We start from the raw sequence: 70,707 nt of genomic DNA, 5'->3' as shown, positions 1-70,707 counted from the left end.
GACCTGGTCATTACCAGAATTACTCTTCCTTTAAATTATGAACACACTCTTATCAGGATCTGACCACAAGCCCCTATTCTTCAAGCACTGTGGCCCACACTGCCCTCCCCGCAAAAAACCAAGTAGCAATCAAGACTCCAAACCATTGGACCCATCACTTTATTTGTATTTATTAATCTTGTTCTATCTTATTTACTTATCAACATTAGATTCTAAGGTTTATTATGACTATTATCTTATAATCTCTCTCAACTACATTGTCCCTCTTCCTCCAAATCATGCTTTTCTAGAAAATCCACAAGTCTGGATAAAACACAATATATTGTCACCAACCTCAAACTGGCACACAAAACAGCCCAGCAATTCTCAGCATTTCTCAAGGAAGCTCATTTATTCTTCATATTTTTTCCACCACCACCACAACCCCTCTGATATTTTGTCTATCCAATAACCTTGTCTCTCACTTCATAAGAAAACATAAGTCACCAAATGAGAACTCTCCACTATTTCTATGACATCCTGGCATCAACTTCCTTCCTGTCCCAAAGGATAACATACCCCACCCTTTCTCAAAAGGCCAGTTCATTTGTACGTGGTCTGGATCCTCTTTGCTGTATTTAATCAAGAACCGTGTTACTTTTGTTGCCACCATTCTCTCTGGTATCATGAGTCTCTTCCTCCTTTGGCTCATTCTAGCATCCTAAAACATACTTTAATATCTCCTGACTTAAAAACAAATAAAGCTTATCCTTGTAACATCATTCCCTCACTCCCATCCCATTTTGCTGTTCCCCTTTGCTACAAGCTATATTAACTCTGTCTTTTGTTTCCTATATTCTAATGCACTGACATCTAGGGCCTTGCTGACCCTGGAGGGACTGCCCCTCCCAGGGCTAGCCAATACCTACAGATAGTAGATAATTTGCCCACAAGTGTATTTTTCAAATACAAACCAACCTATCCAGTGTCTACACCCCAACCAGCTCCTTTATCAGGCTCTCACACTCTAGGCCATTATCCCTCTACCCTAATCACCCCAGGGCCAGGGACCAGACGACTAGAAACAGCCCCTGTGCTATGGAGCCTGCTGAACTTATCCAAACTAGCCAATCCTTTTTCCCCTGCCTTGCTCATTCCTTCCTGTGGAAACTACAATAAAGACTCTTGCCCTCAGCTCCTCTTCTCCTTCTGCCTCCTGAACAACTCTGGTGTGCCCCTGTATGGCCCCTTAATAGTATGGTATGTCCTCTCCCCTTGGGAACTGTAACAAACCATCTTTTCAGTGACAATTGTCTACTGATCTGTTGGCCCCACTACACTTCAGATTTTCTATTTTTTGAAACTCTAGTCTTCTCAAAAGTATTGCTTCTAGACTTGTCTCTCATGCTCATCCCCCATGCCTCAACTGATCCAGTCTAGTTCCTGCTCCCACCAGTGCACTGAAGCTGCTCTTACCAAGGTTACCAATGACCAGCAAATTCAATGCTGCCAAACAGAATAGGCATTTTCTGACCAGCCACTCATTCTTTCAATGTATTTATTAAATCTCTCTCTTGTGAGAGGCATTCGGACTCCAACAGTGAACAGGTCAGATAGGGCCCAATCTCCAAGGAGCTTACACACGAGTGAGGCAGACACACAATGAGCTAGTGTAACAGAGTGTTAAGGGGCACTTAAAGGGCAACACTCCTGCTGTCTTCAAATGGGCAACTAAGGCTCCACACTGAGGATAAAGGGGAGCTAAGTACCTCTCCTTCTCAAAATAGCCACAGTTGTTAAGAGGGCCAGTTACTCCAGCACAACCTACCAAGAAGCAACATCCCCCACCCCATAACTCTGTGCTGGTAAGATAGAGGCCTGGGGAGGGAAGAGAAGGGACAGACTGAAGTCTACAGTCACTGCCTTATGGGGAGCGTTTGTAGATACTAAGAGGCTTATCTCTCCCCTCCCTATCTGGGCAGAAAGGGTAAGCTTTCCACTCAAAGCCAAATGAAATAAGGACTCTAAAATAACCTGTCATAGATATTGGGGTTGCCATCAAGAGGGAAAGAATGTTGTCTCTCTCCTTGGAATGGCTCCTGGCTGAGCTGCAGAACCTTGTGGCTCAATCTGGTGCTGCTAAGGGAACTCCCCAAGAGAGAATGACCAGTGCACCCTGATGTTTGAGAGTAAGCATCAACACAGAGAATGCATGTCTCCCACCCAGTGTTTCTTGAAGGAGGGATGCTGACAAGAATAACTCCATCAGAAAGGTTAAGTGATTTCCCCAAATTCATCAGTTACTCAATGGCAGAACCAAGACAAAGGGGGTCAGGGGATCTGAAGGGGATAGGGAGCAAACCGTCATAAATATGACCAGTTTATAGATGGGGGCTGAGGGCACAAAGGAGAAAGGCAATTTCTCAGAAGCAGAGTGAGCTACAATCTGAGATTTCATGGCCCTGGGGAAAGATCTTACCCATCTCCCCTGATGAAGAAACTAAAGCATCTTGAGATCCTTCCTTAACACCATGTTAGTGGACAGAAGGGTACAGGGGCCCTAACCATAGAGGGAAAGGATTCAGTGGAAATAGGGGAAAGGATCCCAAAAGGGAAGACTGGGGATACAAAAGGAAACTTCTGCTAGTTTACAAGTCTGACTTGGGCTTACCATGTACCATGCAGTCTGCATGAGGACAGAAGGTCCCTTACTGCCCAGGACAGCCTGGTTTCTTTCTAAAACCTAAAAGCAAAGGGTCTTGACCCCAGAAATCAGTAGTGTTTTGAGGTTTATAAAGCTTATAAAGTTTGCTTATCCCATGGTCTTTCCCCACCTTTCTTTGTCACTGTCATTTAGCTGAATTCCCACTAATAAATGTATTGGCTTTGCTCAGTAGGGTTCCAGAGTCTCATTTTCCAGACTCAGGGGGCTATATGACCTCACTGGGAGAATACAGGTATCCAGGCACTGGAACGTGTCCATCTGAGAGGAAGCATAAGAGAAAAAATACAGGACCAGGACTAATGTCTGAGGCCTCTTCTTATTTTCTAGGCAACTTCTTGCTGCCTTATAGCCTTTGTGGAATGAGGAGGGGTATGGAAGGGCTGAAGGAAAGAAGGGAATAGGGGAGGAAGCAATGGGGATGCAGAGGCAGAAGGAGAGAGGGGGAGGGGAAGAGGAAAAAAGGGACATTGGTGACTCATTTGTTGGTTCTCACCCTCTCATTCCTATCTCTAAAAAATAGAGAAACACATATTTTACTTAAGCCATAAAGTTACCATAAGCACCAAATGAAATACATGTGAAAGAATTGTTTAAAGCATGGAGCATCGGGTCAACATGAAGTTAGGGCCAATTTTAAAAATAGATTGAAGTCCCTAAAATAACACAATTTAACACAGAGAAGGGCCTCCTGATCCAAACTACTTATTTTTTTCCTCACTAGTTAATTTTTTTAAAACTCATCTTTGCCACAGAGCTGACAAATGTGACAAAAATGTTCCTTTCTGTCCACAAGCTCCTCCTGTCAAATACACACCACTGGGAGAGGATTAATGGACCACTGGGTTTTGCCACCTACTGTGACGAAATTGAGAGCTGGCCTGCGTGAGGGTGGGTTTGGCAATGTAGCCACCACACTCATTTATGTAAATAGGAGACAGTGAAACGCTCCTTCATGTATCGGCTTTTAAAAATCAAGTCCAGAGTCTACAAGAAGTATCAAAAAGATTTTTGTTATTGGGGTGCCTGGGTGGCTCAGTTGGTTAAGCTACTGCCTTCTGCTCAGGTAATGAACCCAGGGTCCTGGGACCAAGTCCTGCATCTGGCTCCTTGTTCAGCAGGGAGCCTGCTTCTCCCTCTACCCCTCCCCATGCTTGTGCTCACTCTCTCTCTCCCTATCAAATAAATAAATAAAATCTTAAAAAAAAATATTTTCGTTATGGCCTGCTAAGAAAAAGGGAGGGCAGAGGCCATGAAATGGAAACTAGGTATGGATGAGAACTGTGACCAATAATCAAGGCCAAAGCAAGATACGTGAACACTAGATAGAAAGCTCGCTGGCATCAGAGCCCCATCTCATGGTGTTCAGGGAATTTTATATGGAGACTTTTTACTCAATGGCAAATGTGTTTAAATTTGTAGATGGACCTATTTTTGTTTGTGTTTGTTTGGCTGATGGGTTGGTTGGTTGTTTTCTTCACTTGGGACTCTGAGCATAAATAGGGATATCATGGTATTTGCCCTGCACCCAAAGACAAAGTGAAATTAAAACCAAGCATCCTATGAGTTGATATTCAGAGAGTACTGCAGAGATAGAACACAGGAAGGATATCAAGAAACAAGAAAGGGGCACCAGGGTGGTTCAGTGGGTTAAGCCTCCAACTCTTGATTTCGACTCAAGTCCTGAGATCGAGCCTTGCCTTGTGCTCTATGCTGAGCGTGGAGCCTGCTTAAGATTCTCTCTCCCTTTCCCTCTGCTCCCTCCCCCCACTGGCACGTGCATGCACTCATATGAGCACTCTCACTCTCTAAAAAAAAAAAGAAAGAAGAAAGAAAAAGAAAGAAAGAAAGAAAGAAAGAAAGATGGTGTGTTAAGAGAGGGAAAGCATGCTGATTTAGGCAGTCAAATCCACCAAATCAACCTTGGGGATGATGGAATGAGATGTGGAAGCCTGCTAATCCCTTCAAATGAAAGGAAAGACATAATTCAAGCATGAAGAGTCATGGCACCACTGACTCCTGTAGTAACATTTTGCCTAGGGCCAGCCTGGATTAGAGTGGGGGCTCAGTTAGACAAAGATGGAATCAAAAAACTCTCTTCATCTCATAATTGAAAAGTCAGCATATCTTCTAGTCTGTAAAGCTCTCAGGCATCGTAAAAAAATCTACCAAGTTAGAGAACTTTATGGGTATTAGACACTGAGCTGAGCTACCCATTAGTTTTTGCTAGTGTTATTGTCCCAGGGAGGCCCATTCAGGTGATCTGTTTTAAACTGCAACCAGTTTAAACTGCCCTCCCTCTGCACTCCACCTGTCCCTTATCCTGCTCTATTTTTTTTTTCCAAAGCTCTTATCACCTTATTATATTCTATGTAATTTTCTTATTGCGGTAATTGCTTATTGTTGGTCTCCCCACAACTAGAATAGAAACCCTAGAAGAATAGAAACCTTATCTGTTTTGCTCACCGATGGATTCCAACTGCATGGAACAGGGACTCACACATAAAATACCTTCAGTACATATTTGCTCAATGAATGAAGTCATTCCTTAATCTCCAAGCCTCAAATCCTTCCAGAATCAGGTTCAGTCATGAGTTTAAAATTTTAGGGTTAATTAGAGAGACCTAAAGCCAGAGGTGAGATTAGAAGATATCAGAAAATACTTCTTAGGTACAAATAAAATTAGAAAATAAACTTTTTTAGCAAATGTTTATTTATATCAAAATACAAAACATTTCTGAAGCAGAGTAATGTTACATGAGGAGCAATTAAATACTCAACTTCTTTTAATCAGTTTAACTTGCAACACTCCCAGGATACCTTCACTGGCTACACATCTTGTCGTTTGATGTGCCCTTTGTCCTTTTTCTTTGTTTGTGTATGTACGTGTTTGCTTGTTTTGATTTTTAACTCACTATATGGACATGCAGTGTTGGCGATGAGTTGGTTAGTATCCAGCAAGCCTGAAAGTCCCAGTGAGTGGAGCCTGGCATGGCAGCCTGAGCCAACACAGGCTGCAGATCCTCTCTAATTGAGTTTGGGGTGTCACTCGGTTTTTTAACTGGCAAGAGTCTAAGGCCAAAGGAGTCCTTGGTAGCCAGGGCAGGCATTATTGCTTAGGGCCACAGAGCAGGCGTGGCTTAGGGGTCATCTCAAGCCGGGTCTTCTTTGTGGTTTGGGAAGAAGGGGTAGGACAGCCAATCGGAGTCCACCTGGAGAGGTGGCAGCTAGAACAAGCCTGGGGCCCAGGAATGGAGGTCAAGGGACCCTGCAGGAGGAGCCCCCTTCCCCAAGAAAGCAAGCAAGAGCTGGAGAGAAGAAAGGTTCCTCCCAATCTTGGCAGTCTGTGATTTGGTGGTTGGAGATGCCTGCCTCTTAGATGGGCTCTTTATAGATGCTTAGCATTTGGAGATTTTGAGGGAAAAGCACCTGGTTAAGAGTATAGCTGTTTCCCTACACCTCCATTCCCTGACAGAGAGGAAAGGGAAGGACAGGAAATAGGGGAGAGGACACACTCCCCCTTTCATTACAACCAGCCCACTCCCAGACCCAACCTGGGTCTTCCTTCCAGACCCCCAGTTAGTGCATTCACTTTGGCATTGTGCACCTGTAAGCACACACACACACACGTACACATGCACACACACACACATACACAAATGCCTGGTTTCCTTTCAAAGTCTACTCAGGAAGCAGAACGGTGTCCCATCTTCACCATCATCCTCTGCTCCAAGGGGTCCCCTTGGCCCACAGGTTCCCAAGACCCAGCCCCAGGCTTGGCACACACTGACACTCCCAGGCTTTTGAGAAGAGGGTGAGAGAGAGCAAGAAGCTCACCAGAGACAGGCTATACAGAGTGTAAGTATGTTCATATAAGGCTTTGGTACAGCACCGATTTAATGTTCTTATAGTTTGATTTCTAAATTGTCTCTTAGAAGAAAAAAAAAAAGCTTACTGAAAAAATAGTGTTTTTATTTACTTTTGAGTTACATACCTGAAGTTCAAAAAGTAAGCCTCTAGTTGCCATTCAAATCCACACTTAAAGGTGTTCTGTGTGCAGCTGTACAATTTGTTGGTGTGTCTTTAATAATTAACCAAAGTCAGCCAACCAATACCATGAAGTCAGCTGCCCATGATAACTGACTTTAACCAGTCCATACATGAAGAAAAGAGAGGGAGAGAACACAAAAGCCATCCCCATGTCTCCCACCCCCAACCCCTAGGGGGAAAAAAAATCAAATAGAAGACAAAATACAGCAAGATTTAAGGAACCAGTGGGACGAAGGAGGTTCAGTCCAGCTGGCCTCTTCAAGAACAGCACCATAAAGCACCCTAGCGCAGTTATGTGGTAATACTTGACATTCAAGAATGGAAACGAGGTTTGAATGGTCTTCACGAGAAGGCCTGGCATGGGTGGAGAGCAGCTCCCAAAGAAAGCTAAAGAAGGAAAAGAAAGAGGTTGAAATGAGAGCAAGAACTCCCATGACGAAACTGATCATCACATCCAGATTCATCAGAAAAGAATTCATACAAGAGGCTACCAGGCATCTGGAGGTATGGAGTTTTTAAGAGGTCTTGGGGAGGGGGCATCAGGAGCCCCTCCCCACCTGCACTGCCTAGCCACCCCCACCCTCTGTGTGTCCACAGGCCACTGGGTGAATGAGGAAAACAAATTTATACAAAATTGCCTCCAGGTGTGTGATGGAAGAAGTCTACTCAGGATGACAGAATCTGTCCTGGTAGAAGAGAAAAAGCTGAAGGTGAAGGGAACCGAGCATCCCTGGCATGAAGCAGGACGCAGTCCCTGCAAGTCAATGGCTGTGGAGAAGGAGCAACATGGGGAAACACATGTCATCCATGCCCTCGCTCTCTGGCCCCACAGATGGTAGTGTGGAAATGAAATCTGAATGAGATGTCAAGATCTTTTGAGATTGATGTATACGACTTGGTAAATGGAGCTTTAAACTGCTATTCTTTCCTAAACCAACCATTCCATCTAAAGTTCCAGCAGTCGAGATCATTCCATAAAGCATTCCCTCCCAGTCCCTGGGCACACTGCACTGTGGCTTACTAAACAACAGAAGATAGCCCCACAGTCCAGTATTGTGGCCAATCCCTATGGACAGGAAGAGTGCTGTGCAGATTCTGCTGTTCTCCCACCTCCCACTTCTTATACTGCCCAAAGTGGCGCAGCAAGGGCATCTACAGCAAAGAGGAGTGGAAGGGCTGAGCAAAAAGCCATAGAGCAATAGACAAACCCCTCTTCCCCAAGATCCTAGTTGATGATAAAGGGGGAAAGGATATGACGTACCCGGATCCTTGGGTGAGCAATTCCCAGTGACTCAGTCTACTCCAAACTCTTGTTCCATCTAGCAGAGGTAGCAAAAGTAAAACAACTCCACACATCCTGCCACCAGCTACCGAAAGGGAAAAGCCAAAATTCAATATCCCTTCTACCACGTGGGGACCAAGGAGCATGGCACAAGCATATGGAACAACTCATGTTCCCAACAGGGGCTATGGGCCTCATAGGCCTAATCGGAGCACCCATCCCACCAACCTGTCCTGTTAACTGAGAGGTTCAAAGACAGGGAATTTTGCTCACTCCATATATAATCAGATCTCAAACCATTTTGCTCCATGTGCCTTTGCAAAAGGATGGCTCTTCAGAGAAACTGGAGATCTACATTGGGCTATCTATCCTTCCCCCCTCTTCAATGTCTATCTTTTCACCATCTTTCTGAGGGCTTATGGCCAGGATTATGGAAAGGGTAGAAGTAAGCATTACATCCCTTCCACATTCGAAAATTTCAAGGTGGGGGCTATGTCCCTTGCCTTCACTTTTCCTTCCATAAATGAAGAGTCCAACTGGAGGTTAAAGAATGAAATGGGAATGTGGTCAACAACTTTTGACCTTGTATACTTTGATGCTGCTGAGGATTCTTAAGGATCAAGCCTTAAGTATAATGTGGGAAGAAGTAGAGTTTTAGAGCAACTGTAGATCTACTGAGGGTACTAACCCTCTGAGGGGCCTGGGATGCTAAAGTGATTTATTTTGCTGGTTGCATTGAGTACCAGAAATGGGACAGGGTCCATGGAGAGAGAAAGGATGACCACTTTAAGAGCAAAAAACCCAACCAAACAAAAAACCAAACCAAAACAAAAACCAATAATGGAAAACCCTCTTGGTGTGGAGGCTTGGGTAGGTTGGAATGGGTTAGGATGCGAGCTGGGAAGGGACATAGAATGTGCTGCTTTGTCTCTTGCCCAACCTCCCTGAAAAATCTTACTAAGAAACATCTGGCTATATCCTCCTTTGGCCTCCTGGAAGACTGCAGAAAAAGTTAGTCAAGGATGGACACACGGCCAATTGGACTCATAATTAGAGCCCTTCTAGTACTGCATGGACAAAGCCCATTTTCCTTCAGTGTCCTTGGAAAATGAGAAGTGTTTTGAGCAAGTAATCCCAGGGCCTCTAGGACAGTGCCTGAGTGAATGCCAGAGCCCTATAAGGTCTACGTTGTGAGGGCAGTAGGGTCAGGAGTCAGATTCAAGCTCCACCTCAACCTACTCTTCCCATAAAACCCCCAAAATGTAAAGAGAGCCCTTTCAGTGGCTGGGGCATCTGAGTCCCTTTAAAGATCAAACCCCGTAAGACAAAAGCTCTTGGATAACATGACACTTTGGTTGGAGAGGAGGGGTTAGTATTGCCTTTTGTAGTTGATGAGCAGGATGAGAGCAGAGAGATTGCAGCCACAAGTCTCTCCTGGCTGCCTGTACCATCTGGCCCTTTACCAGCTTCAAATACATCATTCGGAGCTCTTGGCAAGTCAGAAGAAAAAGCTAGCACCCAAGAGACGACTGTTGAGGCTGCAAGGTGCACAGCCTTGCAGTATATGTGAGGTCTTGAATTCTCAAAGAGGTATTCTTCAGGCCACACAGAGTTTCCTGCTCCAATGCAAGTAAGCTCCCACTCTCTAGAATCTCCAATCTGGGCCAAATTCTTTCAATATACTGTTGGGGTCTGTAGGTCCCAGGCCAGATGGCAGGAGGTTCCACCCAGCCCCATCCTCCCCATCATGCCCAAAGTTCTTCTCTCATACCTCATCTTCCGCTCAGTGTCCCAGGACTGGACCACCCCATTTCCAACGACACTTTATTTTCCAATTAAAATAATAGCTGTAAAAAGCATATATGATATATTTATATTAGATATCACATTCACACTGGTTCCAAGAATCTGCAGCAAGAATGACCAGGGTATTCTCCATATCTGAGCCCATGCAGGCAGCCTGGCCAAGCTCTCTCAAGATGCACCCGTCTCACTGCCACACCCTCCAGGAGTGCTCGAGTCAAGGTGCCACAACCAGGACAAGTACTGCTGTAAGCCCATAGGTAATCCTAACCTTCTCCTTTCTAATGCTGCTGAGCCAGATTCCTTCAGAGGAACTGGGTACCAACCCCCAGCAATAAGAGGATAGATTCACAGTCTTCAACTCTCCGTCCTCACTGTAGTAAGCACCTGTGCCAACGTGTTCAAGCCTCAGGGTCCTTACTAGTGACAAGAGATACTGGATCTGTGTTTCTTGCGGCTATCAAATCCAACAGCTTCCCACAACCTTCAGCTCACTTGTCCTTTCTGCAAGTGGATTATTGTTTTGCTATTTTTTAAATTTTCATATACACACATTTCTATCAGAAAGACCCAAGCAACTCTGAACAGAGAGTGTCTCAGAGGAAGAAAGGCATGGAGGAAGGACGGGGGAAGTGGGGGCATCAAGGCATGAGCTAGTATTCCAGACCACCTGGGGAAGGCAGTCCTGCTCAAAACATCTCTAAGCACAGGTACAAAAATAAAGCAAACTATGACTTCATATAGATATATAGATATATAGATAAGCTAGCTAGCTAGACTTTATATAGGTTTTCTGTATATTTATATATGTGCGCCAAGGGCGTGAGCCCCACTCCTCCTGCCCAGCTTGAGTCTCCTGTCCTCCCACTTCCCACTCCCCAGATGCCCCATTTGCCTGAAGCCTCCCACTCTTGACTATTGCATCTGATCCTTGCACCCACCCACCCCTTACATAAGTTCCCCTCTCTCCTTAAAATAGAACAAATTATATGTATTTATATAATTTTATATACAATCTCCATAAAAAATACACTAAAGATGGTGTACTAATTTCACCCTCCTACCTAAACAGAAGTTGCCTATCAAAGAGTCAACCAAAAAGAGGGTCGTCTAGGGCCTGATGCTACTCAGGCAAATTAGTGTGTCCTTATAAACCTCTACACACACACACACACACACACACACACACACACCACATATACCCCAAACCACAAACACACCCCACACCAACACACGACACACATGACAGACACAAACACCCACATATCACAAACACACATACCACACACTCACATACACACACCATAAACATGCCAAACAAAAACACCATATCACACCACAACACACACCACACGCCCCCAAAACACCATATACACACCATTCCCACTCATACCCACACACCACACACTCTCACACCCCATATACTCACATACACAGACAAACCAGACACCCTCATACCCACATAGCATGCACACTCTCACTTCCTGAGCCCAGGAAAGGAACACAGACTAGACAGCTGGCTGGGGCTGGAGACCAGGGAGATGACCTGACAACTTCAGAGGGACATGTGAGACAGCCCCATTTCTCTGACCCAGCTAGGACACTGTCTACTCATGACAGACCTCTCATTGTTCGCATAGGCAATATAGATATTCATTGACAGAAATGATTGGCAGTTGCCTTCCAAGGATTGCAAGATGACCATGAGGAGGTTTATTCCCCTCCATCAGAAATGAGGCTTCATAGATGCCCTAAGCCAAAAGGAAGCAAAAAGCCTCTAAGTCCTCATCACCCATGAGGGGGGTCAGCATTTGCCCCTTCCACCTACTATGTGAAAACCCCACACATCACCCAAAAGCATGCTCGCAGTATTTCTAAGGCTGAAAATGTAAATCCCCCCTCCCAGCCCAACCCATCTCCCCTCCCAGATTCCCTTCCCCACCCAACCATCTCCCCATCGTAAACCATGCACAAGTTCAAGATCCCTGGAGCCATAAAGAAGTAGGGTAAGGAAGGAAAGGCCTAACTGGTGTGTATATGGGGTGGAGGTGGAGAGCTTGCCCTAGTTCCTAAAATAAATCCAGGAAACCCAGTGCCAGGGAGAGGTGGGGATGGTGGAGCACATGTCTTTAAGACCAAAAAGAACAACAGGCCCAGACAGCCATTCACGTCCCCCTCTCATGAGATGGGAAAGGCAAACAGCCAAGGTACCAGCGACAGGAACTGAGAATCTGTACACTCTACCTCCCTAATCTAGCTCTCCCAGCCAGGGGTCCAGAGTTGGCAATTACTTCTTCAGCCCTCTTCAGAAACCCCAACTAATACTATAGACTATCACAGAAGAGAATACCTAAGTGATTTTAATTGCTGGTTGCTCTCCTACCAAAGTATTTATTAATCAAGATACTTCAACTCTTCCTTCTATAAGGTGTGGCGAGCCATTAATGATATTTGCACTAATGCTTAATTTTTCCTACCCAGAAATCTTTGGGGAAGGAGGGCCTTTGAATCAGACCCAATCTACTGGAAATTATTTGATCAGCTTAAAATGAGGTTATGAAAACACGTCTACCCTCTCAGCAACCCAAAACACAGAGCATGTGGTGAGGATATTATATTTGTTCACAAAAGACTTATTTGAAAGTATAGATGGGGTCCCAGAAATAAAGCACTGGACCAGCGTGGTTTCACAACCAGTTGGAAGGAGGGGTAGTAATGGATACCCCTCCTCAACCAAACATTAAGGTGCTAGGAGGGCTGAAGTCCCATCTGGGCTTGATTTTTATGGACTTCTTCTAAAGAAGAGATTTTTAATTCTACCTCTCAATCTGAAAGGAGGCAGGGTTGGAGACATCAAAGAGGACAGCGGAATGGCTGGTCTGACTTTAGAGTGAAACTCTTTTGTCCTTCTATGTCAATCAGACTGGTGGCCTTACCCCGTCAAAGGAGGAGAAAGTGAGACCCAAACCTCTAGGCATAAAGCCACTGTGTGGCTTCATGGTCTGAAGGCGGTCTCTGTGCCTCAAGAAGAAAAGGTGACAAATGTAAAAGCAAACCCCAGTCCTTCCTCTCCATCACCAGCAACAATGTCTTACGAGCAGTTTAAGATCATGGGAGAGAGGGAAAGGGCCATCTGCCACTTCTGCTTATGAAAACAAACACACAAAGCTCATGAGAATGAGTCTTTCTTCTCTACTGACACAGAGCTGGCAATACGATGGGGATCTCAAGACAAGTCTCCTAGCTTTGGGCCTGAGGAACCTCTGAAAACAAACAGATGAAGCTGAAGGACATCACAGAGAATATGACCATGTTGGGTTTGGGCGCTTCGTGTTGTAGGCTAATTCTAGAAGAAGCAAAGAGGTCCAGCTAAGAAGCAAAACCTCTTCCAAGATCCAGTCTGGGCCTATGTGCCAAGACCCCACCCCTCAGTCTTTTTTCAATGACTGTATCACCCTCCCACACCTGTCCCCCAAATGATCTTCACTGCCACTACTCCCCAGCCTGCCCCACCCCAGGCAACTGTTCCTCTTTCTTTTCTTGGGATGACCCCCCAACATGTACACTGCACCCTTAGGGGTAATTAAGTTATCACATGCCCCAATGAGAAAGGTAAGGCTTGATGTCCCCTGGCTTTGGCCTTACTGTCATATCTCAGGATCCCCACCTTCTTTCTACTTCGTGATTGACCTAGCCCTCTATTCCCCTTCCAGCCTTACAGACACCAGGCAAAAGAAACTGACCTCCTTTCTGTGCTCCAACTCTCTAACTCCCTTTCCTGAAACACCCCACCCGATCAATTCCCTTATTCAGTTTAGATCTGGACCCTCTCCCCAAAACAACAAGCACAGCCCCATGGGGCTCCAAGCCTCCAGCCTGCTGGAGCCTGCCTCCTTTTATTTTGAAGAAGATACAAAGGCGGAGCTGGCCCAGAAGGGTTGGTGAAAATGTGCACTCTTACCCAGGGGGAGCAATGGGGATGCACTCAGGGGAGCCGCCCCTTGCTCCCACCCATCTCTCCCCTTTGACTCCTTCCTACTGCTCCCCAGAAATCCCTGTGATGGCGCCCAAAGCTCCTTTACATGCAAGCAAAGCAAGCCCAAGATTAACCGTTAGCTTCTCTTTTCTTATGTTTCTACATAGTAATAAAATGTACTTTATGTACAATTCTCCCCCCAGCCCACCCCAACCCCCCAGAAGGCTTTCCTAACAAAACTGAAAGAAACAGCTGCAGCCATGCGCACCTCAGCCCTGGGTTCTAATCCCGGGGAGTGGCAAAGTCACCCTGACGCTTTGTGAAGTCTGTTTCTCCCTTGAAGCTACTGTTTTGTCAACTCAGCAAAAAACAAAAGAAGATAAAACAAAAACCAAACTAGTGAGGAAATTCCACATCTGAACCCTATCCAGTTTCCTCTGCATAAAAAAGACACAGGAAAACAACTGGAATCACTACAACCCTAAATATTTTAGATCCCAAATCAAAACAAAGACAGAGAGCATTGAAAAATATTAGTAATTACTCACCCCAATCCACCCCTGCTTGAGATGCCCCCAAGAGCATGATCATCGGACACAGGCTCTTCAAAGTGGGGCACAGACCCCACCAGCCCTGTGGGATGATGCATCCTTCCTATATAGAAAGTAGAATCTCCAAAGGTCTCTCCTACTCCGCCCCCCATCTCGCAAGGAAAGAAGCTAGGGAGGCAGGCAGGGAGATACAGTGGTGGGGCTCACCAGCACGTGCTGAACTTGGCCACAAACAACGATCCACACACATGGCCCCACGCAAGCCATGAAACCCACTCGGTGTGGTCAGCCAGCAATCAAGAAACAGGATTCGCCTTCTCCTTATTGCTCATTTACTCCCCGTAAACAATTGCAGTCTCAGACCCTCCTACATACTTTCAGCTTCAGGCTCCTTCGAGAATCATGTTACCCTTGTCCCAGTCTGCAAATCGCCTAACCCTGAAACAGTCACAGTTTCTGGTCAGGGTGCAGAATGAAGGGGCAGGCAAAAGTCTGAGACACAGGAATAGGTTTTTATCTGAGCTGCTTCTACTGCAAAGGTACCAGACCATAAAAGAGGAAGTCTGGAAGACATTTGATCGCCCACAGAGCGGAGCGCAAAAGTCGTAGGAAGCTCAAGAGTGCACATTGCAACTGTTCAAGGGCAGAGTACAAAGGACATTTGGTCCCTAGAAATGGCTACACCCCCATTACGCACACATGCCCAACCACACCCTCACACATGTGCACGCACCCAGCACAGAAGCGTGTTCCCACATCTTTACCCTCCATCGCATGGACAGAGGGGACTGTATTCTGCCAATTTCCACCACAGCCCTTCAAGGAAGGGCTGAAATAGCTGCCGGGGCTGCAGAAAGGCTGCCGGCCTTCAAGGACACTGCCGCAAGAAGGAGGCCATCTTGGGAGGAGAGGTGAGTGTGAGGCCTTTGAGAGATACTTCGGCTGTGTGTCCTTCCCCTAGCCTTGGGGACGCCCCAGCACAGCTGCCACTCAGTGGCCAGCAGCAAGCACAGCTCCCACCATTTGGTCTGATGTGCTGAGGTAAGGGGCACCGCCAGAGGAAGAGAAGACAGGGGTCAGCACCTTTGTTAGCCCGGCAGAGAGCTTGCTGGTGGGCCCCTCGGGAAAGCACAGCCATAGTCTGAGGCACCGCAGCCCAGAGGTTGGCTCTCGGCCTTGTAGGACATCCTAAGGAGGCACAGCCTTCCACCTCACCTTCTCCTCTTCTTTGCTAAGCTCAGCACCTGGAACTCCCAGCACAGGGCTCAGAAAGATTGGCCCAATTCACCCTGAAGTCCTACAGCCCTGGCACCCCACATTCACATTTCAGCCAGGATCCTCCCTGCTCGGCAAACCACACACCCAGAGAGGCTACAGACTGAGCTGGTGTGAGACCCCACACGCCCCACGAGAGGTACTCAGCGAGTCGCTTGTCGGACATGATGGCAGAGGTGGTGCTGCCTCGGAAACCAGACGGAGTCGCCCAACCTCTGCTTTTCCATTTCGCTGGAGCTGCCGCCTGGTGGTAAAGTGGGGGGTCTTGGATGCCCAGAGGAGGGCGTCAGCCCAAAGGTCCAGGCTCCACCCCAAGGGCGCAGGCCCAGCCCAGAAGAATGGAGCAGGCAGCAAAATGAGGGCCAGAAACTGCCCCTTCCCCCCTCGGTCACAATGACTCATCGCCCTCAGAAATGAACCCTGGTTGTGCGACATGTGGCAGAACCCCAACAGCAGAATCAGTCCCCCCTCGTTAGGCGAGAGAAAGGAAGCACAGGGCTTGTGTGGCAGAGAAGAATCCACTCCCTAAGATGGAAGTTCCCAGCAAGAAGCAGCTCCCCAGCTCTCAGAGCCTCCCCCTGCTGAGGTCATCAGGGCTAAGCCACTAGCAACTGCAGTGGGACCAGCAGAAGCCTCTAGTGCTTTGACTTGGACAACTTCCAAGCATGCAACTGGGGGGAGGTAGATGTCCCCAAACCCGCCAAGACAACAGCACCGAGAAGGAAATACTTCAAGGAACCTGATAGCCACCTTTCTTCCCAGGCAGCCAGAGGGTAGGCTCCTGCAGAAGAAGAGGGGAAAGAGCAGGGGCACCCCTATCCGTCTTCAGGACCTTCCGCCCTGCTCTTGGGCAGCATCATTATCTCACTGGAAGAGAGAGATGCATCTTTAGTCACTTAAAGACAACCTCACAGAAGCTTCTGGGTGCTAAGAGTTCGAATTAGGACAAGATTTTGGCAGAAAAAGGATCAGAGCCCAGGCCCCCACCTACCACCCCTTCTATCTTCACCACCCCCCTCACCTCAGCCAGTTTCACATAAGTAAAACTGGGGAGGACAGAGGGGATCCAGAGTGCCCCCAGAGCCTGGAAACCGGGGGCACCCTTGCTTCCTCTGATCCCATCCTGTTAGAGCTTGGGTCCACGGGATGGAGGAGGGCCCAGGGCAAAGAAGAGTCTGCAGGCAACACGTGGAGAGATGGAAAGGAGCCAGCCGCAGGCAGGCTCCCCACAAGTGGCAATTAATCAATCTGGGGAATTAGCTCCCACAAAAGGAAAGGAGGAATCCAATCAGCGCCTTTGGAACAGTCCTCTGGAGGGTGCCGAGCCAGAGGCAGGATATAAATAGAGCCGCGGCAGCTTGGTGCTCAGCACAGATGGCTCCAGAATGGGAGGCCCTTTGGCCGCAGGGCTCCTGGCCCTGGCTGGACTAAGAGGGACTACTGACAGATGAGCTCGAGTTTGTGCATCAGGACCTGCCTCTTGGCCCCACTGCTAAGCAGCTTCGACTGCCGTAGCATGAGCCAAACTGTGGAAGAAAGAAAGATACCAGTCTGGCCCTTTGCTGGCCACCCTCTCTTCACCCAGGAACCAAGAAATAAAGGCTTGTGTTTAGTTCTGTGGTAACTCATTACTGAACCCCCCAAAGCAGGCAGCCGGCAATCATGGCAAGCCCCATTTCGGCTCTGGACGGGAGAGGGTAGAGAGACGAAGTGAGTTCAGCTGAGAAGGCATGAATCCTGTTTCAGGAGGAATAACACCCAGGACAGACATCAGGACGCCCAGCCGGCTCTCTGCCGGTCCTCCTTACAAACCCCTCAAGTCTGCTGCCCTCGTCCTCCTTCCTTCACTGACCACAAAAATAAACAGCACTTTGCTTCAATGTACATATATATATACATAGAGAAACCCACAAACTACATACATATGCATTTGTATCTATATCTATATATATGTAGATTTGGAAGATGGGATGGGCAGTCTAGCCCTCTTCCAGGACTTGAAAAACTGAAACAGAAGCAGAGAGCAGTAAAAGCCATTGTTTTCCCCTTCTTCACTTCCAAAGGTATTTGAAGAGGTCAGAAAAATCAAGCCAGTGAAGAGGGGAGAGGTGGGGAGGAGGCAGATCCCTGTCCCCAGTTCACTTCCTGATCTCTACCTACAGGTCTGCCCCTGACCCGCTGTCCCCAAAGCGAGACACGCTGGCCAGGATTCGGAGGGCTGCACTCTCGCTGGAGAGAGAATGAGCAGAACAAAGGTCAGAGCAGCCCCCGAAACTGCCCCTCTGCTGGCACACCCTCATCCTCCCTCCCCGCCCCTCAGCCCAGAGCTGCTGCTCTGGGACCACTTAGAGCTGCGCCACGTCACAGCAAGGTGGCGTGGCCGGGGTCGTCGTGATCCACGCTGTTGAGAATCGCCGTCTGGTCTTCCGGAAGCTGGCGGTGGCACAGGTCTGAGAGGCGGGCAAAGGGGTCAGGCCGAGAATGTCTCTTCTTCTTTCGGAGGCAGACGGCTTCATCAGGCCACAGAACCTGGGAGTCTGGAAGCTGCTGAGCCTGGGAGGCAGAACCGTCTAGGGAGAAGGGAACAGGTGCACCAAACAAATGGGAAGAAAATAAAGTGGGTGAAAGCGAAGGTGGTAACCTCACACGCTCACCTTTTTCATCTGCTGAGACATACATCCTGGCTCTCTAGCATGAAAATGAGGCAACTGCAGCAGAGAGCCCCCGTCTTCACCACCAGTGACCCATCAGTCCCTTTGGCCCAGCCAGGGCTGGGAGCCCGGTGGCCAAAGGGCCTCCCGTTCTGGAGCCAGCTGTGCTGAGCACCAGTGACCCGCGTCTGCTCCCCTGCTCGTACCGAGAGCCGAGAAAGCAGGATGGGTCTAGTCCATCGGCATTTCTTTTTTATCTTTTATTTAATATTAAATATTTTTATTTAAATCTGTTACCTAGTGTTTCTAGAATTTTAATTTTTATCAGAGTAATATCAGTATTTCCTTTTTAATGCCTCCCGGGCACCAAGCATCATTCTAGGTGTTGGGGATCAGGGCTTCAAAGAATGGGTTGGAACTCAGTACGTTTTCTTCACCCCCGTTCTCCCCCAGCAGTGACGGACTTTACCCAAGATTTCCATCCTTGCCATAGAGCCAGGCGTGGCCCTTTCTACACTGCCAGGGCCACTCCTCTGTCTCACGGCTCTTCGGCAGATACGGCAGTAAAGTGCTGGGTTTCTAGAAACTATGCTTTAGTGTGGGGTGAGGAGGAAGAGACAAACATTAAGGACTTAAAAAATACAGAAATGAAATTTCCAGATACTGAAAGCCCTACAAAGAAAGATGAAAACAGGGCCATGTGAGAGCAAAGGACTAAAGCACGGTTCTATTTTCACCTGTGAGTCTTGAACGACAACGAGACTTCTGAAGCTTTGGGGGAGAAGTGTTCCCAACAGAAGGAGGGGCAAAAGTGAAATCCATGGCTTAAGAGCCAACGTAAAATGTTTCAGAGAAAGAAGGAAGGCTACCATAGCTGAAGCAGAGCGAGCAGAGGACAGCGAGGCAGGAAAGACGGAGAAGGGTATCATTAGGAGTTTGAAATCTGCTCTGGTTGCAGTGGGAAGCTTCCGGAAGGTTTTCATCAGATATGTGTATGTGCATGTGTGCGCACATTGCCATGACTGAAAGACCATGCTGTTACATTTTATGAAGATCACTCGAGTTGCTGAGTGTAGAATATACTGTAGAAGGAGCAAGGATGGAGCAGGACAACCAGCTAGGAGGCGACTGCAATAATCAGGGTGGGAATCACAGTAACTCAGAATTTAGTTTTAGCAATTGAGGTAGGAAAGAGTGGTCAGATTTGGGGAGCCTGGGTGGCTCAGTCGTTAAGTGTCTGCCTTCAGCTCAGGTCATGATCCCAGGGTCCTGGGATCGAGCCCCTCATCGGGCTCCCTGCTCAGCGGGGAGCCTGCTTCTCCCTCTCCCACTCCCCCTGCTTGTGTTCCCTCTCTCACTGTGTGTCTCTCTGTCAAATAAATAAATAAATAAAATCTTTTAAAAAAATAAAATAAAAAAAGAGTGGTCAGATTTAGGATCTGCTGTAAAAGTTGGGCCCAAGGACCTTACCAAATGGATTGGAAGGGACGTGTGAGAGCAAGAGAAGAAGCAAGGCTGAAGTAGCCCGAGAAGCGAGGTAGTTAGTAGTGCTATTTAAGAAGCTGGGGAGGAAGTGAGGAGACGCAGATTTGGAGAGGATAATCAATAACTCTATTTTGGATATTCCAAAGGCTTACAAAACATCTAAGTGCGTGTTCAGCAGGCAACTGGAAATATGAGACTCGAGCTCATGGAAGAGACCGGGGCTAAAAACAGACATTGGAGAGCCATCAACATATTACAAGGAACAGGATGGTGTGACAGAATAAGAGGGAGTACAGGCATGTGAGGTGGCTCTTTTTGTTAAAACAAAACAAAACATAGATATGTAGATAGGTCGGTATATTGGTTCGTCAACTGCAATGGGCTTCAGTGGGTTGAACGTTCAGCTTTGGGCTCCAATTTCTCAACCAAACCCTAAAAAAATCATCTTCCTCTTTTCTGCCTCAGTACTCCCATCTATAAACAAATAGGATGATAGCACCACCCAAAGGCTAAGTGAGAAACAGTGCTCACTGTCTTCTGAAGATTCCAGGGACCTCTGTAGAACACTTTTCCATAACCCAGTCTCTAAAGAAAGTTACTCTCCAGTGGTTATTAAAGATCTGCAAGGAAACTGTTCAGCTGTCTTTTTTTGATAGCCTGTGACAAGATTCCTAAAAACCATTGGTAAAAAAAAAAAAAAAAGAGTACATGATAAATACTAAAGAATTTTCTAAGTGTGAAAAAGGGTTGAATCATTTTTGCACTATCTTAGCAGCTACTGATCACTGCTGGATATAAACTTCAGATATATTTCAATAGAAACATCCTTTCTATGATAAGGAGATTTCATTCTATCTCACTGAGAAAAGTTTGGTCATCCTGCAGAGGCTGGGTCCATGCCATGATGTCCCCTAAGCAATGAGTAGGACCCCATAATTCCCACATCCAACTAGAAGGTCTGAAATAATAGAGAAGAAATATATAAGGAAATAGGGATAGTTCCAAAAGGCATATGGCAGAATGGAAAAAAATAAGATACTACTTATGTTATTTAAAAATGCATTAAAACAATACAATGTATTTTCGAGAGGTGTATGCCCAGAAAGGCTCTGAAAGCATGCATACTACCAAGAAGGATGGCTCCCAGGAGAGAGGAAACAACTGGAAGGACAATCAGAGACTTTATCTTTCTAATTTTTACATGAAAATTATATTTATGTATTATTTGGTAATTAATATTAAAAAGAGACAATAACATAAGCCAGTGGATTTAATTCTAGAGAAAACCCAAGGATGAGATCCTGAGCCAAACAATCCCATAATAACGGCGGAGAGAGGGGGAAAAGAGAGGATCCGCCATTTACCGGATCTTTTCTTTGACTTCGAAGAGCCCTTGGATGACTTTTTGGGCTTCTTTATCCGTTGGTATTTCAGAGCCTCCAGCCTCTCAGGTACAGCAGCATTCTCGGGTGCAGGTGGATGTGTTCTGGAAGGGACAATTAGAGAGGCACAGGTCAGCTCCCAGAAGAGGGAGCTTCTGAAGAGGGGCTGGAAGAAAACCATACAGCCGACCCACAGGGGGACAGAGTCCCAGGTGTCCACAGTGGTTCCTTGACACCTGCCTCTTGATTGCTCCTGGAAAGGAGAAAGGCCAGTAGAAAGCTCCAGCAGTGGGAGGCCTGCCTCAGATGGAAACCAATCTGTAGAGCAACCAGAAGACCTAAGAAAGGGAGAGAGACACTTTAATAGTGAGCCTCATCACATGCCACTCAAACGGGGAGGAGGAAGGTCAGAGAAGAAAGCAGCTTCACTGCCCAAAGTTGTTAGAAATCATCACGACCTTTAAGTGAAAAGTAAAAGGGTGGGTCAAAGCAGGAGGTGAGGAACCCCATCCCAGTGAACTGTCCTCCTCCAGAAAAGAGAAGGCCAGGGCCAAATGAGAAACCCAATATCCAGTGAGGGGGAGGGTACATAAAACCCAGCTTCACTGGGCTTCTTTCCCTCCATCCACCAGAGTGAGGCAGAACCCCAGCAGCTAACAGCAACAAATACTTGTCATCTACCCACATTTCAGCAGGGTGGGTCTCCCTGGACCTCTGCAGACGAGGCTCAGATGTCATCAGTCACGCACGAGAATAAAAGAAGGTGAAAGTAGATTACGACGGTTAGTGTCCAAATCTGGCAGCCTTGCAAAGCCCTTGCCTTCGGTAGCAAGTGCCCAAGTGAATCTCTACATCTTGATATTCAGTAGAGAAACTGGGGTTGGGAGAGACGCCACGTAGGTCGGTCTCTCCTTCTCCCCCAGCTTCGGGGCGGATGCTGTCATGTGCCTGATGGATCAACCATGAGGTTAGAACAGAGCCCACAGTTCCCCTGGAGCCTGAGCAGCCCCTGTGACAAAGGGGACCAGAGGGAGCCAAGAGGATGAACTGGCTGTGACAACCGGTGCATGTTGGAGAGAATTTTTCAAGAGTCATAAAAGAAAATCTAGAAGACATGTTATCAATGTCATTTCTTCTCAAAGTAAGCCAAACTTGGAGCCCGAGGAATAAAGGCAGAGAGAGAGGAGTTGCTCTTTCCTTCCCACCAGGACTGGCATTCGCATACCATCAGGGGAGTAGGGACATTCTAGGGCCATAGTGCACTGAGGTGAATCACACTCTTCCTCAGTCCCCACATCTCCCTCTTCCAACTCCATCACATTGGTTTTGGGTAACTCCTGATTAAAAGGAGGACAGCCAACCCTGTGAGGGGAAAAGAAGTGCCCAGTAGTGAGCAAGCAATCTGAAGCAGCACAACAATGACAGAGGGATGGGGGTCTGCAGCCCCATCTCCCCAGTACTGGTCATACTTGTGGGGATGAAGGAAGAAAAAACTTACAGACTAATTGTTGATAAGCCTCTGGTCTCTGGGGTTTCCTGCATTAACTGGCAATGAAGCAACCTCCATCTTCTTTAATGAATGCCATCATTCCATAGCCTCTTAGTAAATAAAGTATCAAGAAGCTCCTCCAAAGTTCAGGTCAGAGACAGCTTCTAGATTTTCCATATCCCCCTGACAGCATGGAGCTCAAGGGCCCCACCTACACACACACACACAGGCAACACATGGTCTCAGACAGAAGTCCAACGCACCGTGAGAAGTCAGGTCTTCCACCCCCAAAGATGCAACCTGCAAATTTCCCGTCCCCTCCTCCTTCAGACTCTACCCACAGAGATCCTACACAGCAGCGGCGGTGGCTGCAAAGGAATCTGGAAGGTGGGCAAAGGGTGGAGATGGCTAGGGTATGAGGGAGCATGACTCTGCCATGCTGGCGGAATGTCCTCACCCCCTTCTCATCCTTGACTAGGGCTTCTTCAGCTACCTAAAAGGAAAATCAGAGGTATGAATCAGCCGTTCAGTTTACCTGTCTCCTGGTCCTGGCCAGCCTCTTCAAAAAGACCACACAAGGTGAGCGACGCGTGGTCCGAGGAGGCATATGACAAGCAAGTGGCCCCAGGGAGCAGTGTTTAAACCACAAAACCCAGGGTGATCCAGGAGGGCATGAGAGAACTGGCTCAGGGTGCCCCAAAACATTCCTAGGGTTTCTCGAAGCAAGGTGAAACTTCCAAGAATATTATTACTAAAATTAACGTATCATTACCTTTATCATTTCTGTCACACAGCATTGATTTACCACTTACCATACCAAGCAATGGTCTATGGTCCCTACAATAGTTTGCGTTCATCCTTACAACAACCCTAAGAAGTAAATACTAGACTGATCCTGTTTCTCAGAGGGAAATACTGAATGCATAGGGTTAAGCAGCTTGTCTACTAATCCAGTTATTATGTGATAGAGCCAAGACTCTCAACATTAGGCTAAACTGCTCTTCCAACTTCCTCCTAAAGGAAACAGGCCCAGAAGCTATCTAGAAGAAAACAGCACTCCCATACTTCACCTGAGCGGTAGTCACTTCACCCTGCTGTGGTAGTCCCTGACATTCTCTGCTTCAGTGGCATGGCCAGGGTAAGACAGGCCAGGGATGGGGAAAAGCTGGCTGAAGTTATATCTTCAGGCAAAAATTCCCAAACAGTAATGAACCACTGAGGAGGATAAGCCAATTTTCCCTTGTGAAAGAGCCAAGCTCCAGCCCTTCCAGGCCACCTGCTGTCCACCTGTTTTCTCTTTGAGCTCAGTGCTCAAACACAGAAACATGACAGAAGGCTCCTGGGGGCACCAAGACACTCTACCGATGCAGGAGGGAAAAATAAAAGCAAGTGTCTGGGAGGATGGGGTGAAGGGGGGAAAGAGGGGGCAAAAATGGATCTTTGTTTTTAACAAATTATACAGAAAAGACATATGTGAAATGCGGCCCAACAGACTTTACCTGTAGCATGTAAAGCCCTTTGGAATCAAATTGTCTCTCTTTTCTAGGACGCGTGACCATGTCCCCAGTCAATATCAAGCCCACAGGGGACCTATCAGATAATGAAGCTTTTGGTGCTGCTCTCTGTCAGACAGTGGAAAGCTTGGGTTAAGCAACCTCATCCTATCCCTGGAATAAAGCTGGTAAGTGAATCTGAGGTTGACCAGTAGGTTACTCTGTTAGAACAGCATCCAACCCTGGGCTCTCTAAGAAATGGAGGTCACCGTTCTCTTCCCAATCCAATCCAATTCTTCTAAAACATACAGGAATCCAGCAAACTCTGGGGCTCTCCTCCTCACAGAAAGTAAGAGTATGAGGCCTAAAAGCCTAGAGGTTTTTCTGGATCTTCCATGTCATATGGAGTTCCCCCTAAATCCCAGTTCTCTGTCCCAGTGATGTTTCTCTGTGGTTTAGAACTACCAAAAACTGCCTGGAATTTACTCTCTCTCTCCCTCTCTGTTTACATAAAATCCATACAAAACCCAAATCACAACCATTTAGCCCAGGGCCTTGGCTGCTTAGCTCTGTGCTTTCCCAGAATAGTGGAGAAAAGACACAGACAAAAAGGTCTAAAAAGTCGGCAAACCACAGGTCAGAAAAGTCAGAATCCACTGGACAGTTCCTGCCCTTACTGCCCTAAGGGCTGACCACTTCAACAGTTGGCAGCTGCCCCTGTGATTTAAGGAGTGTTTTCCTCCTTTTCCTAACCGCCTGACAGTAGACTCTGCTCATCTGACCTTAGACCGTGGAAGGGGGACGAGGAAATCCATTTGTGTACAGGGCACGGCCGGGAAAAAGGTCCCCGCCCCGCCATTCTCCACTTATAAAACAGAAGGCCAGGACTGCGGAGGTCAGCTCCCACCCAGCTGTAACGACAGATGACAACTTTCTCCAGTGGGGTCAGGGGACAAACCCAGTGTTTGGCCTCAGGGCTCGGGAGAGACTTGTTTCCAAATGGGAGCTCCTTCCTACGGTCCACCAGTAAAAGGGGGGGGCCATCCACCCTCCCAGACCCACCTGATCAGAGAGGCCAAAGTCGGCACTAACAGCAGGGGGGCTCGAGGGAGAGGTGAGAAGAGAGCTGTTAACTGGTATGAGACAGGAAGCCGAGAAAACTGCCGGCCTCCCAGCCGGCCCCAGAAAGGGCAGGTCCACGAAATACAACTCCCCGCTCCAAGAGGGGAGTTGGGAAGAGGAGAAAAAGGAGAGAGAGAAAGGAGGAGGGGGGGGAAGACCACTGCAGGTACAGGGGGGGAGAAGGAACAGGAGAGAGACTGAAGGAAACAGGAACAGAGCAAGAACGAACGTAGACAAGACGTGTCACATCTTCTCCAAACAAGACCGACTGGAGAAACATGCAAAGGCGCAGCATGAAGACAGCGTCTGAAGAGGAGCCTGACGCCTCCCAATGGCCCCAGCAGCTACCGCGCCCGGGGGGAGGCTCTCAGCAAGCAGGAGTGAGCAGTGGCTCTTGCTGCCCAGCACCATCAAGATCTAACTCCAAGGCTGCGGGGAGCACGTTATTCTCCTAGGCTGGGGATGCTTGCCAGGCCCCCAAGGAACCAATTCGCCCTCAGCGCTGCCCTTGGTTTCTGGGTTTGCCACAGCAGGGACAGTATGACAGCTCAGCTCTCAGATCTGGCGCAGTGGGGATGTGGTGGAGAGAGGGGTCGACAACTGGGTGAGGGAAGTGGCGGTAACAATGGGGAATGGGGTCCAGGCACTTTCCAGGAGTGCAGTGACAGCTGGTCCTGCAGCTATCACCTCTCTGGGGGTGACAGAGTGGTCATAACTGGGGTTCAGGGAAGGAGAGCAGGGAAGGTGGAGGATGGTCCGGTCATTGTCACTCTGGGGCATCCATCCAGCAGGCCACAGGAGGCCCCTCATGAAGGTAGGCTCATAACTCCTTCCTGACACCCTCCCTGCTCTCTCCAGTGTTCATGGCCACAGTGTGGCACCCAACCAGCCTCAGAGACAATCCCAGGGCCTCTTGACTGTTAACAAGTTTATAGCTGCAGATCATAAAGAAATGGCAAAGCAGTCCAGTCCTCCTTATGGGAGGCCACTCTTCGGACTGAAGACTTAAAGTCCTGAGTTAGGATCATCAGCCCCCCTTGACATTTCTAGGTGGGCGAGGGATGCAGCTGTTTCTCACCTAGAGAAACCAGGAAGCTTTCCTGCTCCCACACTGCTTGTTCTCAGAGGCGCAGGCAATAGGTCCATGGCAAAAAGCAGCATCTTAGTTGCCATGAGAGACAGTGAGTCTCAGGTGCCCTAAGCCTCTATAAGAGACTTGCTACCCCTCTGAAATAGCCAAGTTCCCAAGACCTCCACCTGGAAGAATGCCAGCAGAGGACCAACCTCGGCGGAGAGCAGAGGAAGGAGACAGTGAGTGCTTCCCCGCTCAACTTCCTCCCACCCGGGGGAAGTCTGTCCTCTCCCTGTTCCCCCTGGGGAACCCCTCCCAAGACCCTAGAGCTGTGACCCAAGGAGATCAGGAATGGCTACTACAGGGATCTTGAAAGCAATTTGAACCTGAGGGCGAGGTCCACATCTCAGTCCTGTTACAACCAAGAACGGGCTACCGAAGGCAAGGGACATGGGAAGTGGGGACATTCCCCTGCCCTTGCCCTCACAGGACTACAGGTGACCTGGTCCCAGCTGGTGAGGGGAGGAGATGGGCCACACCCCAACCCTGTGCTCCTTGAGAATATTAGAAAGATCCCAAGAAGACTGTGAGGGACCAGCAACCCCAGAGGAAGATCTGAGTCTCTGGGGGGCTAGGATGGAAGTGGAGGGGGCACTATGCCTGAGGCTGCTGGGAAAATACGGCAAAGGGCGGGGGGAGGGGGGATTCTGGATCTGAGTGTGGCCCTGATGTTTCCAGAGGTGCAGAGATGCAAAGCGGATCGTAGGCATTCTAGGCCCGTTGGGGTGCATGCAGGGTCCCAGGGAGCTTCTGTGGGAGGCCCTGGGTGTGTTGGCAGCAGGGGTCTGAGTGAGGAAAACTGCAGGGAGGCTCTGGGAGAGGCTTGGCATGTGGGGTGGGGGTTGGAAGCTTCAGCTAGGCGGTGCCCGAGCGTGGCCTGGTGAGGCTGTTAGAGCAGCATGGTGTGGGGAACCCAGAAGCCGTGGCGTATGGAGCAGCGAAGGCTGCTGCCCACAGAGGGGGTGAGGGGACATGGTTTGGATTCCCCTGTAAAGGAAGCGATGGCCCTGCCGAAGCCCCGTCCGCCTGTCCACCCCCCGCCCCGCCCCGGCCGCGGAGCTCCCTTACCTATTGAGCTGAGGAGAGGCTTGTCTCGACAACACTGCCCAGATAGCTGAGATCAATCAGAAACAAAGCAGTTATCAACACGGGCCGTGGGCAAACCACCCACGCACACCCAGAGGGGAGGAGGGGAGGAGCACAGGGGCCAGAGAACCACAAGCGAGGCCAGAGAATGGGGTGAGGGGAAGGAGAGGAGAGAGACAGAGAACCAACGGCACGATGGACGAGGCAGATGAGCGCTGCACAAAGCACAGACGACAGGGCTGCGGCGACAGCATCTCCTGCACAGACAGAGGCACGGGGTCCCGTGGGCACGCCACGCCCGGCGTCCTAGCTAGAGCTCTCCTCCACCTTCTCCGCCCACCAGGACCAGCGGCCAGTGGGAGGAGAAGCTGTACTTCCAGGTACCAGAGAGGGTGGGAGTGCACGGGGCGGGGGAAGGGCGCTGGGCTCCCTCCTCTCCAACCACCTCCCATCCTGCCTACCACCGGGCCAGCCTCCTCTGGAACACTCTGCTCCCCTGCACAGGCGGCCACATCAAGAAGAGAGACCGAAGGACGGAACCAGAGGGAAAGAGAGAGAGGGAGGGAGGGCAGCAGGGACCGGGGGCAGGGAGGGGGGCACTCCAGAGACGCTGCAAGCCCTTCGGAGCAAGTCGGGCCAACCCAAAGAAGATGGAGAAGGAAGAAAGACAGACAGAAAGAAAGCCAGACTTGAGGAGGAAGGAAGGGAGAGGGGGAGGAGGAGGGAAGGGGGGGCAGGGGAAAAAAGACGAGAGAAAAAGAGGCACAGACGGGCGTCCAGGCCGACTCTGGTACCTGGAATACCAGCTGCTACAGTTTAGAGTGTGCTCTCTCAGGCAGGCTGACCGCAGGAGCTTGTCTGTCTGTCTGTCTGTCTGCAGCTTCCTGCGAGGCACACAGGTTGGGATAGGGTATGTGGCTCCGGGCACACAGTTCACAGGCCTGAGATTTTGCTCCCAGCCTCCAGGATGTGCTCCCTGGAGAGCTTGTGGGAGGGGGCTCCCCCCCCCCTCCCGCTCACTAGGCTGCTAAGGGCAGGAGATTGGGAAGAGGAGCCCCAGGCCTGGTGGCCCAGGAAAATCAGGCTTCAGGGTCCTGCTTAGCAGGGAGGATGGGTCAGGGGAGGAAAGGAGGCTGGATACAAGGTCTCTGGGTAAACCCTGGAACCACCCCCAAAGCCAGGATCACAGGGATGTGGAGAGCTCTCCACTCTAAGAGTAACTGAGGTGACCACTCACTCGGACACACCACGTACCCGGCCCCCACCCCCCGCTTGCCCATGTGTGTCCACTCCCCATCACCCTGGGGTCTTCCTGAGAGCTCTGGGCTGGGTGGAGAGGCTCCCTCATGCTCTTGGCAGGGTACCTGGGCAGGTAAGCCCCACCCTCAACCCCATGACCACACCCTGCTGATGCCAAGACCAGAACTCTCCCGAAGGGATGCTGCAGCATGTCCAGACAAGCCCTGTCATTTGGGTTGATGGAAGGGGCGGAGGGTGGGTAGGGAATGGGGGGTGGAAGATGACCAGGTGGAGGTGGGCGGGAGAAACCAGCTCACACTCACCCTGAAGTAGGTAATGGCGGTGGGGGGGGCTCTGGTCTGAGCAGTTCCTCCCCCATCCTTCGAGGGGAAGGCGTCTGTCCAAACACATCCAGGTTGTCCGCAGGCCCTGCAGGGCCCGGCGGAGGGGAGGGGTAGCCTGTGGCCAGCGTGGTGAAGCCCATGGTGGGCCGGTAGCTGGGGCTCCCGCTGCGGCTGCTCTGGGAAGGGGAGCCCGTGGATGGCGTGGACTTGCGAGAGAAGCTGACAGCGGCCGGTGGCTGCAGGGTGATCTCCGACATCTCCGCTTGCTGCAGGAGGCCCGGGCGAGGCCGGGCCCGGGCGGCAAGCTCAGGGGAGCCGGTGCGGGAGCTGAGGGGGCTTTGGGTCAGAGGCGAGAGCCGGGAGGGCTGTAGCACCACTTGATGTAAACTGGGCTCGGCGCGCCTGGCCTGCCGGGGGCTGGGCCGGGGCCGGGGCTGGGGCTCATACCACCGGGTGTCCAGGCCAAATGTGCTGGGGCCACTGTGCCCCCCGGGCTCGGCCGGCTCGGGGTAAGGCAACACGGGTATGCCCATACCTTGGCTGGTATGTCTTAGCTGCCCTTGGCTCACCAGAGGTTGCATAGGTCTGTCCTGCCACTTAGCGGAGGTGGGCACTGGGACGGGGCCTCTCCCCGGAGACTTGCCTGCCCAACCCTTTGGCGCCTCCAGAGACAGGATGCCTGGGTAAGCCGCGGGCACCTGCAGGGAGGTGGGGGGCAGTCCTCGGGGGAGGCAGGCCTTGGGCTGCAGACTCTCGGCTACATCACAGGGGTGCAGCTGGTGGGGAAACATCATGGCCGGGGTTTCCAGTCCCCCAAAGGGGAATTCTGGCCGGCCCCAGGGCTCAGGGGAGCGCCCTCCTGTGGGTGTCTGAGTCAAGGGCAGCGTGCTGTTGGAAGCGTTCTCTCCGTTTTCCTCAGGAATGGTGGGGTGGCCGAAAGGCCCCTCAGTGTGCAGGGGTGGGGAGGACATGACTGAGCTCAAGGGGCTGCCCACTTCTGGCATGTAGAAGGGTGGCGGCTCCACTTCCCCAGGGCTGCTGCTGCTGAGGTACCCATAATACTGGCCATGGTGGAAGGGTCGGGGGGCGGGAGGTCTGGCCTGGCCTGTGGCCTGGAGCCGACCTTCCAGGCCGCCGGGGCCCTCCAGCCCGCGGGGCTGGAACCGAGGGCTATATGCTGGTGGTGGCAGGTAGGACTCCTGGCTAGATGACAGAGGGGTCAGCTGGGACTTCAGGGCAGCCACAGATGTGGGCACCAGCGGGTCCTCATTCTCCTCGTCCGACTGGCGGAACTCGGGGTACATGTCTGTCTCCTCGGCAAAGGGAAAGCCCTCGATGCGCCTGCTCTTCATCGAGGGCTCCATCTCAGAGGGATCCATCACGAAGCGGCCATCGGGGCCTCTGCTGATGAGCTCAATGGGCGTCGTGGCCTCGGCCTCGGCCTCGGCCTTGGCCACGCTGTACTTCTTGCTACTGATGGCCCTCTTGGTCTTTTTGTACAATGACAGCTCCTTCTCCCGAGTGGGACTCAGCATCCTCTTGGCCGCTGGCTGGCCTTGGTCATCGGAGGACTCCGAAGGGGCCCGGAGCGTGCGGATGCTCTCGGGGCTCACCTTGCCAGATGACAAGCTGTGGGGGTGAGTGGGGGAGCAGGAGTGTGAGGTGGGGGACATTTGCTCCTCCTCTTCTTTTTCTCCTCTTAACGAATAACCACAAACACCTAAGATAATACTCAAAAAAAGAGGTGCAGATGGGCTGCATATTTTGGCATGAAATACTTTGGCCAACGCTCCACTGTCTAGATGTGTGCTGGCCGTTTTTTGAATGAACACCCACATTTCCACCTTTCATCCTGCCCTGCCCTTCCTGTCTGCCCCACTCTGTCCAGCTACACCTCTAATTTCACTGTCTACAGTACTGCCCCCTCTGTGCAACTTAAAAATACCGAGCAGATCAGTGGACAGCCAACACTTTAGAGACACTGGTCTGGGGGCCGAGCGGGGCACACCACCTGCCTGTGTCCACCCTCCACCCTCTGTCCACACAGCACAACAGCAGAGGCACTTACGGAGACTCTAGGCTCTTTCTGCAGTGAGTGATGGAGAGTGGAGGATCTGGAAGGAAGAAGAAGGGGAGGAGAGCCTACTGAGGCCAGGGACACAAAACTCGTCTCGCGTGTCCACAGGGCCCAGAGCAAAGCCACAGAGGGGAGCAGCTCCTTCCAGGGTTAGGTATCTTTGGGCCCAGTCCCGAGTCCCGTGCCCACCACCACAGACCTGCCCTCTCTCACATTCTGGCCCCATCACACCCTCCCCAGCATCCTTCTTCCTTACTCCCTCTTCCAGACCAAGGCCCGCTGACAGTCCTACCCATAAGACCCCATTTCCCTATTTTCAAGGGGCCCGTGCTAAAAGTGGGCCATCTCTTCCAATGGGGAGCATTTGAAACTGGGCCAGGTAGAGCAGGGCGGTGGGGGCAGACACCCACCTTTTTTGCGCTTGAGCTTACGCTTGCGCTGCTTGTTGACAAAGCAGGCGGCCAGGGTGCTAAACAGGACGGCAGCTGCCAGGAAGCAGATGGTAGCTACGATTCCAGCCAACACAGGCCGAGCTAGCCCCTCATCAGTCAGGTCCGGCTGTGGGAAGATGTCTGCAGGGCGGTGCAAGGAGCATGCATGATTCCTCCCCTCGCTCCTGTAAAAGCCCCCACCTACTCTGACACCTAGCCCCCCAGCACTGTTCCCTACCTCTGCAGAACAGGCTCAGGCTCCATGCTCAACTTTAGCACTTGAAGAGAGACTAGTTTACGGAAGTCAAGTGATCGCTACAGAGCTTAGAAAGAAGGAATCACATCTATGTCTTACCCCATAGCGGTGATAATTTCGGTAATAATGTCTACCTGGCTAGTGCTTTTTGCAAAGGGTTCTCATGCATACTACCACACACCCTCACATGAGGCCAACAGACCACATGCCATCGCTCTCATTTTCTAAGGTAAAGAAAGTGTCGCTGGCAGAGTTTGAGCAACTTGCGGACATAAATATTGCCTATCAGTGTCTGCACCACGACACCATACCTCTGGCCTCCTGTTAGGATTTGCTGCCTTCTGCCATGCCATCTCGACAAAATGAGAACTTACTGTGGAGGCACCTTGAGGGTAAAATACTACAGCAGGGAGAAGAGGTTGTGACTACAGAATTCAGATCCATCCATCTCTAAGTCATTACAGCACAGCTGAGCAATTTCTACAGGGAGGGTGAGCACATCCTGGTCGTTTCGGGTTCAGAATGCTGGAGCCAGCAGGGACATTCAACGCAGGTCCAATTTCATTTTACAGGTAAAGAAGTGAGTTTCACTTTGTGCCCAAATCCATACTGCTTGTTAGTGACAGAGCCAGAACTAGACCCCCATCTACTGTACCCCACTTCAAAGTCAGTTATAATAGAAAGTGCCACTCTTTAGATTCTGTGGATTCTGATATATTTGGCCAGAGCCCATCGTTCTGCTGAAAAGAACAATGGATGAAAATAACCCAAATCACGCTGATGAGTGGGCAAATGGAATGCTATAGCCTTTGGGAATGGGGGGCTCAGAGGCAGGCGGCTGAGGGCGCTGTGCCTTCATTCACCCATGGGGAGTCTTCCCAGTATTTGGGCTTCCTTTCAGGTGCCAGACATAAAGCCACTGAACACAGAACAGTTCACTGATGAAAACCCTCAAGTCTTCTATTCTGGCCTTGGCTTTAAGCTCTGTTCCCTGCTCCTTCTTCTCTCTGAGTCCCCTCCCTGGAAGGAAGCCAAGACAGGGTACTTTTGTAGTAAAAAAAAAGAAAGAAAGAAAGAAAGGAAAGAAGGAAGGAAGAAAAGAAAAAAAGGTCCATGGTGCCATCGTGTCTAACATGAGGCAAAAGTCACACCCCACAGCCCCCAGTGCTCTGGTGCCACTTGGGTCCTCCCCGTCCCTCCCCAAGTCTGCCTGCCCTGGTGCTTCTGTAGCTCTGTGAGTCCTGCTGCATGAGCTTCTTGGCCAAGCTCCTTGCCAGCTGGTCCCGCAGGTCCTTGTGTGAGCAGTGCCCATGGAAATGGTGCCATTGCTTAATCACTAAGCAAAAGCCTCTTCCCATACCAAGGGCCTTAGCCACTTCACTGGGCAAGGGAGGGGCTCTGCTGTCTCAGGAACTGTAGCTAGAGAAAGATGTGTAGAAATGGGACCAGGGCCAAGAGAAAAAAAGATAAGTGGGGAAAATGCTAGGGAGTTGGCTTTATTTAGCCTGAATAAAATCTAGGGAGACGAAGGAGTGGAGGAAACAACACCAAACAGCAATTTTCCAAACAAAACCACCACAATTATAAAGCAGTCTTATAATAGGCCTTCAGCAAATATGTGCTGACCTGCTGTCTCTCCAATTCACCGCCCCAGTCCATTACAGAGGACAGCACTGGAGGAAACAGGGATTTTATAGCAAAAGAACATAAACCAAGTTCTTTTTGACTACTATCATGAGAAGATGAGCTACATTTCTCCCTGTGGCTATCTTATAGAAAGTGTCATAAATGCAGCTCTTTAGTTGGAGAAATCCTGTCCATCATGGAAGCTGAAGGATGGGTTGGAGAAATGCGGTGATCTTAAGAAATGCAGTGACTCAGTTTCCACCAGAGCTCTCGTTTCCATTTCATCCTCCCTCCCCATATTAGCTATCTTGCAAAGGACATCCACATGGCTCTTGTATCCTACAGCTGTAACAGACCTCCCCGCCCCCCCCCAGGCCAAGTACCTGTGCTGGAGACGCCGGCGATGTTGCTGGGCTCGCTGATCAGATCCTGCATGACGGCCAGAACCCGGAATTCGTACCAGGTGTCCTACAGCCCCCAGGACAAGACCCTGTCAGCCTACGGACCTGAGACAGCCACTGACCCACTACTGACCTCCCCCACCCACCCTGCAATGATCTCTCATGGAACAGGGTACCCAAAGCAGTGGCATACTGGAAGTGATGAACAACCAGCTCTCAGTTTAAAAAAAAAAAGTCCTGATTTGTAGCATTTGCCAATTTCCATGATAAAAATACTCCCACCGTGGCAGATTTCAATCTACAACTGTGAGGTCACTGAAAGCAGAGTTGGAAAGAGATGCACACAATATGGGCTCTCTCTTAGGAGCCCCCGTGAGCCAGTTCTACCACTAAATGAGTGTCCAGGGAAGGAAGACAGAAAGATAGATGGGATTGTCTGTATCCATGAAATAAGCTGCTTCCTCTCTCCAGCTAGAGAGACATCAAAGTTTAAAGGGGGTCAGCTGGGAAAAAAAAAAATAATGTATCTTCCTCCAGGGAGTCTAAATTGTTAAAGCAGGGGTCCTTCCCTGGGCAAAGCTTGAAGACTATCCTTCTGGGAAATCCTCTGCCCAGCCGAAGTTAGACTCCTAGCAGGGAGCTGAGGTCACTCTCTAGTTACACATTCGGGGCTCCTCACCTGCCCTCAGTTGCCATGACCTGAGGATCCCAGACTTTGGTAGCAGATCTGAGAATAAAGGAATTGGTGTGGGGGGGGACAGTACATGGCTGGGCCTCGTACACCTGACTTGGGTCACTCAAAGCTTCCGGTGACTCCAGCGAGTCGTGTCACTTTCAGAATTTGGGAACAGCAGCAGGGAAAAGCTGGGCACCTCACCTGTGACAGATCCTTGGCAAAGAACTCTCCATCAGTGCCTGGGATGGCACTATCTAAGATCTCCCAGTGTTCCCCGACACGGTATTCCATGATGTAGCGGTCAATGGGAAAGCTGTGATTGGCAGGGGGGAGCCAAGACAGGAGTACACCCTGCTGGGTCCGGTTGGCTGTGAGGCACCTTGGTGGGGTAACCAGCACCAGGGGTTCTGGAGTTGTGATAGGGAATGCTGCAGCACAGAGGGAAGAGAGAGAGAAGGGGCATGGTGTTGCTGAGGTCACTGCTCCCTCACCTCCCTACATGCTGTCTTCTGGCTCATCATGTGTCCCTCAGAATGTGTCACATTCCTTGCATGAGTCATTTCAGGGACAAGACTGTCACATAAAAGAGCCCTCCTCACCCAAGGGAAGTGGCCCACATGATCCTACTTTCTGAGCACTTCTAAAAACATAGATGCGGGGCGCCTGGGTGGCTCAGTCGTTAAGCGTCTGCCTTCGGCTCAGGTCATGATCCCGGGGTCCTGGGATCGAGCCCCACATCGGGCTCCCTGTTCCGCAGGAAGCCTGCTTCTCCCTCTCCCACTCCCCCTGCTTGTGTTCCCTCTCTTGCTGTCTCTCTCTCTCTGTCAAAAAATAAATTAAAAAATCTTAAAAAAAAATAAAAAATAAAAACATAGATGAGAGAATGGAGTCGCTCAAAAGGAAAGGGAAAAAAAAGACAAGCTAACAAAGGGGAACCAAGTGAGGAAGATGGAAGAATTGAATGTAATCTTTTAAATAAGATCGTATCTTTAAAAAGATATTACAAAACATATCTTATGTTCTCTTCTAAGGAAGTAGGAATGTCTTCCCATAGCTCACTTCTGCTCTCAATTGCCTTCTTGGCCCAGGTGGGAACACAAGGACCAGGGAGGAAAGTTCTAGAGCAGGGGTAAGCATCCCATCACTGCTGCACCCCTTGGTGGCAGTAAAGGATCCAGGAACAGGCCGGAGGAGTGCCACTCGTTCACAGCTGCTCTTGGGGTGGGATGGAGTGAGCCACTGGGTCCAGGAAGGAAGAGTTGGCATGACTAGAAGATTCGACGGGGAGCACTGGCCACACGCCCACCACCAAACGAGGCCATGGGCCAGAGGAAAGAATCGGTAAGAGCACAGAAGGAGGCAGGATTCCCAGCCTGCCCTGTGAAGCCACAGGAAGATGCAAACATGTGGCTTAGCAAGGAAGGATAAATGCTAAGCCTCTTCCTTAACAGGAATCTAGCCCAAAGTGCTCTGACGTGGGACAAGGCACTATGGTCCAGGCCAACCCCACAGAACAGCATGACAAGTCCTCCCTGGGAGAGCAAATGACATGATTATGAAAGGCACGTAGGAAGGTGCCTGGCACATAGTAAGCAGTGAAGTGAGTTGCAAGGACCATCACCACCACCATTATCGTCTTTACTCAGCTCCTCCAGGAAATATCCTCAAGACACCCCAGCCTGAGGCCCTCACCTAAAGTGTTCACAGTGACCACCTCACTGAAGGCGCTCGTTCCCAGCTTGTTCTGGGCCAGGACGCTGAACTGGTATGCTGTCTCAGGCTCCAGGGCGTCCACTAGCAACCAGCTGGGTCCCGGTGGCACTGGCAAAGACAGCCAGTCGTGGGGCCCAAACTGTGCCCGCTTCATCCTGGCCAAAAGAAAGAGAGAGGATCGGGGACAAGGGGGTGGGGTGGGTTACACGGCGACGGGAGAGTGCATGCAAGGTCCTCAAGGAGGTGGTGGTGGGCAGACCTGGCCTTCCCAGGCTTTGGGACAGAAAAAGGTAATGACCAAAGGTGGGAAATACCCAACTTTGGCTGTACCAGGTCGCCGGCCACTGCCTTGTACCTCCTCTGCTAAGAGGAGCCCTTAAGTATAAGTGACACTCAAGATCCTGGTCAAACTAGCAAGTGCATTTTGGGAGAATCTCACCCTGGTCACAACGCTGAGAGTGGCTCTGCCTTGAGAAAAGTCAGGACACGAGGAACAAGGCAGGTACCATCATGGGAAAGTGAGGATGAGCAGCTCAGCAATGGCAGACTAGGGAAAGAACCCAGGTGACCTCAGCTGCGCACCCTCCCAGGGACAGCCAGAAGTGGGACGTCAAGTAACCCAGAGGGCTCACTCAGTCCAACCAGCTTTGAGTCATCTGAGGAAGTCTAGGGTATATGACAAAAATAACCAGGGGTTTCCCCACAGTGAGGACCAGGATCCTTAAGGCCTTAACGGTTAGAACTCACCATCAAGGGGAAGGTCACGCTGTGCGTGGAGAACACTGGAACTAGGAGTGAAGGTTAGGCCTTGTTCTATACCGCCCACCTAACTCTCCACTGGCAATGAAGCCAGCTGTCTACAGGTGCAGTGCCCCGGCATCACCACGGGGAGGAGACATCATCCTATGGGATTGAGACCCTGGGCAGCTTTCTTCTTGCGGCTCTGAGCTACAACTTAGCGGACGCCCGCCCACCGGGTTCCCTCTATGTTTAAAGGCTCACTACCATGAATGCTTAGGAGTTTGAGCTGTGGCAGCAGAAAGCACAGCAAAAAAGAAGCTAGTGCCAAATGTTTGAGTCAGTACTGGGAGAGTCAGAGGCAATCAGAACGAGAGGAGGGAAGGAGAACTCCCCAAACTCTGCAACCACCCATACCCCCCATCCCGGCCCCAGGCACCAAAGCAAGTGAGCAAAGTGTAATAAAGCGGTGCAAATGAGCAGCAGCGTGGAGCAGGACCGCAAGCAGTGAGGGAAACCCCAATCTACGCCCAGACCTGCCACTTGGATGTCCCCAAAGATGGCTTGGCCATGCCAAACGCCCTTCCCTGGACACACAGCCACCCGGCAGCACCATGATTCTTGCAGTGGCCACCTGACAGAGTTGTCAGGAGCAACCCCCTCCCCCTTACTCCAGGCCCCCTCCCCAACCTCCGGAGGACCAGAGATAAGGATTGGAGGATGTTCTGGTTGCAACTCAGAGCGCTCCCCACGCTCACCATCTAGGTCCAGTGTGCCTATCCAGAACTCAAAACCCCTAGGATATTCAGGACATATCCACAAATCACCATGATGGGAAAGAGGGTAGCTTCCTCTCAACCTCCCTTGCTGTTGAGAAGTCTATCAAGGGCTCTCCCTGAATCTCCATGAGTTGTCCTCTGCAGGGATGTTTCCTCCTTCCCAGGCTCTGGCTGAGCCTGATCGGGCATACACTCAGATGAGGCAGGTCTGAAAAGGAGGAAGTGGGAGGACTCATCCTTCCTGCTCAAGGATGTCCCACGCTGCAGGTGGCCAGTTCCTGGCTCAGGATAGGAATGTGTGGGAAGAGAAATCTTTGGGGAATGGGAAGGAGGTCAGCTATGGCTCCTCTCTCCATCTTTTCTGTGCCTCCTGACCTCAGCCTGATTTGTGCATCTTTGAGATCCCTCACCTACCCCAAGGCTTAGGCAAAGATCTCACATCACTACATCTGGCCAAATTGACAGCAGAGATATAAACACAATAGAGACACAGGGTCCTAGAGAAAATAGAGATGCTGAAGACAAGGCCAGAAGGCAAGCACCACTTCAAATCGGTTTCTGGAACCACTGGGGAAGTGATAGAATAGAAATTAGATTCTACACTTCCAGCTGGGCTGTTTCACAATGCCCTTGAAGATTAGGAGTCTCTTCCAGACTCCAGAGGACAGAGGGACCTAAAAGAAGCAGGAACCAAGGACACAAAAAGGGGTCATGAGATAAGCTGGGGCAAGAGAAGCAGAGGGTGATGGTCACTTCAGGAAACAACCTAAACTGGCATCCCAAACCTTCCAGGCTGGGAATGCAGAATGCCCGGAATCCCTCAGACAGACACACCCCTTCCCCACAAGACCTAGTCACTGCGTCAACACACCTCACTGCCTAGAGGTCTAGCAGGCGAAGAACCATATCCTTCTCATAACATCTACCCACCCCAGGAACTGACTGAAGTCGGGGGTTGGGGGAGGGAGAAGCAGAGAGCAAAGCATGCGGGGGTGACTCACAGAGGTCCGTACCAAACTGAGAATGTCTGCTCGAATCCTCCATCATAGCCTGGCTCCCAGGACACGTTGGCAGTTGTCATGGAGACCTGGACCCGGACACTGCCCGGGGCATGGGGGCTGGTGCCTGGAGACCAAGTGAAGTCCTCTCAGACTGAAATGAACTGGGTCCAGTGAGCTGGACACCCACAGGGGCACACTGCACAGTAGCAAAATGCAGTGCCCCAAGCGCAGCACTCAGGGGCCAGGGATGCTCTGAGGGGCGGACACCCTGAGCAGTAGGGCTGCAGAAGGAAACCTGTCCCCCTGTGCCATCCAGTCCTTCTAGCAAGACATGGCATGAGCAACAGGAATATGGCCAAAGGGAAACCAGAACCTTCGTCACCCCAGGCTAAAGTCCTGTGCTCACCTGGCAAACAGACACTCTCCCTTAAGGTCACAGGCAAAGCCAAAAAGCCCCCGTCCTGTCAAGTTCTCTGGCCTCATGAGATAGCCATATTCCATCCGAACATCAAAGTGAGAGGCAGCACAACACAACTGTTAAGAACTTCAGCTTGGGTTCGGGTCCTGGACCCAGCACTCATTAGCAATGCGATGCTCGGTGAGGTGTGCGATCCACGCCAGCCTTGGATTCAAATGGATGTACACTGGGGACTTACCAGCTCTCGCCTCACAGGTTATAAATGATGGGGCACCACTTGGTACAGAGCCTAAAACTGGTGGTAAATGCTCAAAGTGCTGGCCACGTTACGACTGGCTGTCAGTCCCCAGAGGGGCAGGCTCCAAAGGTACAAGCTGAGGTCTTAGGGACACACACCTCAGGCAGAAGAAGTGGAAACATAACACCTGGCACCCCAGGAAATGGGAACGCCAGGAATCTCCATGCCAAGCCCAGCCTATGGAGCTCAGCGCCCGGGTCCCCTCCCAGGTCCCCCTCATTCCGTTCTTCCAGCTCCCCTTGTAGGTCCTAGACACAGACCTCTGAGCAGTTGCCCCTGCCCACGCACCTGCCCCATTTCTATATGGCCGTGCTGCTGGGTACATTCTGCCAGAAAAAGATCTCCCCGGGACAGGCCCCGTGTCACCTTCCCTTACCCAGAGTCTACAGAGGGCTAAGGCTACACGCGGCAGGCTCCAGGATCGGGGGTGCTGATTCAGGAAAGACGCCCAGAAAGGGTGGACAGTGCCCGGCACCCAGACCGCAGCCCTCCTGCCCACAGCCCCCGTACCGATGACGGTCAGGTGAGTACTGGCAGTGATGCTGGTGACCACGTTGGTGGCGATGCACTCCCACTCCCCGTGGTCCTCCTTACTCAGGGCTCGGAACTGGAGACTCCCGCTGGGCAGGGCATTGTGCTTGCTTCTGCTGGGCTTCCCTACCTTGGCCAAACAAGGGGGCAAAGAGGAAGGCAGGAGCAGGGTGGCAGGGGAGGAACCAGGTCGACAGGGAAGAAGAGAAGCCACCAACACGTCAGAAGTCCGAGAACAGGAAGAGAGCAGAACCCGCACACTCGGCCTGCACCCCCGCCGCCCCTCCTCCAGAGGACCCATCACTCTAGAAGTCAGCCCCGCTACTCAGCACCTGGCCCTGTTAGGTCTTGCCCATCCGCCACACTTCCCAGGAGCTCCAGAACCCAGAGGTACCTTTTTCCACGTGATGACAGGGAAAGGGTCCCCTGCAGCAGCGCAGGGAATGAGCAGCTCCCGGCCAGCCTCCTGCCTATATTCCCAGCCTGGTAGCACCGTAAAATACGGGGGGTCCTAGGGAGAGCACAGCAAGGCCATGACGTCGAGCGTTTCAGGTACCCACTCCCACGGGGGCCACTCTCAGCCCCAGGCCTCACCTTCAGGACAAGCCGTGCGGGAGCAGACTGGCCCATGGTCCCCAAGGTGTTGTAAGGCACACAGGTGTAAGTGCCAAGAGCCTCCTCTGTGGCCTCCTCAATCCGAATGGAGCCATCCTCCATCAGGGTCCAACCCAGGTTCTGCCAGAGCACAGAGAGCAGAGCAGGGAGCAGTGGTCAGGGGGCAGAAGCTCGGTCCCGGCCCCTGCCAGGCCAGCCCTGAGCTGGCAGGCCCGGGCAGAGCCCCAGCTAGCCTGGGGCAGGGGCTGTCTAAGTGCCCTGGGAGAATAGTGCAAGCTCTACCAGACGGCAGACCCCCACAGGAAGCAGTTCTGTGTTCCTAGAGTTTTCTGATGGGGAGTGGAGGAGTCCTGGCAGGGAACCAGACCCTCAGAGGCAGTACCTCAGTGGCAGGAGAGTGTCTCACTGTGACCCCCACATGCATCTCTCTAGCACCTTCTCGACCTGCAGGGGGCGGCCATCCTTGTTCCATTTGACCACGGTGGCCGGTGGCTCTGCATCCACAGGGCATCGGATATAGCCGTGAATTCCCACGGGCACGTAGATGACAGGGGGCATGTTGAGGACACGGGCTGGGTCTGCAGAGGGGTCGTGTGGGGTGAGAGAGAAGAAAGGCATGAGGGAAGTCAAGGAGTGAGAAATCTGGGCAGGGGGCCAAGACTCCTCACACACCCCCGGGGTCTCATACAGATACCCCATCTCCGAGGAACTGCCTTTCACACCCACCCACCCATGTGTCCTCAGTGCTCACAACAGTGCCAGGTGCCGGGACCACCACAAGGAGCAAGACGGACAAAGCCCAGAGGCCACACCAGGCCACCCCAATGCAGTGCAGGCTGCAGGTGGCTTTTGCCTGTCCAGAACTAAGGCATGTTCTAGCCTGCTCCGACCCATAACACTCCTCAAATGCTTCCACGCATGGACTGAACTGCAGAACAAGGACTCTCGACGTGCATATCTCCAGCCCCCGGACTCCAAACTCGAAGTCAACGTTTGACCACACCCTCCACCAATTGCTCCTTATCCCAAATCTCTCTCGGACACCAAGCAGCTCTCGGTCCACATCCTAAGCCAGAAGAAGAACGTCAGTTCTATGCATAAGGTGTTCAGAGGCATGACCACCGGTGGTTCTTTTCTCTCCTCTCTACTGTGCTAGTTGCCGAGGCACCCCGAGCCTCAGCTTCCCCTCTGTGCAGTTGGAATGCAGAATGAACCTTGGCCACAGAACGGATGAAAGGTTCTCAGGAGAACACCAAGAGCGGCACATCCTGTGATGTGGGTGACTCATCAACTTTAGATTCCCCCAATTTCCCCTGAGGGCTACCAAGGAGAAAGATCCAGAACTTCCAGTGAGGCAGTGAGGATGAATGAGCTGGTATCTTTTAAGCATTTGGAGCTCTTCAGAGAACAGCATTACATAAATACCAGGCCGAGTTATATATTTAGACATAGCTTCCTACTTTTGTATGTAGAGTTTTTTTTTTTTTTCCTCCAAGATTTTCAAAGGGTTTATGAATGGGAAATACTCTGAACACTGCTTTTTAGCAGAAATAAAAATCCTTGTCTCACCCACCTGGAAATCTCACCCCCCGGATTCTCTTTGAAGGCAAGAAGGAGGTAAAAAAGGACAAGCGGGAGTGGGTGATGGCACTGGGGAGAGACGGGGAAACCACACACCCCTCTCAGCAGAAAAATGGCCCACAGCTTCATGGATGGGGGGCTTACTCCTGGTTAGATTCATCATCCTTCTGAAGACCACCCCTGTTGGCTCTCTCCCTCTGCCACTGCCTCCTTTTTGCCCAAGTGACCTAGCCAGACAAGATGCTACTCCAAGTGGACTTTTCCCTTCCCCCGGCCCCTTCACATCCAGCACAGGTTGGGGCACAAGCTAAGTCATGTGCAAATAGCTTCTTGGCTGGCTTTTTCCTACTGCAGGTCTGGGTGGGACAGGCCTGATGTCCTGGGTCACATCACATCGCTTTTCTTGGGCCTCAGAGCCCTTAAAAACTCGGGACTCCTAATGTAGCGTGCTGAAAGCCCTTTAAAGTTGATGACAGTGGAAATGGTTAAGTGTCACCTTTGTCCCTGCTGGCAAAGTCACTGCATCAAGAAGAAAACGATGAGAATGTGAGGTTAGCAGCTGAGCAGGGCTCAAAGGTCCAGCCTGGCTCTGACACCCCGAGGCCCATTCAACAGGAGACAAGTGCAAACACCCAGCTCTGCAGAGTGGCTTCAGAGACCAGCCCCACCTCCCGGGGTCACCGACTGTTCTTCTGCTTGTTCTCAGAAGGCTCTCCCACACCAGCCCTCAAGTGATGGAGAGCCTGTCACCTACGGCAACAAAGCAGCACCTTTGTTGTCTGAGTGACAGGGCCATCCACAAATCAAAAGGAAGAAATTAATCCTCATTACTCATCCTTCTCTCTCTTTCTCACAATGATCAGCTTGCCAGGGGGTGGGAAAGCATTGACTATGCTGACGGATTCAAGATTAGCAAACTGAGTTATTGTGCTTGCACAAAAGCCCTCGGCTGTTCTGCCATGAGGAGCAGCTCATCCATTTGGATCTCTGGCAGCCCGAGAAGAGCAAGGAGAAAGCCAGGAGGAAGCCAGGTGTTGGCAGAACTAGATCAAGTCACCCCAGAAGAGGGCTCTGTCCCCCTCACCCCACACAACCGTCCACAGTGGGGGAAGGCATAGAGCTGGCAGGAAATCCAACCCTGCATCAGTTTCACCTGCCTTCCCTCGTATACCTGAGGGAAATAAAGCACCAGAGAGCATCTTGTTCATGGTCCAGAGAGAGGTGCTGGCTAGCATTCACTGCAAGGACAACTGCTCAGAAGGTCTGCCGATCCTTGAATCCAATCTAAGCTTGGCTGACGGAATGAATCAGCTAACACATGGAGCGATGCTTGGCCCATAGGAGACGCCCAGCAAGTGCTAGCTTCACTTCGACTGGCCAGTCCAGGTCTTGGCCTCCTGTTGGGCTGTCCCTGCTTCCTGTCATTCCTCTGCCCACATTCCCTCAAATGACCCTCGGTCTCTTGCTGTCCTCCAACCTCCGGTCCGGCTAACAAGGCCTGCATCTTCTGGAACCCCCACCATGTGTGGCTCTCCCTCGCCCCTACTCACACTGCACAGTTAAGTACGCTGAGGCAGAGGGGGAGCGCCCCAGGCTGTTGCTCGGGACGCAGGTGTACTTCCCCGCATCCTCAGGCTTCACCCGGAAGATGATCAGGGTCCCATCAATCAAGATCCGCACTCTCAACTTCAGGTCGCTGCAAACACACAAGGAGACAAGGAGGGGCGGGAGTTGGCACGTAGGGAAGAGGGTCTTCCATGAGACAGCAGAGCAAGGCAGCAAGGAGTCCCCTCACCCTGCGAATGAGGCAAGGAGAGCCGGACTTCCTCACCTTCCTGGCTGCACCGTGCAGACCCTGGCCTTGCACAGGGGACAGGCTAGACCACCCCTCTTGCAAGTTCCCAGAGGCCAAGGGCGGCCTGTGGCAGCCCCTGCTCAAAGCCTTGCCCCTGGGAGGCCTGGTGGCTGGAGACCCCCCTGAGAGGGCAGGACAGCATGCTCACTTCTGGAAGTAGACGTTCTCATCCTGCCAATACCAGGTGTAGGTGAGGTTGCCGGGATACGCCTCTGCCCGGCAGGTGAGCAGAGCATCCTGGGATATGTTGACAGTGATGTTCTCAGGAGGGGAAACTATGAAAGGAGGCCCTGGGGAAAGAGAAAATAAACATGACCTTACCTGGTGCGGAAGGGGAGAGCGACAGCTGGGGGGGCCTCCCAGGAAGGTCTGAGACACCTCGGGAAGGGGTGCCCAGAACTCTGGGAGGGAGCTGGGGGGCAGCACTGGCCCACGAGGGAGCAGCATACCCTGGGCACCTGTCACAGAGACGCTTCTAGCTGCTGCCAGTGCTCAGCTTCTTACTCTCCTTACAGGTCCCAGAGATGCAAAAGGTCCTGGGATGTGGCCACAGTGTGCCCCAGCCCCTGGAGCCCGCTGCAGACACCCTTCTTGGTGTATACCCGCACCCCACCTCCATGCACACATGGCCTCTATAAATCCTGGCTCCCCAAACCAGCCCTCTGATGCCCCCACACACACACACACCCCTTCCTGCCCATCTAAGCAGGGGGCATGCAGGAGGGACAAAGGCCACTCTCTTCAATCCAGAGCAAGGAATAATCTGGCCTCTGAAGGAGTTAAGGGGCTTGTGCTGCTTATCAGCCAGAGGTCCAGAGGGCTGATTGGGGGCAAGGAGGCAGAGGGCAGGCAGAGTCACCAGGGCGTGAAATCCCAACCCTCCCTGGCGCTGGCTTTCCAGACAGCTCTCTGCTGAGAGGGCAGCTCTTCTCCAAGCTGCAGAGGGATCTCTGGCCCCCGCCGCCACTCAACACTCCAAGTCAGAAGGAGGCAGAAAGAACATGTGTCTCAGCAGCCCTGGCAGCCCAGACAGCCACCCCTAGCCCTCGCTGTTCCTCCGGTAGTGGGGGGCAGGCAAAGAAGGTGGCTGGGCTCAGCACAAAGAGACCCCGATACCCAGATGCTGCCCCCTCTGGAGCACTCTGGGGTCCCAGGCAGGGCGGACTGGCATTTCCCAGTGCTGACCAGGCAGACCCCAGCTCTGCCAAATGCCCTCAGTGTTGTTTAAATGTCTGAGGTTTGGACTGAATTCCTGACGCCATCACTAATGGGGTGGGAACCTGAGAGAGGTCCCCTCCCCTGGGGAAGATGGAGGCATGGCAGAACACTATTTGGACAGAGAGAGAAACCCAAAACCCACTCAACATGGTGCCTCCCGCCATCCCACGTGATGGCCACAGCAGGCCACCATGGGAGCTCTGGCTGTGAGCTACACAATACTCGGGAGGAGCCCGACCCCACTCCTCATGGGCTGCCCATTTCTCCAGCCACCCCAGCTGTGCCAACTGTGCCTCAGGCAAACCCCTCTGCAGCTCAGATGGGCTGGAAGTCCCTGCAAAAGGTCCAGGGCATGAAAAGGAGAGGAACTGCTCTTACCTTGGACAAGCAGGTGAGTGGTATGGACAGCCTCTCCCTGGATGCTGTATGCACGACAGGTGTAGGCGCCTCTGTCCTCCCTACTGACCGATGTCACCGTCAGGCTGCCATCACTCACCTGGGGCCAAGGAGAGACGGAGCTCAGCACCCACCGGGGGCCCCACCAACGCCACCCCCAGGTGGAGAGGGACTTGGGGCTCATACACTAGGGGAATATGGAGCCAGGCACTTCATGTTTCATCTCCCTCCAACCAGACACCAGCCAGGCTGCATGCTGAGCAGAGTGTTACCAGTCACATGAAGTGGGAGGCCACCAAGGAGAGGGAGGAGGCAAAGGAAGGGGAGCAAGGAGGAAGAAGTGCAGCAGTTCCAATGGAGAATCACACTTACCTGGTATTTCCCACTAGCACCTAGGAGTGTCCCCTCCTTGAGCCAGGTGACAATGGGCTTGGGGTTCCCAAAAGCTGTGCAGGTCATGGTAACACTGCCACCCTCCTTGGCCTCGATGTACTGGGGGGGTGTTTCTGTAAAGGTGGGAGGAGCTGCAGAGAGACCCGGGGCGGGGGTGGGGGGGTTAGCCAGTCTGCTGCCCTGCATGCAGCACCCACCCGCACCAGGCACCACGCCCGCTGTGTTCATACATAACCCTCTGCGCGGTGCTCGGATAAACGAAGGAAGGGGCAGACAGGTAAAATCCTCTGCCCATGAGTCGTACAGGGGCAGGAGAGACCTGAAATTCAAAGTCAGTCTGGCTGGGTGCAAATTCTCCACTTCTCCCACCATACTCGGCTAATTCCCAATAAACAAACGTTTGCTGAGCATCTATAAGGAGGCCACTATGCTCAGCACTGAGGACAGAGCAATAAACAAGCAAGCTCTCTCACAGCATGCACACACTTGCCCCCAGCTCCAATCTGCTCCGTCATCTCCCAGTCTCTCACTCAGCCTCTCTGGGCTTTACCTAAATCTGGCCCCCTCCAGGATTGAGGTGAGGAGTAAGTGAGATAAAGTTTGTGAAAGGGATCTTGTAAGATAAATATGTGTGAAATGTTGGTTATTTTGCCATTACTCTTATCATAATCATCTCCCCAGAAACCTCTGAGGCATCCATGAGAAGCTCTGAGATGGGTGTCACCTCTCCAGACAGCGCTGCCCTGAGAACCAGTCAGAATGCTTTGAGATTTGGTCCTGCCTGCCCCTCATTCTGCCAACCTCGTCTGCTACCACATACCCCCTTCACTGTACTCTAGCCATCCTGGCCGTCTTTGTCTTCCTCGAATGTGCCAAGAACGCCCAACTCCAGGGCCTTTGCATATGCTGTCTTCTCTGTACCCAGACCTCACTCCCTTGGTTCATGCAAACCTTTGCTAAAATGCCATCTCTGCCTTAAGTGGTCAACCCATCTAAGATAACACTTCCAGCATTCTCTAACCCCTTGGACCACTTTATTTTCTTTAAAGCAACAATCACTGACTCTCCCTGAGAACAAAGGTCTTTTCTGCAAATCCCACTGCATGCCCAGCTTTTTGCACAGTTCCTGGCATGTAACAGAGCACACAACAAACATCTGTTGAATGGACAAACGCATTTAGTATACACACATACACATACCAACAGACCAACACAAATTCAAACACACAAAACCTCCTAGGAGCAAGATCGTGACAAGACCACTTTCCTCAATCATTTCCAAAGCCCTTAGCCCAGCGTGGGCACACAGGGGGCACTGGGAGGGTGAATATCGAGTGAATTAAGAAGCATACTTCATCACACACGAAACACACACAATGGACACCTTCAAGCATGTCAATCCTCATCCAACATCTAATGCAATAAAAGTGATGGCAAAAACCATCCCAAATCCTTACACAGGGATTCTGAAATCCCAACTTCTGAAATGGAATGTGTGTTCATCTCCAACAGAGCCCATCTTGCCAAACCTGCCCCTTGAAATGCAGCTAATACAACCTCAGCCTCTATTACCTCTGGTGTCAAGCTTAAAAGAAAAGATAATAAATTAAATTACGTCCTGAAGTGACAAATTAATTACTAATTACATAATTACTTTATTATTTAGGTGCTAATCAGGAAAGTACTTTGAACAATCTCTAGTTTTCAGGAAAATAATGGTTTGCCTTTCGATTATTTACAGAATTAGGTGTTAGCTTGCCAGCTACATTTCCAGGCTTAATTCTTTTTTACAAGTGCCCTATAATTAATAGTGCAGGTTAGAAATAGGCTGGCCTCTCCTCCAAGTAATTCACTAACCTAAAGCAAGACTTGGCTTGGATTTTTTGGGTCTTTTATATGTGATAAAGGAATAATTGGGTTTGTTTCCACCCAACTGGTCTCAGGAAAACACAGCAGGAGAATGAGACCATTTGTAATTCTAATTTTTCACTGGCCTTTCATTTTCCAAAGGTGAAATCTGTCAGAAAATGCCTGACACTAAACATTCTAGTTTGGAACCAATGGAATGTTGGCACTCTCTCTAGACTCTTTCCTTCCATAATGGAAATATTTATGCTGGAAGGAACCTCAGAACTCGGGATGAAGGGAGGGGGGGAATAAAGGGAGAGAGCTCTCTCACCTTGAAAGGTATCTGTTCTTTTTTCCCCATTTGGGAGGAAGGCTCCTTGGTAAGGGCAAAGTATTCTATGGTAAACTCTGGTTCTGAAGCCTGGGGCAGAGAGGGAAGCAATTCTTAGCTTTTCCTGCCCAACACCTCCCTATGAGCAACCTGCCCACCCTCCCTGAACGCACTGACTCTCCTTCCTCTAGGCTTCCAGGCATGCTGTTCCCTCTGCCTGGAATACCCTTCCGCACCTCCCACCCCTGCACCTGGCTAACTCCCTAGTCAGGTCTCTGCACAGGAGTCACTCCCTCAGAGAAGCTCTCCCTCCTTTGTTCTCCCAAAGCCCATACTGCAATTGTCCCTGGGCTTACTGCCTCTGGAAGTGTCCTTAAGAGCTAGGTCTGGGTTGGGTCCACTGCTATGTCCCCAGAGCCTGCCACAGAGAAAACATTCAAAATGTGTGTGTGTGTGTGTGTGTGTGTGTTACTTCCCTTTACTTACAAGATTTACAAGGAGCACTCCAGCCTGATCTCCAGGCCCAGGGTATACAGGTTACTCATGTAAATACTAAAAGCCAGGATTCGAGATGTGTTGTGAATTGACAAGGACTTTCAAACTACCACGGTCCTCTGCATCTTCCAGTCTGAGGACCTTCCTGTGTCACTGCCTCCCTCCCACTACACGCTCATCTGATTCCATCTTTCTTCTCTCTTGAGAAAGAGGATGGCCAGCAGCTGACCCACATGTAATTAACGTTCCAGACACTATGCAAGACGCTTTCTCACACAGCATTTCATCTGATCCTCACAACACCTCTGCAAACAGGCACTGGAAGTTGATGCTCAGAGACTTACCCGGGATCCTACAGCTATCGGATTCATGAAATGAATGCAGTGGGTTCGTGAAATAAACCAAACCTTCTCAGGTCTTGTCCCACGCTCATTCCACTCTGAGCAATTAGGAATTCTCAAAGAATCAACTCCCACTCATGCACACAGGGACGTAACAGTACACACAATTCTTAACTAAATTCTACTTTCCTGTCATGTGAGCGCCTACTGAGCACCCGATGTCTCAGGTAGCCAAATGGACACTGCCAGGATGACATGAAAGAAAAGTGGGTGGAGATTTCAGCCCGGCTTTGGAAGGGCAAAGGAGACACAGAAAGCAACATGGGGACTCTTGGCTCAGTGTTCAGTCAGTGAAGCTTTTAGCAGCCGATTTACCTTCCTAATTATGTTTTGCTTGGGCTAATATTAAGACGAGTTTTCGTTCTGGGCACACACAACAGCTGTCATCAAAAGGAGGTGACTCAAAAGCTTGCTGTGTGGTGGGGACAGCCCACCCAAGACTTAAAATAAGCCTCCAATCAGTCTCTTGGGGCTGACTGACAGGAGCCAACTGCATCGAATGGGTTGGGCAATGTGGACCAACACTGTTCTAGGACCACAATGGCTAAGAGATCAGTGCCCTGGCTAAAATAGCCTGTTCTTTCAGGACCCTGGAGAGGTCTCAAGCCACAGAGCAAGGCCTGACCCCAGTGGGAGGAATGACCCAACCCCACAAGGCATGGCAGACAGAGCCATCCTTCAGAGCAGATCAATACCATCAGAAGCTTCCAAGCCAGGAACATCAATTTCTCTCTCCCACCCACAGCATCTATAGTCACAGACATCAAAACCATAAGGACCCAAGCTGTGTGTGGCACATCCAAAGCATATATGCCACTTCTCCAGATTTTTCTCCACGGTTCCAGCTTCTCCTGGCTCCTCCAGAGTATCTCCTCCCAAGTAAGGACTCCCAGGGACACAAGAGAGACTCTCCATCTGCGGACACACAGAAGGTCCAGTGCCTGGTGTGGTCACAGCCTCAGACCCAGGCCCCCAGCCTACACCAGCACTGGGAACTGGGACAGCTCACATGTGGCCTCTGCAAACACTTGAAAAGCATCAACACACAGCACAATTCACTTCATGAGAGCTATAAACACCTGACAGCCATTAAAATGGTTACTCTTCACAGGATTCTTACATTTCCTTGGACAGTAAACCCAGTACAAGCAGGGACAGTGTCTGGACTTCATCACCACTGTTTTCCTATCACCTGGTGCAGGCAAAGCACACAACAGACCCTCACTGCATGTCACTCAAATGAACATATTTAACAAGGAACCAAAATATTAACCTAAAAAGGAAAACTGTCATGGTGGGACTCCAGGAATCCCACTAGTGTAGGAAGGCATTTCCTGGGCTAGCAGCGTCTTCCCAAGGCTGAGAAATGGTGTCAGCAGTTACAAATTTGGCTTCCACAAAGCCTTAACCCTCTGGTTTCAAGAACCAGATTCCGACCACCCTCTAAGGAACTCTGACGCCAACACCCACAGCAAACCCCACCTCGTGCTGCTTCTCCCATGCACTTCCACTGACCCCAGAGGCTCTAGGGAGACAGCTGAGGGCAAGCAGGAGGTGGGAGCTGCTAACTCAATGGGGCCCAGCCCTGCTGACTCGTCCTTGCAGCAGAGATTTAGCGCACGGATAGGGTACAGTCAGGAAAGAGGCTTCCCCTAAAGCAGGTCCTCAGAGTGTAGACTTCCAGGTCACCCCCCACCCACCCATCCCCAGGAATGAGGCCCATACGCACCGTTGATGGTAAGATGGACCCAGCTGCCGTTGTGAAAGGTGTCATACTGCTGGTCCAGCATGAGCACTTTGCACTCATACCAGCCCTGATCCTCAGAGCGAACCTGCTCCAGCCGCAGGGATGCTTTATCATGAAGACTTGCCCGGCCTGCAGGAAGAGAGTGGACAAAAGCCCAGGAGGCCATCAGGGCGAGGCTAGCAACACACGACTGCCAAAGGCAGAGGACCCATTGTAACATTCCGACCATTTCCCATGTCAGGGCCTCAAAATTACATTTGGCACCAACCCCAGGCAGCAGGTGGCAAAGGGAAAGGCACGCAGCCTGGTCACAGAGACATTCTCCCAGCCTCAGTTGGCCCCACCCAGCTGCAACTGTAATTCTGGGTTTGGCACTGGGAAGAGCTGCAGTCCCTCGGAATACTCCTGTCCTTTTGCAGGTCTCTTGGGACAAAGGAAGGGCACGGGGGATGCAGAGTTGAATAAAGAGAGTGGGAGGAAGCAAGGGAGGGGAAAAGGTGCAAACAGAAGAAGGTGAGGTAGGGGACTCTAGGGCAGGCCCCTGAACCTCAGTTCAGGCTGAGTGACATCCCTCTCCCACCTGGGTCCCCACCCCCAGCACCTCTCTGCCTGGCTTCCCTATGGTAAAGCAGAGGGAGGGCAGGCAGGGACCAGAGTGGTGGGAGACACCAGGTCCTGTAAGCCAAGAATGAGGATAGGGCTGGCAAGCAGAGCAGAGGCCCCCCAGCTACCCTCCTTAACCCCATCCTCTTCCCCTTTAGGAGGCCATCTTTGTCTCACTCATGGAAATGAGAAGGTAAGAGATGCAGCAGGAGGCAAGCGGAATGGGAGTCCAGGATGAGGAGCAGCCCTCAGGGCCCACCCTTCCCTCACCCACCACCTCAGCCCACCGCTTCTCCAGTGTCTGTTTTCATCCTTGTCTCAACACTGACAATCTGCCTAAAAACCAGAATGTCAAAACCAACCACGGCCAAAAAGAGAGTGAGAGATAGGCCCAAGAGGGAGAGAGAGAGAAATGGAAGCTTTCTGGGAGAAATGCAATTCAGACCTCAGGAGTCAGAAGTAAAGATAAAAGCAAGGTCTGCCAGCTTCCTGTCTTCCTTTAAAACCCCAGCACACACATGCACTCATGCACACACACACACTCACACTCCCATTCACATATGCACCCTGATGCACGCCCCACGCTCTCCTCCCTGGCCAGCTGGCGGGTAGGCATGGCAGTGACACATAGCGAGGCCCCTGCTGGCAGGAGCAACTGCAAAGCAAGACACCCGGGGGCCCGGGGAAGGGAGGCCGGAGTGGCAGAGGAGGCAGAAAGCAGGTGCCCACCGCCATGGCATGAACTAGCCCCAGACGTCTGCCTCCGCTCAGGGATGGGATGAGGCCCCAACTTCAGAGCCAGAGGGAAGGAGTGGGCCAAGGCAGACAGAGCCGACTCCACAGCGGCCACGAGCACACGCCGGGCCAAGGGCAGCAGGGCTCTGACTCAGCTTCTTCCTGCACAGAGCTGCCCTCCAGTGCAGCCCTGCTGTCCTGCACAGTGGGCTCTCTAGGCTTCCTTGTCCTTACTCCGCCTCTGCCCCTGCACATCCCCAGCTGTGCCGTGATGCTCTGTGTCGGCGCCACCTCGTCCCTCTCCTCCCCACCACTTAATTAAAACCTACCAAAGTCCAAAGGATGGGAGGAAAGAGGCAGAGACTATGGAGAACAGATAACAGACCAGTCAGAAAAAGATAAGCAGCAATAGAGAGAAAGGCTGGAGGAACAGTGACCATGACCACTGAGAGAGGAAAAGGCCAGCCATGCCAAAACCAGGAGAGGAAATGGCAGGGTGGGGTGGGGGGAGCCCCCTGCAGCCCAGACCTTACCTGCATACTCAGGGTCCACATGGGGTGGATAGTAGCCAAACTTGATGAAGATAGGGATGGGTACCCCAAACTTGAACCACTCCACGACATAGGGCGGGGGCTGTCCCGTCACCGGATGAATCACGTCGCATCGCAGGACCACAGCCTCACCGGCTCTTGCGGTCACAAACTCGGGCTCCTCTCTCAGGCCGTGGGCAGCTAGTGGGTCAGCAAAGTTGGGATGCACAAAGGGGGGTGACAAGGAGATCTTGCCCTTGCAGCCCAAGAGGCAGCCCCCTGCCCATCCATGTCCAAGAACCTCCATCCCCCACCCCCTCCCCAAGGCCAGCTGCCCACCCCAGCCCTCCTCCTGAAAAGCTCAGTCACTCCCCAGAGGGTCCCCAATGCACCCTGAACCCCCTTCTCCCCCTCCCTGTTCATACCTCCCACGGCCCTGGGGGTCCCAGGTATCCATGAACCTGAGACGGGGAAGAAGCGGGGAAGAAGAGAGGGAAGCAGTTCTTTCCAGTCCTGCAAGCCAAACCTTCCCTCCCCAATCCAAAAAGCACAGCCATGATCATGTCCTCCCCCACTGTATCGCCCCAAACAGTTACAAGGGGTCTGGCTACTGAGAAAGTAGAGGGGCCTCAGCCTCACTGTGGAGACCTGCAGCCTGGGCTACAGGGGCCTGCTGTAGCTGAGAGTATAAATATGGAATCTCTTCCTGTGCAGGATGCTTCCCACCAGAGCCTGGTAGGAGCCGCAGAGACAGCCTCCTCCTACGCCCCACCCCTAGCTCAGCCTGATGTTCACAGCACAAAACAAGAGTACTCCATACAGGAGCAGGGGAATCCCTAACAAGCTGAGCAGAGGCTGCTCATGGCAACACTAGAGGGAAAACCCCACAGGCCTGACCGGCCTCTCCAGGCCCCTCCTCCCTTGCCCACTGCGCCTGCTGCAGAGAGGGGAGCAGGAGGGGTCTCCAGCCCTCCAATTTCCAAGCCCCAGACATCACCATTAGGAAAGCAGGATGCTGGGGACAGAGTCGGACCCCTGGGACTGGGGAAATCACCCCAACTTTGGCAGATGATAAAACACACATCTGGATAGGGTGCACACATCCTCTTGGCACTGGGAAGGCAAAGTGGAGAGAGACCCACCCCCACCCCCAAGCTGGAGGACACAGAGGACAGGTTAACTCAGGCACTGCTTCTCTCGCCTGGCAACCTGCTCCCAAGCCCCTACAGGAGGCATGCTGCCCCCACCTTCAGCCTGAAACTGCTCCCTCCCACACGACGACTCCGTGCCCACAAAGTCACCTTGTCCAGCTTGTTTCCCAGTGAAAGGGACAGCCTGGAGAAGCCTCTCCCTCCTGCCTTCCCTCACACTACCCAACAGGACTCCGGACTAGACCACAGCTCGCCCCATCCAAACTCGCCTCCTTTCGCAGTCCCGGCTGGGCCCCTCCAGGCAGCACCAAGGACAGCAGCTGCTCTGTGAGAGGCACAAAGCCAAGAGCTGATGGGCCCTCCCACCACAGAAAGGATGCCCAGAAGAACGGCGTCCGTCTGTCCATCTGTCCCTCTGTACATCTGTCTGTCTGCCTATCTGTCATGGTACCTCTGCATCTGACTCTTACTGCATCTTTGACCCCTGTGTGCTCCTGCCTGTCTCCTTCTCTCGTCTCTGTCTTTCCTTCATGTCTCTGCATCTCTGGCTCCTTCTAGAGGTCTCTAGACTCTTATGTCGGTCTCTCTGACTCTTCCTCTGTCTCTCTAGCTCTGAGACAGAAGTCTCCCTCTCCTACTCCTTCTCCATGTCTCTCTGTGCCGCTCTGTCTCTCTTCAAGTCTCTGTGTCTCTGTCTTTTCCTCTTTAGCTCCCACTCTATGTGAATGCTTCTACTTGTCTTTCTCAGTTTCATGTCTCTATCAGTATGTATGTCTTTGTGTGTGTATTGGGGGATATGTGTGGATTTCCTTTCGCCTATACACAAGGAAGAGGTTCTCCCTGCTTTTCTGTGTGGAGGGACCTCTGTGTGCTTACGTTTCTGTGTTTGCATCTCTCTCCATGTCTGCCTACACGTTGTCTGCTCATCTCTGTGTCTCTCCTTCTCTCCCTCCCCATCCCCCTCTCCCTCTCCTAAGTTGCGGAAGGAGGAGGAGGCAAGCTCTTCTAGAAGCTGATTGGCTACTGGTGACATCACTGTTTTCTAGAGAAAGAGCTAAGATCACAGAGTATTTTTGGAGCAGAGCAGAGTGTTGCACTCACCTGCCTGAGGCCCCAGCAGGTTTCCCAATCCCCCCACCCCCAACCTTGCTTCAGGCTAGGTTTGAATTCCAACCCCTCAGGGAAAGCAAGGAGAGGGCTTAGCTGCAGCAGGCCCCTCCCCCACAACCCCAGGGGCACCTAGATAGGCAAAGAGCCTGCCTCCCAGCCTCCAGGAGCACAAAGGCTGATCCTGGACCCAGAAGGAATGGGCAAACAGCGGGCACCACGAGTGAGCAGGGGGAGCAACGTGTGTATGCATGTGAGAGTCTGTGTGCATGAGAGCAGCTCATGGCAAAAGGATGTATGAGGGTGTATGAGTGTATGTGCATGTGTGCATATGTGTAGCTCTTAGCAGAAGGACATGGGTGTGTGTTCATGGGGGAATGTGTGTGTGCCTGTGTGAGTGTGTATATGTGTGTATGTGACTGTGTGCGTGTATATGTGAGTGTGCATTGCACAGACTTTCCGGGAGGTGAAAAGAGAAATACAGGAGCCTAGGGGAAGAGGAAGGAGTTATTCCAGGGCCTGGTTACCAGGTGTGGGGGACAGAGGCTGTCCACAGAAGGGGGCTCCTTCCCAGGGCTTTACCCTAAAGCCTAAGGCAAGAGGAAGAGGGTCTGAGGAAATGGCCAGCACTGCTGAGCAGGCGATTGCCCACCTTTGGCAGTGAAGCTCGGCTCTGTAGCTCCCCCCCTACCAGGGTTGAGGGCTCTGGGGGGCAATGCCAGGGGGTGGGTCGGCTCTGAAATGGGTCCCCACAGTGCCCGCTGCTCAGGGCTGCCTCATTCTCACCACATGGCAATGAGGCAGTCTCTTTCACACCTCCCCCGGCACTGGCGCTGGCTCCAGGTTCCCAGCCCCACCCCCTAGCCGGCCCCTGGGCTCAGGACTGAGCAAGCAACCCAAGGCCAGCCCCCCCCAACCCCAGCCAGTTAGGCCCCACCCCTCCTCTCAGCATAAGGACCCTTTCGACCAAGGACAAGCAGCGGGAGAGGGGACTCAGTGAGAGAAGCATCCCAAGGATTCTAAGCAAGGCAAAAAGAGATGGTGTTTCCCAAGAAGAAAGCAGAGGGGTGGGAGCCCCTGCCCCCGCCTCTGCACTCGGTCCAACCCTCCTGGTTTTCTGAACCCTAAAATATTTTTTTAAGATTTTATTTATTTATTGAGAGAGAGAGAAAGAGCAAGAGTGAGAGCACAAGCAAGAGGAGCAGCAGAGGGAGGGGGGAAGCAGGCTCCCCGCTGAGCAGAGAGCCCTCGATGATCGACCCCAGGACCCCAGGATCCCAGGACCCTGGGATCATGACCTGAGCCGAAGGCAGATGCTTAACGGACTGAGCCATCCAGGCATCCCTGAACCCTAAAATATTTATCAGCTTCCTCAACTCCTCAACACACACACACACACAGCACTCTCACTCGACACCTATACTCACTTCTTCCTAAGCCTGATCCTTTCTGAGCCAAAGCATGTCTAATGAAACACTTTGCCCAGAAAAGCTCGAAGCAAGAAAGAAAAAGTAAACAAGCTGGCAGTAAAAAGGGAAGAGGGGCTTGATGGAGGAGAGAGAGATAAACTCTAACCCAAGAGGACACCAAACCCAAATCAAAGAGTGAAAGAAACTTAAGAAACCAGGAAGGAGAGAGAGGCAGGGACGGGCACAGTGCGCACCAGACACAGGCAGAGCCCAGTCCAGGGTAGGAGAGAGAACTCTGGGGCACAGGGGACACAGAGACACAGGCCTTCAAAGGACCCTAGAACCAGGAGGGGGACAGAATGGAAGCGATTCCTTCGGGGAGCGAGTGGGCTTCTCCCCAGCAGGGCTGACTGGGGCAACTGCCCACTGGTTCTGAAGGGAGCAAAAAGGAGGGAGGGAGAGTGAGGGAAAACAGGGCAGGGAGGGAGGGGAAGGGAAGCACGGATAGTGACCTGGGTGAGGAGGGGCTGCAAGAGGGGGTGACACCCCCAGGCCCCTTCCCCACCAAACAAGCCTACAGCAGCCCCAAGAGATGAGGCTCCAACCTCAAAGGGGAAACTAGCATCTGCAGGGGTGAGGGTGGTAGGAGGCCTGAGGTGCCCTGGATTCCACATACCCGTTTTAGAGGAGGCAGGAAACAGCAGTCCCCTGAGCAGAGTGAATCTGCATTTTGGGGCTCTGCCCAGCCCACTCTGGAGTTGTTTTATTGGGATAGGGAAGAGAAAGCAGGAGAGCAAAGAAGGACAGAGGACGAGGTAGCCCCTGCTGTCTGGCTGACCTTTTGGGAAGCCCACAGAGTACAAATCCCCTGCTCTCTATGCCAGGTGGTGCCCAGTGGGCAGCCAAGTCCAGACTGCCACTGGATCCCTTGTGGGCATAGAACCATGAGGAGCCAGGCCCTGGCACAAACCCTGTGCCTGACACTCACAGCCGGGGGCTCTTCCAGCAGGGCAGGGCTGGAGGAGGGAGGGTCCCTGAGAATGAGAGACACTCTAAATGCCTGAGAAGGTCTAAGAGCCAGAGCAGGGGGCACTTTGGCTGTCAGGCAACGTAACTTCCTCTGAGTACCTACCACATAGCAGGCTCTGGGCTGGGCGGGCATGTAACACAAATTTCCTGTAATGCTCACAGTGCCCATCTGACGGAAGTACTACCGGCTCATTTTCACAAATGAGCAAACTGGGAGGCGACCTGGCTCAGCAGTGACTCAGGGACAGGTGGGGCAGTCAGGCTCCAGCTGCCATGTCTCATCTTTGCCCACACTCACGGACAGCATCCTGCCAGACCACAGGCCCAGGCACGAAGACCCCTCCTGTTCGGCACCCCAGACTCAGCACCCTGCCCTTTCCTCCCTGAGTCAGAGGGCAGTCCCTCCCCATTGCATGCTCTGTTCAGGCCTCCACAGAGAAGGAAGACATGGTGGGCCTGCGGCGGGATGCAGCTGGTGGTCTGTGACTGACTCTGGGTTCAGCATCATTCTGCAGCTTCTGGGTAGGTCTGGTAGTGGCTGAGGTAAGGAAAGACCACGGGGTGAGCACCAGCCTCCATCATTCATGAGTACAAGTCCTTACTGGAGCCTCCTGTTCTTGTTCTCCCTCCTCCTCCTCCTCCTTGTCCCCCGCCCCCTCCTCCTCTGGGCACCAGACTCCCAAACCACAGGCCTGTTGTCTAATAATACCAGCGACAGCCACCGCCACCTCCATCTGCTAGCCTAAAAATAATCCCTGCTGAGTCCAAAAAAGGCACAGCCCCCAATAGTCCCCCGATCACTCCTCCCCAACAAGCCAGGAGGCTCCAGGAGATTCCAGGAAGCCGGGGACTCGGGCTCCCAGGGAGCCTCCCACAGCAGTACACACCCAGAGGGATGGCCTGAGGAAGGCAGAGGACAGACTCCCTACTGCCCCAAGCAAAGAACACTCTACAAGTGTGAGATGGACACAGGACCAAAGCATCTGGTCATGTCCTTGTTCTTTCCTGAAGGCAGGTGGGCTATCGGTCATCTGGCCATCATTCTGCCTTCAGCAAGGGCCCCCACACCCAGCCTAGGCAGGCTCACAGAAAAGTCCCCACCTTCCATGGTCTCCCCATCAGTGTCCTCACAGCCCTTCCGGCCCCCATTCCCCATCAAACCTCTCAGGGTGGAAAGTCAGAGGTCAGGTGAGCCCAGACAGGCCCTAGCCAGGAAAGCTTCCATCTTCCAAACAGCAAGGCACTGGGGGGGAGGGGCAGGAACTGCAGGCCTCCTTCCTCCTGTGGGTGCCTCTCCTTCCTAACCCTCTTGGCTGGGCTCCCCTCAGCGGCCCCCGAGGCAGCGATGTTATTAGCAACCTTAATTTGCTCTCAGCTAGATTGTATTTCCAAGAGCCTTTTCCCCACGAGCCACTGACAGGAAGCAGTCAGTAATTCAAGCTCCGCTCTGCTCCTTTAATGGCTCCTCAGCAGAAAGGCAAAGCTACACCCCACCCCCACAGCCCCGCCACATGGTGGAGGCCTGCACCCTGCACACTCACGCATGGCCAATTGCACGCGGATCCTCCAGAGCCGGCAGGCAGGCAGGCCCAGCCAGGTGAGGGCACCGTGGGCTCTGCCTGCACCAAGCCACCCTCCTCTCCTCGGCTAAGACAAGATAAGGAAGTAGGAAATCGAAGCCCCATATTTACTCACAGTGAAGCACCAGCATTCCCTACTCTGAAGCCAGAAAATGAGGACAGTGGCTCACCTCGTATAATTTGTGAAGGCGAGCCTGGGTGCAAGCTATCTGCCACAGACCTTCTCGGTGGGTGACCGTGACCAGGAGGGAAGTAAGGGCACTGGGGATACGATGACAGGCTGAGGGGACTGTCCCGGTCCCCTCTCTTCTCAGAAGGACCGTGAGGCTGGCTGGCACCTCCCTCAAAGCTTTGGCTCACGTGGAATTGTTCTCCAAAACCCTTACGGAGGCCCTGTCTCTGCTCACCAGTCTCCTGCTTATTCACGCAAGAGAGAACAGAAAAGCAGGAAGATTCCTAAGAAAAATAGGTCAGCTGCCTCGGGCAGACCGAGCTGGCACCCGTGGGCAGTGCTCCTGAGGGGGCCAGGCTACCAGCTGCCTCTGCAGCTCCAGCTCCCTCTCCCATCTCCCCGGGACCCAGCCCCTTCTCTACTCTAGAGAGCACTGTGTTAACAGGAAACTGATACCAGAGCCCACTGTAGCAAGACAGGCCCATTTTCTGTGTCCCCTGGAGCTCTGCCTGGCTTTGTCCCTCCCTCCATCTAGGCTTCCTCTCAGGGACCTCCGGCATCTTTCAATCCAGCCCTGGGGCTGAGCCTCCAACTTCGAAAACTTCTGGGCTTCCTAGACTCTGGTGCAGAGCAGGGGATGAGGAAAGTAAGGTATCTGCTCTTAGTCTCACTCCCCACGTCATGCCTGGAGCCTAACTGTCCCCCTGTCCTGCTGCATTCTATACACGTGCATGCAAACACACAAGTGCGCGAGCACACACATACGGGTATGTGCACACACATGCATGCACACACATATAAGCACAGGCATGTATACACACAAACATGCACACTTATACAGGGATGTGGCACACATCCACAGACAGCTCACACCAGTTACAGCTTTTTTCATGATTCAGAGCCACTCTTCACACAAGCTGCGTAACCCATCCTAGGCAGCAGACAGAAGAAAACTGCCCCCCCGAGACCCTGGGTCCCAGCCTGAGAAGGTCACAGGATGTGTCTGGGGAGGGAGGAGACTTTCAAGAGGAAGAGAAGTGCATTAAATCTCAGGTCTAGCCCCCTTTATCTCCTCACCCTCACACCAGCACCCCCGCCACCCACCCTCAGCACACAGGAAGGCTGGGAGAGAGAAGCAAGCAGCCAGCAGGCCTGAAAAAGACAGGGCCAGGGGAGAAGACAGAGCAGCAGGCCAGGCCACCCTGGCTGGGGTAGGCAGAGGGGAGAGAAAATGCAGGCATCAGGAGAGCTGTGCCAGGAGCCAGGAAAGAGGGAGGAGCAGAGAGATGCTGAGTTTCAGCATCTCCCCAGCTAGGCAGCCTCCGCTCCTTGGGTAACCAGATCCTATCTTTCTGTCTCAGAGCCACAAACATGAAACCACCGGTTCTGGGACCTGCCTACTCCAAGTCTGGTGCATGTTGGGCCTCAGGCCAGGAGCTGAAAGCTGATTCTTCCCACTGCCCCTCTGCCATGCCCCTTCTGATACATCCTGTCCTCAGCTTCTCCTAGAATACATGCTGCCAGACACACCCCTGCCTCTGGCGTGTGTGCTGGGGACACACACACACAGGCGCACACGCACACACATACCACTTGGCCTTTTGCTGAGCAGAGTCCTTCTTTGCTGATGGACTGCCCATGGGGTCTTGTTAGCAGCCTCCTGGTCTACACCTCCTCCCTCCCATCTTCATCGGCAAAGGGAAGAAAGGAGAGTCAAGGCCAGGCAGAGAGTAGAGGGCACTCTACCAGCAGGATCTGAGTCAAAACCCCTCTTGGTTTGGGGACACTGTAGTCAGGGCTAATCCAACCACAGAATCTGTGGTGGACAGGAGGAGGCAGCCTTGGGAATAAAGGCCCGGACTTCTCCTCTATGGCAGGTCCAGAGTCATCCAGGCATGGCCCGGGGTCCTCCCCCAAGCTTGCTCAGTCTGGGATGCTGAGTCTCCAATCACCATCTCCCAGACTCCAGATACCTATCTTCTCTGTACCTTCCCCAACCTCTCTGCTGACCTTAATCACCATCCAGACACACATGATCAGAGTCAAAAGGGGAGCCCATCCCTAACTCTGTCCCAACCTGACACTGCCTAAGGGGCCCATTCCCTTCTACCCCTCTGCTACAGCAACCCCTGCTTCAGCCAAACCCAGTCCCTACCTCGCAGGCATCTCCCCAGAAGTCGCCTCTGCCAGTCAGAGAACAGCTGAGCTCTCACACAGAGCCAGCATTTGAACAGTGGCCAGTATTTCCCATGTGAGCAAAGACCTGCCACACAGGTCCCCTCACGCTCCCTCCAGAGGCTGTGATGCTATGACCTGCTTGCCTCCTGGGTTCCCTGCATCCTTCCCACAAGCCTCTGGCCACTGACAGAACTCCCAGTTCTGCAGATCTTTCCAAGCAGTCCTGAGGTCTGCACACCCTCTGCACACCTCCCTGGGATTCAGAGGAACAAGAGGTTCTCCCCAGACAAGGTCAGCCTATGAAAGGGTATTGGTTCCTGACACAGGCAGCCTTCTGAGCTTCCCTCAAGACACTTCCAGCTCCCAATGCCCTGAACAGTCGAAGGTAAAGAAATTGAGAAGGGGCCTGGAACCCCAGAGATACTGAATATAATAATAATAATAATGTTAACATTTATTGAGCACTTACTATATATCAGGGAGTCATTTCTTTACAGCACTAAAGTTCACCAAAAAACCCTACAAGCTCATTCTGTTAGTCCTATGTTCCATTGAGACAAGTGACATTTAAAAGGTTGAGCAATTTGTCCAAGGTCACAGCAAGTGGCAGAGCCAGGACTTGAAACCAGATCATGGGACTCTATACCTAGGTCCTTAACTAACATACAAATAGTCTTTTTAAGCTAAAAGGACCCCAAGACCAATAGGGGTGGCAGGCTCAAGTTGCATGTCAAGCCATCCCAGATAGAAGGACCTCTCCACACCCAGAAAGAGGGTATAACCTTCATGCCCAACAACCTTCAATGTTGGGAAGTCCTTCCTTCTGTCTGGCCATTCTGTGTGTTGCTGCAATATAAACCCATTTGCCTTTATTCTGTGTCTAAACTTGCACAAAGTCCATTTCCCTCACCCTGACTTCTCAGGGTGGAGGCTATTTCAGAGCCTTCTTTCAGTGTCTCTTTTTTATTCAAAGATCCCAGCAGCTCCTTTTGTGCTTTCAGCGACAGTCCCATAGCAGGAACGTACCAAAAACTGGAGGGGAGGAGGACCAGGGCATTGGAAGACTACAAGAATATAGGGGAAAGGAAGAGGCTGAGGCTAAGGACAAATTCTCACACACAGCTCAACCCACCTCACACCCATCACCCAGAAGCTGAGAGTTTCTCAGTCTCCCAGGCCTCAGTTTTCCCACCTGACAAATGGATTTTTTAAACCACCCAAGTCAACATACCATTTAACAAAATCACCCTTCCTTCGCCCTCCTCTGGTTCCGTTTTCAGACTCACTCCCTTCCTCAAATAGCTTGGAAGACATTCCATTCTAGAAACTTTCTCAAATCACTCCCCTCTCCCCCTACACAGCCCCAGACAGTAGAGGACCCTGGCTGTAAAAGGCGCCTCCTGCGACCCCCTCTGCCCTAGCGCGGCTGGGAGCGGGTTCTCTTTTCGCCGGGTCCTCCCTGCTGACTTCCACCCACCGACCGGTTCTCTCCCTGCTCTCCTCTCCTCCCGGCTTTGTGAACTTGCCCGCAGCTGGGTCGTGTCTGCGTGCTGAAAACAGTGAGCTCAGAGTCCTAGCACCCTCCAGGCTCGGCTCCTACTTCCATACAAGGGCCGAGAGCCTGGGGTGCCACCCAGAGGCTTGTAGGTCGCTTTGCCCGTCTCCAAAGCAAAAGCGCGCGCGCTCACGCACGCATCATCCAACTCGCTGGCTTCCCCCTTGTCTTACCCCCAGCTCAGACAGGTAAAATCAGAAAAAGAAAAACCTCCCTCCGCTAGGAGATGCAGCAGAGGGGACCCCCACCCCGCCGCTCGCACCCCCAGCCAGTTCTGCCTCACAGCAGGGGAGGGCGGCGTGGGGTCGGCCAGGCTGCGGCCGGCTCCCAGGGAACTTTTGTCTGGTCGAGGCCCAGGTGCAGCTAAGACAGGCGAGGGCATCTGGCAGGGCTAGGCAAAAGCGGACACTCCTCGGAGGGGGCGGAGGGACTCAAGCGCTTAACCAGCTCTTCTCCTCTCTCCGGGCTCCGTGCGCCCCCTGCCCCGCTAGGGGGATCCGACCCCCAGCTGCCAGGATGTGTAATCAGAAGGGGTGTGAGCTGGAGCGGGGGACGCCCGCGGCGCTGAAAAACCTGTCCCTTTAGCGAGCCGTGGATGCCAAGAGTCCCAAGGCTCTGGGTCGCGCCTCCCTGCAAGGGCTCGTCTGCGGAGCGGTGGCGCTGCGCGGGGCTAGAGCGTGCTGCAGCCTGCCCAAAGACCCGCAAACTCCCCGGCAGCCAGAGTTAGGAAAGCCGCCGACTCCCCAACGCTAGAAGAGGCGGCTGCTCCGGCAAAGAGCACCTGTCTCCGCACGCTGGTATGAAGCCCCGGAGCCGAAGGTGGGCGAAGTCGACCCGGAGCCCAAGATCTTTTTCCGAGTGCCCAGCTGCCCATGGACTCGGGCCCCTTCCCGCCCGGCCCCTCCGGCTCGCGGCCCCCAGCCCTTCCCGGCAGTGCCCCAGAGCGCGCCTCGCTGGAACCCGAGCCTCGCCCGCGGAAAGGCGCAGCGCTCGGCCGGGCCGGGGAGCCCGAAGCGGAGAAGAAGGGGCTGAAAGCGCCAGGGAGGGCCAGAGGAGGGGCGCTGCACTTCAACTCACCTTGAGCCGCAAGACCTCGGGTGCTGATCACACTTGCTATCAAAGTGGCCACATACCAAATCATAGTACTACCGCGCGCCAGCCAAGAGCCTCATCCTATCGCAAAGTGCTCCTGCGCCCGAACACTTCTCGCGCCCGAGCGCCTGCTCACGCCCGCTCGCGCCCGCCTACGCCCCGCGCCGGTGCTCCTGCAGCCCTGGCGGCCCGCTCTCCATCCCTCCCCGGCTCCGCTCTGCTCGGCGCGCAGGCTCCCCGGCCCCCGGCGCAGCGGCACCTGCACTACTAGCCCAGGCAGAGCGCAGCCAGCTCCACGGTGAAGCCTAGCCGGGCCGAGCCTCCGGGACCGCCCCCGCAGCCCGCCCATTGGACACTGCTCGCAAACCTGGGGGCCGATTGGCTCAAACGTCTGTCCGTCGCGGTGCGAAGGAGGCGAGCCCATTTCAAGGTGCGTTGAAGTGTGGCGAGCACAGAGCCGCAGAATCATGCGCATTGCCAGGGAGAAGGCGTTGTAGCGTCTCTGCTCTGTTCTGTTCTCTGCTCACACTGCATGGCAAGTTTCTGGTGAAGGAAATGGTAGCTTCTCGGGCTTGCTAACGGGACCCCAGGAATCTCAATTACCCCAGACAGGTCCGAGGGGACGTCGCCCCCGCCCACCCAGGAAACCCAACATCCGGTTTTCAACCAGCAAAAAGCTCTTCCCTGGAGAACGATGCTGATTCAATGATGGGGAAACCCAGGAACGGGCAGCCTGGGAAAGCTAGGGAACGTCCTTCGCTGGAGATCTTTTCAAAGAGGTCACACGATACCCTCCCCCACTCCTTTCCACACACGGACATTCTTCCCTCTGCAGTGCACCCCCTTCCACCCAAACGTGATGTTGTTAAGTCAAACTCCATCCGGCCTGAAGGCAGGGGGATGACTAAAATGACCTCCAAAAGTCGCTCCAATTTAGAATGAATCATTGGCTCAGCTGAGGGAGTGTCAGAGACCCCCCCTCCTCTAGAACACACGTACACACATACATCCTGCCACCCCCTGTCATCGTTGCTCATCATTACTAAATCTCTACTTTGAGCAATAAAAGTTTTTTTTTTTCCCTTCTCTTAAAAAAGGCTGCCTCTTCATGCACAAAATTCCTCCCCTTCCCACCTATCTGGGAACCTAGCCGCATCTCAGCATCAGAAAGCCAAGATGGATTTGTGGAACAGTTTAGGGGTTTGAGATGGAGGGACCCAGGGAAAAGGGCAGGTGGACTTATTCCTACAGAGGAAAATATATGAGACAACTGGAAGGTCTCCATATTTCTCAGTCTCCCTACTCTCACCTCTCATCCCCTCCCCCAACACAGTTGTATCTGCAGAAGAAATAAACGAGTGTCATGGAAACATCTACTATAAACAATCACCTCACACCAGTATTCTGAGGCTGCAGTGAAGATGTTTGTTCTTTCAAGGAGTGAAAGCAATGTGAGAGTGGCACAGTTCCCTAGGATGGGCTATGAGCCAAGGAAGGAAGACATAGGGGCAGCAAAGGAGAGTTCAGGAATTTCACCTTCTCAAAGCACTCACTGGCCACAAAGCACTGGCTCTAGGACATGAAGCTCCTAAAAGAACAAGAAGGAGACCTGCGTCTGGGAAAACACATCCACACACAACATGCATCAAAACTGGCCTTGATTGCTGGAGGAACACCCTTCCCTGAAACCTGAGTCTTTTCAGCTCACAGCCAGCCAGGAGATGGAAAATTGGGACCCCCAGCAGAGTAGCAGACCCACTGGTAAAGTTTTAGCACCTGCATATAACCTGGGGAACCAGAACATCCTACCCACCCACCCCCTCCAGTCATGCAAGCATACTCAAGAGCATAACACTGAGGACATCTCTCCATGAGCCTTTGCTTTGTCTCTCTTTGTCTGCTTCAATGCCTTTCTTGGGAATATGAAGTGGATTAGAAGCTCTGAGCCCCCATTGATGGGCTAATTTCCAGCTAGCATGCCCAAGAATGACAACTTCACCCCAACATATGCATAAACAGACATACACATACTTTCCCAGGGATTCAGGGCTGTAACGCTTTATGGGGATCCATTTGCAAAAGTAGTGATAACAGAATTCTTTCTGTTCCAAAACCTCTAAGCAACTAACTGGAGTAGAGAGAAATGCTGGATTCCCAAGGGCTGGTGCCAGTTCCATAAAGAAGGCAGAGGAATAGGAAGGCATCTGTGTTCAAGGAAACATCCTTCCAATGACCTGCAGAGTTAAGGAAAAAGATGGAGCCACTCTCTACATCCATCTTGATTGTATCTGCTTGGTCATCTACTTTGTCCTACTCAGTGTGGTGGTTTCTGCTTGGGAATTAAAACTGTCAGGTTGGCAGCAGGAAAAAAAAAAAACACATAAAGAGCTTAAAAGCATGAGCTGGGTTGGGAAGGCGTACAAAGGAACTATCTAAAAAATAGACTACATTTCTTCTTTTTTTATTTTTTAAAGATTTTATTTATTCATTTGAGAGAGAGAGAGAATACAAACAGGGAGGGGCAGAGGAGAGGGAGAAAGAATCTGAAGCAGACTCCACACTGAGCGCAGAGGCGGATGTGGGACTCCCTCCCACAACCGCGGTATCATGACCTGAGCTGAAACCAGGAGTCAGATGCTCAACCAACTGAGCCACCCAGACAGCCCAAGACTAAATTTCTTTTCAATAAGACTACTGGAGATGAAGTGGAACAAGAAAGTGAAGGCAGAGAGAAAAGGGAAGAAAATTGAGATACAAAAGGGAAAAGTTAGCATCATCATCATCATCATCAGACATGTCTCAGTTTGGTTTCACATGAGCTCAAAAGAGCTATACTGTTTCAGGTCACAGTGAAGAATAGGTCCGATTAAACCTTCCCCTCATGGCATATGGCTAATTTCTGTATCCAGGAAGGATAGAAGACCCTCCCTGGCATGGACACATCCAGTGGAATATTCAAGATGAGCATGGACCCCAGCTGTCCAAGAGGGACATTAGGGAAGAATAGAAGCTTCTCATGGGAGTGTACCTGATTAATCATCAATGACGCTAATAAACGCAGTGTATGTATATCAGGTATGGGAGTAGATGGCATCCCTTCTTCTTTTTGGAAATACAAAATGCTAGTCTTATCAGTTACTCCATGAAAAACCACATCTGGCCACCTACCTGCACATCTCCATAGGCCCTTGGAGCTGACAGAAGCTTCAAACCTAGGAGAAGAGGACATCCTTACTCCCTCCTCATATCCACTGAGCAAGTAGGACTCAAAAACAGTAGTCCACTCATCTGTCACCACTTAGCTTCTTCAGCAGTTCTAGACATCTCTGTAGAATCTAGGTTAGAACAGTTGTTGGGACAGCTGCTTGTGAGGAAGAGAGGCAGCTCTAAGTCAAAATAATTTACCCAAAATAAGCACCAGAAACCATGTTTAGTGTTTATATAATTAAGGAACTGTATCAGTTATCTTGTCATATAAAAAATCATACCAAAATGTAGAGACTTAAAACAACAAGAGTCATTTATTTGCTAAAAATCTGCAATTTGGACAGAGCTTGGTGGGGGCATCTCTTGTTTACTTCATATGGTATCTGACCAACTAGGAGATGGAGATTATATTTCAAGATGGCTCACTCACATGGCTAGCAAGTTGATGCTCGTTGTTAGCCAAAGCTGTAGGCAAAGCTGTAGTTCCTTTCCATACAGGCTTCTCCACGGGCTGCTTGGGCTTCCTCACAGCATGGAGGCGGGGTTCCAAGAGCTGGCATCCCAATAGAACCAAGCGGAAGATGTATTACCCTTATGTCCTAGCTTTAGAAGATGCATAGCATCACTTCTGCAAGAGTCAAGACTCTGCCCCAATTTCAAGGCAGAGAATGTAGGTCCCTACAGCAGCAGTGTCCACATCCCATTGTAAGGAGAGCTCATGGGATGGGAGGTAATATTGCAGCCAGTTGGGGATGATACACTCTACCATAAAAACAATCTCCAAAATTAAGACAAAAATGAACTTTAGAGAAAATCCCTAAAAAGAAAGCGTTTGCAAACATTATCTAGATCTTAGAATTTTTTCACTTCAATTCAAGTTGCTGCCACCAGTCCCAGGCACAAAGGGATATAAGCTTGACTCTTATAAAATTCTAGCCCATGTGTGAAGCAAATCCTCTCACCTCGTTTTCTGTTAATACTCCAGGGGCCAGTCAGCATGTTTTAAAAGAACTTGGAAGGAGAGAAGAAAATAAACAAAGGAAATTGGATTTCCAAAATATAAATATCTAATCTTAAGATCTGGAACAGGAAAAGTGGAGAAAAGATTTACAGGATTCTCAAACCTTCTTATCCTAAGAATTTTCCATCTAGGCTCAAAATGCTCACAGAATTTTACAGGCACCTTGCTTGGCTTACTTCTCTCCCAGATCCCTGCTTGTCTCTTGGGCAGGCGACCTCTGGTCATAAATTGTTTTTCCGGACACAAGTAGCTATTCTAACAATCTACTTTGCCCTCTCCAAAAATAAATTCCTGAAGACTTTATCTTAATAAAATTCAAACTGAATTGTGATTCAAAATCTTCAGAGGATCCAGACTTTCCCTATTCTGTTCCAATTTCCCCTAAGGGCCATATCTTGGTTAGGGGGCGGTGACCGGCCCATAGACACATCTAGTCCTTTCTGGCTTAACACACTTGTTCTGATCACCATAGGATTACCTTATGATATTTCATCCAGATGAATCCCCAAGCACGGGGAAGAGAGGCTATCAGAATCCCACCCATTACAGAGGTGCAGTATGACGTTCCTTAACTGTGCCCTGGCCATCATGTGCATATGGTAGATACAACACACCAGTGAGGGTAGGAGATGACACTCTCCCACAACCCTGTCATATATGTGTGCACAGTTACCAGTTCCTGGAATTTTAGCCACACTATATTCATTTCTTGTCTGGCTGACGAGGGAACAAGTTCTTGCCCAAGGAAGAAAGTAGGTCCACAATTTAAGATAAGTTTATCTGAAAACCAGATAGATAGCCCCCTTAGCCATACCAACTCCTTTCCTCTTTATTCTTCGCTTTCCAGAACAGCTCTGAACAATCTCAAATAAGGCATGTTTTATGATTCTGTGCCTTAATTTAAGAATGAAGAAAGGAGGCTCTCTGTTTTGCACCCAATTTGTCCACAGAACTCAGTACCCTAATGATAGCTCTCCTTATGAAGTGCCCCATAAGAATATGCTACCATTAATCTTCACCAACCCCTCACCTTGTCAAGGTCTGCATCATAGAAAATGTGATTTGTAGGACTCCTAGGCAACTCTGGCCCGCCTGAGTATGCTCTTGCCTACACAAAGCCAAAGGCCCAGCAGTGAGGTGCTAGAGCAGATAGGCAGCAGTTGTCCCCACTTACACACTCTGGCATTCAGGAGTCTAAAAGACAGCTAGTAATCAGGACTCTGATGAACCATCTCAGCTCTGGCTCTAGCAAGTTGGGGGGGTCTGGGTCATTCTTTTGTCTGAGTTATAGTTTCTCCATCTACAGAAAGGACAGTAGATCAGAAATAGGAATGAAGTTCTGCAGAAGAGGGATCTAAAGGCTTTTACGTGTTGTTGCTCTGTCTTGGTCTCTAATAGTCTCAAGCCATAGCCCAATTCCATGACTCTGTTATATTATATAGGAGGAAAATTAGACCTGACTTTACCCCCAAGACTCTTGAATGGTCAGGGATTCTAGTACAGTATAGGAGCTTCCACAGAGGTATAGGGAATCATGGATTAGAGCAGCTGGTATCATTGAAATTGGCAAAAGATTGATGTGAGCAGAAGATCAGGAAGATATGGGAAATCAGCCAAGAAATGAATGGAGAGATCAAGGGCCTAGGCTCAAGAAACACTAGAAGAAGGAATTCTCCAATTAACAAGTGGCCACTGAACACCAATTCACAGTCAGCACTGTGCTAGGTATTGAGGAGGACGCAACAGTGACAGACGAGGATCCCTATCACTCAGAACCTTAGTATCTGGTTAGAAAGATAAAGATGACCACCTGGGCAACACTTAATAAACTCTGTCAACATGGAACCTGGAGAGAGATGGTGGCCCAGGCTGGAATTGCCGTAGAACCTCAAGAAGGTGGAGACAGTAGAAATAAGAGCTGAGTGGAGGAAGTGAGGTGTGAGCCAAATCTCAGATGAAGGACAACGAGAGACAGAATGGATGAAACAAGGCCCTGCAGTCAAGGGAAACTGCTGGTCTCTAACCCCCTGAGAGAAAAGAGCTGGTCTATCTAGTTTACTGCTGTCTAGTATCCCTAGCATCTGCCACGTAGTGGGAGTTCAACAGAGATTTGTGGGAAATGAACGTAGAGAAATGGTAATAAAGTGACATGGCTGGCATGTCCCCTCCTCCAAAAAAAAGCTTCCATGTTTAGAGCAGAGACTGTTTTAGGGGAAATGAGGAAATAGGTCAGCTAAGAAAGGTGAGAGGAGGAGTAGGCAAATAGGAGTAACACAAGTGAGTGTGGGGTTAATTAGAGAGGTAAGGAGGGAGGCAGTGAGAAACAAGTCTGGGCCCAAGAAAAAAGCTGAGGAGAAAGCATCTCTCTTTGCTCAAATAAAACCAAGGGGCAAAGAGGTGGGGGATGGGGAGTGACAAGGATCCCAGGCAATGGTGTGGGAAGGCCTGTGCT

At 51.6% G+C, this 70,707-nt stretch overlaps 1 protein-coding gene across 3 annotated transcripts; it reads right to left on the bottom strand.

The window, feature by feature from the left end:
- Window positions 1–14,035: 14,035 nt before the first annotated feature.
- On the bottom strand, window positions 14,036–64,279 carry IGSF9B (immunoglobulin superfamily member 9B). 3 transcript variants are annotated; one of them, XR_014138844.1, is made up of 21 exons: window positions 64,013–64,279; window positions 52,758–52,955; window positions 50,869–51,015; window positions 46,044–46,195; window positions 45,654–45,771; window positions 44,206–44,347; window positions 43,753–43,898; window positions 41,057–41,199; window positions 40,601–40,741; window positions 40,401–40,517; window positions 39,986–40,136; window positions 38,772–38,883; window positions 36,221–36,396; window positions 34,730–34,956; window positions 33,835–33,919; window positions 31,549–31,710; window positions 31,130–31,175; window positions 29,041–30,690; window positions 21,139–21,260; window positions 20,306–20,445; window positions 18,087–18,208 (listed from the first exon to the last, which is right to left on the bottom strand). XR_014138844.1 is itself a non-coding variant. In XM_081799078.1 (21 exons), the coding sequence occupies exons 1-20, from the start codon at window positions 64,074–64,076 to the stop codon at window positions 27,461–27,463; spliced, it is 4,113 nt and encodes a 1,370-aa protein (XP_081655204.1). In that variant the 5' UTR covers window positions 64,077–64,279; the 3' UTR covers window positions 21,146–21,260. The 3 variants fall into 3 exon arrangements, 2 of the variants coding, with proteins under 2 accessions (XP_006730596.1, XP_081655204.1); XM_081799078.1 differs by lacking the exons at window positions 18,087–18,208; window positions 20,306–20,445 and adding exons at window positions 27,461–27,506; window positions 28,273–28,362 and having other exon boundaries at window positions 21,146–21,260; XM_006730533.3 differs by lacking the exon at window positions 20,306–20,445 and having other exon boundaries at window positions 14,036–18,208; window positions 64,013–64,278.
- Between the last annotated feature and the right edge of the window lie 6,428 nt (window positions 64,280–70,707).

This window comes from Leptonychotes weddellii, chromosome 11 (assembly GCF_054177405.1).
Source record: "Leptonychotes weddellii isolate Sample4059 chromosome 11, ASM5417740v2, whole genome shotgun sequence".
Lineage (NCBI taxonomy): Eukaryota > Metazoa > Chordata > Mammalia > Carnivora > Phocidae > Leptonychotes > Leptonychotes weddellii.
Note: the sequence above shows the minus strand (reverse complement) of the source record. Positions and strands in the feature narration are given on the sequence as shown.

Coding starts and splice junctions, on each gene's coding strand:
- IGSF9B (XM_006730533.3), bottom strand. CDS start 64,076: ATGATTTGGTATGTGGCCACTTTGATAGCAAGTGTGATCAGCACCCGA. Junction 45,772..46,043: donor GTGCTAGTGGGAAATACCAG/GTAAGTGTGATT, acceptor CCTTGGCCCCAG/GTGAGTGATGGCAGCCTGAC. Junction 44,348..45,653: donor CACTCACCTGCTTGTCCAAG/GTAAGAGCAGTT, acceptor CTCTTTCCCCAG/GGCCTCCTTTCATAGTTTCC.